This window comes from Ambystoma mexicanum, chromosome 4p (genome assembly GCF_040938575.1).
Source record: "Ambystoma mexicanum isolate Mex_15411 chromosome 4p, UKY_AmexF1_1, whole genome shotgun sequence".
In the NCBI taxonomy this organism is placed as follows: Eukaryota; Metazoa; Chordata; class Amphibia; order Caudata; family Ambystomatidae; genus Ambystoma; species Ambystoma mexicanum.
Window position 1 is genome coordinate 1,013,220,165 of NC_090927.1, and position 72,089 is coordinate 1,013,292,253.

Below are 72,089 nucleotides of genomic sequence, written 5' to 3' on the forward strand. Positions count from 1 at the left end.
TTAGTACAGTCGCCATTACCCTTCAGGTAGTTATTGTACCTTAGATCTATATATACTACTTGGTGTATACTGGTGCTAACTCCTTGTATTTCCCTTTCAGGTTGGTGTGGCAGTGTGGGTTTCCTCGCTTTTTTGGGTAATCTACCGCCCTGTCTGTCTTGTATACACATCAGGATGGTCTATTGGCAAAAAGAGTTACCTCAATTAGAGGGAGTCCGGTCTGAGACGCCCTCCTCCAAACCGGGTGGTGTCAGCAGTGACAGAAGATCTTCAGTCCTGAGCAGCTTCTTCTGAACAATGCCCCGGCCCGCCTGCACGGTGGTGAGTAACACTTGCGTCACATTTAGATAGAATTGTTAAGATTAGCCTTGCATCACATTTCGGTAGAATTGTGAAGATTAGCCTTAGATCACATTTAGATAGCATTGTGAAGATTAGCCTTGCGTCACATTTAGATAGATTTGTGAAGATTAGCCTTGTGTCACATTTAGGTAGACTTGTGAAGATTAGTCTTGCATCACTTTTTAGATAGAATTGTGAAGATTACACCCCTAGAAGAACCTTGAGTACCCAATGTCTAAACCACCCCACTCCGGCTCTCCCGCAACACACCTCCCAAGCACTATACATGCCCACTGGGCCAGCCAACTACACAAACACATTCTAAACACAAGTAACAGCAAACAACCCTGGGCACTGGACCCTGCCCATATGGATAGAAGAAGCCAGTGCCCACAACCTTAAATACCAGCCTATATACACATAAAACACACCAACACACAGCCAATATAACAAACATTCACCATGCAACAAATACCCCAGGCACTGGGCCTCACCCTTGCAGATACAACAAGCCAGTGCATGCATTCAACCCATCTGCAGGCCAACACACACAGATGCCAGATGCCACAAAGATGCCAGTTTCTCCTGGTTCTGGACATATCCTATCCCTCTACCCTCACTCACCAACCCTGTCCTCTTTCTTGCAGAGCCACGTGAGCGCCTGGAGACTGCCTCTGCGGCGTTAGTGGTGCGCGGTATAAATCAACATCACATAACATAACTGTGCGCCTACAGGTGAAATGGTGGGAGCTTGGGAAAATTCTCATAGATTACATCTGACCTGTCATTCCTGCATGGCACCAACATTAGAGAGCAGAAAACATCTGATGCTTCAGTGTAATGCCATTGACATCTCACGCAGCAGATGCATAAGAGCAAATGGCAGAAATGAATGCAAGAACACGGGAGGGAGCGAACTATGGGAGGTATACATGCACGGTAATGATTGCAATTTAAGACATCATTTGACGCGACTCTGGAATGAGACGGAGGATGAATTACATGCGCAATGATCATCATATATTGACACATATGTCCCCTTAATATTTCCTTTATTTTGCATAGTTGATTATATTACTACTTAATGGAATGTAGTTTATTTACCTTTATTTTATTATTTTTAATTATATAAAGCTATTTATGGCTGCTATATACATAAAAAACAATCCATCTCTCATACAATATTAAATGCAAGGAAGGGAAACCATTGTGTATGTGTTAAAATCATCAAATGCCACTGATTTACTAAGAGCAACTATTTGAGAAGATGACAAGTGGACTCAGGGGTTCACAACATATTCAAAGAGAACTCTAAGCCAAAGTTTCCACATTCTTTTGAAAGGTAAGACTATTCAATCTAATCCAATAGCATCACTAGACATCAAGAATCAGCACCTTATAAGAGCACTGCTAGCTCCAGAGGTCTGTGCCCCTCTTCTGAGAGGGATCAGAAGCATAAGCAGCAGTCCTGACTAGGGAGGGGACAAGTTGTGGGAGCAAGCCTTCTATACTATGCTGCAGTTTGGCCCACATTTGTGTCAGGCAAGTGTACTACGGACATTGTTCAGAGGAATTATTGTTTGGAATTCAATACCAAGCTCTCAAGGCAATTCGCTTAGACTCTACTGCCAAGACACAAATCAAGAAAAGAAGCACTGCGGGCACAGGGCCATTCTCTGCTGTACCAGAAGGTCAACGCCAGAGTCCCGTCAGAGGCTCCGAAAAAGGGAGTTTACTTAAGGGTGTTCCTTGTTCAGAGATCACTGAGGGGGCTTCAGGCTGGTATTAGTGCTGAACCTCAAATCTTTAAATGTGCATATGACGTTAGCACACTGCTAGATGGAAATGTTGCAGAGGATAATTTGGCTCATTACCACGGCAGACTCATTAGCATCATTAGATCTAGCAGAGACACACCTCCATGTGCGAATGCACCCTGCAGACAAAAATAACCAAGGTTTGTAGTTGGGGAAGAGCACTTCCAGTACACAGCTCTCCCTTTTGGGGTAAACTTATCTCCTCAGGTTTTCACCAAGGTACTGGCCCTGGTCTTTTTGCAAAGTGGAGTTTGATATTTTACCCATAACCAGATGATTGCTTAGTATTGGCACCTTCTCACTGATCCCATAGAATAGATTTGATATAGGTGCTACAGTCACAGCAAAGGTTTGTGTTCAAGGTCAATCAGGAATACATCTCATCTCTCCTCATCGCACGACCTGCTCCTCATCAAGTCAAGGTGTTAGAAGAATCTTGGAAGTCTCACTCCTGAGGAACATGCTCTGAGACTTCTGTGTTCACTGACAGATCCCATGAAGCCTCCTGCTTCTAGTGTTAGGACATTGCTGCAAATCCAGGGATTCATGGCAGCAGTAGTTTACCAAGTCTCGTTGGCCAGGTCTCATCTTCATCCAATGTGGTCACATGTACAAGGAATTCCTCTCAACGTGAATCTCCAGGTATGGGGGCCAGTAAACAGAGCTACAAGGAACAAGCTTCCGTGGTTGAGGTCTCAGAATAATCTTCAGAAGGGGCAATCTTTCTCAGCCAAACAACAAAAGACAGTTACAATGTATGTAAACCCATGGAGTGGTGGCCTCTGTGCAATTCACAGGATCCAGAGTCTATGGATGCAGCCAGAGAGGGGACATTCCTCCAACTAGAAATAACCAAGAGCTGTAGTCTTGATAAGAAGTGACAACATGGTGGAAATATTGAATGTCTACAGGTGGGGCAGCAATGAATTCAGGCTCTCTCTTCCCTTTATCTATTGGCATTCAAACTGGTGCTTTGGGCAGAACAACCTTTATCGTTCATCAAGGTCTCTGGCAAACAAAGAGGCCAATAAGCTGAGCAGGTTTCTTCTCAACACTTCAACCATTATCTCTATCCAAGTTCACATTCCACAAGAAATGAATGAGGTTTGGTTCCCCTCAGATAGACCTCTTTGCCTGAAGGAACAATGCTAAACTACTGAAATAATGTTCCCTAGCGAAGGATTCTCAGGAATGGAGGAGGGGCATGTTATCTATTCCTTGGCTGTGGGTTCTCCTTTACATAACGTTCTCCTTCTCTTCTTATTCCCAGAAGCAGAGAAAGGAATTGCAAGGACAACCATGCCATATTGCTGACAATTAAAAAGTGGCCCAGCAAGGGGTTTTTACCCCTGCTGATCCACATATCTGTTGACCCCCTTGCTTGCTCCTGTATCTCATTTGTCCATCAATATCACAGAGCCTTCCCAGGTCCTGGACTCCAATAGTGGTCTAGAGGTTCAAAGGGAGTGATTTCAGAGCAGGTGGCCTGGCCAATCCAAGGATCTCAAAAATCATTTACCCCAACACCTTAGGCAAAACATTGGTGCACATTTGAGAACTGTCACACCTAAAAAGAGGGGGTCCCACTCCAATGCTTAGTGGGCATTTCCTTGCACTTCCTGCAGTACAGTTTGCCCATTGGACTGACAGTATCTTTACTTCATGGGGTAGCTGATGAGAATCCTATGCCTTGGTGGCACAACTAGTTTAAGAGATTTTTACTTACTAGTTCACCTACCTAGTCATTTCCTCATTCACACATTGACGGGTCTTCATATAAGGTTGCGTTCTTCATGGTAATTATGGTGGCTGGATGTATTGGGGAATTGTTGGGTGCTCTTATGCAGTGAACCTTTCCTGAATGTAAAATCAAAGGCTATCATTCCAAGACCAAATCCCACCTTCCGACTCAATGTGTTTTCTTCTTTTCACAGATTTGAGGAACTGATCCATTCACCTCTCAGACTATTGACATCCTCTGCTGAGGAAGTAGCTCTGCACTGTCTAGATATAAATAGGGTGGTCCCGATTCCCCCCAAACTGAACCTCTCCCTTTTGGAAATCTCCCAGTCTTTTTGTTACTTTTGGTGTGTCTGGGGAAAAGCCTCCAATGTTGCTCTTAGTAGACGGTTGAGCATGACGATTTTTCTTCCATATTCCTTGAATCATCACACCCGTCCTATTGGGATCCAAGTTAGATCCAGGCAAGGCATGGCTGTCTCATAGGTTGGGGTTCAGGGGGTTTGCATCATCCACATTTGTAGAGCTGCAACCTGACCTCTCTCCATACACTCATTTCACACTACGTACTACAGGCTCCACTCCCTGAGCATCTTCTTTGGAGTGGGAGGTCTTAATTACAGGAAGAAGTGAAATCACACATCTCTATGTGTTTGCCTTTTCATGGTAATTGTGTATGGTAAACCCACAGAGTGTTGCAGTACCATGCTCCGTGTTGGCATTGGTTAGAGTCTAGTTATTGAGTCCTTCATCTGCTATGGTATGCGTCATACATTTGGGTATATATTATAGATGATTTACCAGTAGACATCATTGATCCTAGTCTTACTTCCGCTTGTCACAGTCCTAATGTCTTTCTTTCTGACGATGAGGGCATGGGCTGATGGGCAGCTTTTGCCAGGCTTGGAAATTACAGGATGGATTGTAAGGAGTGGAACTCCTTTATTGGAAGGTCAGAAGGTGGAGGAGCCTCAAAAAGACATGTTAGGACCGTGACTGAAAGGGTGCAGCCAAAAAAATCCTTACCTCGGTCCAAGGGTGAGCATTTCTTCCCGAGATGTGGTAGGAGAGCTTCTGCAAAAAGTGGGTATTAGTGGATAGAGAAAAAACCTAACCACTGTTTAAGCTAACATGAGTCCATTGAATAGTGGGTGAGGTCAATAAAGCAGACAGCATCCATCTAATTTAAATACATTGATTTCTGACACCAAGAATAGGTTTTCAGATGTTGCCCTAGCCCGCCCTATGGTGAAGCAAAATTGACTGTGTGGTGGCTAAGCATATTATCACGCATAGTGTTATTGTACTTTATTCTACTATATTCTCAATTGGAGTGCCCAGGGTACATAAGCCTACCTACATAAGCCTACCGGCCCGAACATATGTTGTAAGGGAGACAACAGGGGCAGAGGCACAACAATGATGCGAACTAGGTGCAGCCAGCTCCTTTGTACATAGCTCTAATACACAGAATAAACTCACCTAAACAGTGCCCTATACTGGTCTTGCTTTCCGGAAACCCATGTCACCTACCCCTCAGGGAGGGTAGAATAGGTTCACTCACTCCTAATAGGTAAGGTGCCATTTATTACCTGATCATATGCGAAGACCACCAGAGTCATTTTAAATTAAATGTTAATCACATGTGCAGTTGGGTTCCTGGCATTCAATTTTAAACAATTGCAATGCCGAGGGGAGAAGGAAAGAGTAAAAGTGAGGCAAGCTCGCTTTTACACTTTCATATCCCCCTGCCTTGCAAAAAAGTAAACAAGATGGCAGAGGATTGGAGGGTGGAGAACTTATCTCTGCTCCATACCCCTCAGTTTATTATTATTATAATTAATATCAGGGCATTTACTGAGCCCGAACCTAGCTTCAGTCGGCAAGAGTGCACTTCACAACTTGTAGGGAGAAGGAAACAGTGAGGGAAGCAGAGATACAAGGGAGCAGAGAAGTAACAATGGTGGAGATGGAGGGCGGGAAGTTTGGCAGTAAGGGCTCTATAAGCAACAAGTGGAGAAAACGGGGGAGGAGATAACCTAGTCTTAAGTTAGCTGGGCAGGGGAGGTTGTATGGACTGAGGTGTTGGAGAGGAGGCTTTCCTTGAACAGGAGTGTCTTGGGCTCTTCATGAGTTGTAGAAGCAAAGGGTGAGTCTGCTGTTGATGGGAAGGAGGGTAAAGAGAATGGGGGCGTAGAGAATGAAGGCCTGGCTTCTGGTTATTTATTTCCACCACCAGCGTAGTTCAAGTCTACACATGTCCTTACTTAATGTGGATCCTAAGCCTCCAGTGATGCTGAGTTTCTCAGTGAGGTAGCTAGGAGACTTCAGGGTGACAGCCTTGTAGATGATGCAGCAGGATTTGAAGATGATACATGCTTGCAGCAGGAACCAGTGCAGTTTGGTTATGTTTTGTGTGATGTGGTCGAATTTGCAAATTATTTGCATGATGAGTCATGCTACACTGTGTAAACACACATCTCAGAGGTGTCAAGTTAGTCCTTCCAAAAAGATATTGCCACCATCCAGGTGGGAAAGGACCACGGCCTAGACAGGAGAATCTGAAGTTCCTTTCTGGGATGTAGGGCTTGATTTTCCACAGAAGATAAAGTTGGAAGCAAGCTGTTTGTGCTTTCCTTGATATGTGCTGTTCGAAGGAGAGGTGTCTCTCGATACCGAACCCAAGAGATGTGGTGCAGGTGGCCAGCAGGGGTGTTAATCCCTCACGGTTCATATCAGAATGCCAGGTCTGGATGTCACGGTGTTCGGCGTTCTTGGTAAGCAGTAGGATTTTAGTCTTGGATGGTTTGAGCTTCAGGTAAACACTGGACATCCAGGACTTGATCAATGTGAGGCAGGCTTTGAGCAAGTTGATGTCTTCAAAAAAGGATATCTTGTGGTAGAGCTGTTTCATCTGTGTATTGGTGGATGTGGATGTTTGGGGGGGCAGCAGGGTTCTGAGCATTTCCATGTAAAAGATTGATGATCACGGGGAGTGGATGAATCCTTGCAGGACTTCACAGGTGATGGGTAGAGTGGGTCATCTGGAGCAATCCATTTGGATGAACTGGTTGTGGTTTGCAAGGTAGGATTTGACAATCTTGCTGATCCCCATGCGGCAATGTAGAGTGTCAGTGAGTGTCTGGTGGTCTACTGTGTCAAAAGCTGCTGAGAAGTCAAGGGGAACCAGTAAGCAAGAATTGCTATCATAGAGGATTTTAAGAGCACCATCAATCACCTTGATGGTAGCCATGTCTGTGCTGCATCTGGGTCTGAAGTCAGATTGGTAGTACAGAAGGAGGTTTTGGTTGAAATGTTTTGGAGGAGTTGCACAACTACTGCTTTCTCAAGGATCTTACCTAATATTGTAAGATGGGTGATGGATCGTTAGTTGCTGAGGTTGCCAGGGTCCAGTGTTGGTTCCTTCAGAAGTGGGATCCCTTGTCCGGGTTTGAGGGTCGAGGGGAAGGGGCCTTGACATAGGGAGGTGTAGATGATTGTCAGGTAAGGGAGGAGTGCTTCAGTCAGAAGGGTCTTAAGTATGGAAGCCGGGTTGATGTTGTCTGTGTACAAAGTGGCTTCCAGAGTTTCTAGGGTGGCAGTGAGGTCTTCCATACTGAGTTTGTTGAACCTTCGCAATGTTTTTGTGATTTTGTGAGATGGGATGTGTAGTGGGTTGTCATTTGTGGAATTGGTATCTATATGTTGGTGGAACATGCTGATCTTGTTTATCAAGAAAGAGTTGATGATGGTGGATTATTCGATGGAGTGCTGTACGTGTGGGTCAGGCAGAGGTTTGATGCAATGCTGAATGGTTTTGAAGAGGGCTCTACCTTAATTTTTGGCCTTGGCTATGGTGTTCTGCTAGTGGCAGTGTTGATCACTTCTCCGCCAAAATGGGGTGGGGTGAAGATGTAAATCAAGGCATACAAGCATTATACCTTGCTTTTATGCTCTAATTTCACACTCTGTCCCATTTGAAACGAGTATGCATGAAAGCTGCTTTGAGACTTTGACACTTTAGCAAGGAGGTTGGGAAAAGTGGCACTACACAAAATATCCACTCATATTCTGCGAATTGATTGATTTATATGAATGCACCAAATGCAAAGGTTTCTCATAACACTTGGGGGGTCATTTTACAAAGGGTGGAGTGCAAAAGTAAGACGTAAAAGCAAGGAGTAAACAGTTTACACCATACTTTTACACTCCATGGAGCTCATTTTCAATCGAGCAGTAACGGCAATGTAAGACATAAAAGCCTTGCGTAAGGCTTGTACCCCTTCCATTGGGCTCATGGCTCATTTTCATTCATTTGTATGGTGGAAAGGAGGAACGCAACAGCATTTCCAGTGGCCTGGATTTAAATGCTGGCGCAAATGCTGGAGCTCTCTATCAGGTCTGCCAGCTTTATGCACAAGCATAAAGCAGGTGGACCCCATAGGTATTAATTGTGAACGCTGCCTGCCATGCTTGCATGGCAGGCAGCATTTAAAATGACAAACGCTATCCGACATTCAAGCATGTCGGACAGCATTCATTTTTCACAGTGAACACTGTTTACCATGCATGCATGGTATGCAGTGTTAACAAATGAAAATGAAACATGCTACAACAAGCTACTATGTCAGAGAACAGTTCATTGTAATTGTGACTGCCGCATGCTATGCAAGCATGACAAGCAGTGCTCACAATCAAAAGTAAACGGCTGCCTGACCTGCCTGCATCATTTACTCATATTGCACTGCAGAGTGCAAATGTGACGGGCAAAAGACAGTTTACACGCTTGTATGCCACCCTTTTATCCTTACATTTGTCCCTCCACAGTGCAAATGGGCAAAATGTGGCTGGCGGCAGGGACCCTCTTACGTTAAAGTGTAAGCGTAATGGTTCACTGCTGTCAAATTACAGGGAAGTCGAAAATGAGCATTTGAGGGGTATGGGCATGAAATGGACTGAGCATTTCTACCGTGCATCCTCTTGACCTCCTTCAAATGCCTCTTGGTTTTATTCCTGCATGATATTTTCCTGCTGGTGTAAAACAAATGTACTCCTGGTTTTCCGCCTGTATTTATCTTCTGCAGGCAAATTTTATAGGAATCAATTGTAAATGCTGCTTGCAAAGGGTAAAGGAAGCAGTTACATTTTTTTTACACAGAGAGTAACATGAAAGAGTAAATGTGATTTCACCTGTTTTCATTCTTTCTTTTTCCATTCTGCTTTGTAAAAGTGGAACATTGCATGGAGGGTACCCAAATCCTGCACGTTCTAACTTTGGTGGTGCCCTGCATGCAATGACTACTTTTAAGAAAATGATCCCCTTAATGTTTAATTGTAAAATGGTGTGATGCTCCCAACAAAAAGCCATAATTTGCTGTCCACCCCTCTAATCCTATTGGGACTGATTTTCTAGTTCTCGGAGCATGGAAAAACTGTAAAAACAAAGCGTAAAACGGTTACTGAAGCAGTTACACTTTTTTTTACGGTACTGGTCGTTTTATATTTCCTTTTCATGCAGAGTCGGAGATGGAAGGAGGTCATTTTGTTTTACGCCAGCATGACATTTTCAAGCTCGCATAAATTGTATGTATTCCTTAGCAAATTCTGTATGCCATCAAAACATTTAGCGAAACAGAGTATCAATACAAGGAGTAAAGGCGATTTCACTTTTGTTTACGCTTTGGTTTTGCACTCCGTTTTTTGCAAAGGATGACAATTGCATGTTGGGGACACAACAAGATATTCAACATCTACAGAAATATGCAGACGCGCGCACAAATGAATAATTACATAGAAAGCCATCATCAACAGATTCGGCGCAAATTTGACAGAATATCTAAAATTCATGTTGACCAGTATGTGGAGGTATAGCATTAGACATGTGTGGGACCCTAGCTGAACTAATTGTTCTTTTTCCTGAATACACTGTAAACGACACTTCTTGTAATTCCCCTTCCTTATATACTGCTGTTATGTTATGTTACTGGGATTTATATTGTGCCCTGCTGCCATTTGCATGGCTAAAGGTGCTAATGTGGATATTGCTTAATTGAACCGAAGGGATATATATGACAGTAAGTATAATGTCTGTTACCATTACTCTGTGTATACATATTGGATCCAAAGAGTCAAGTTGTATATTCATGATTTGAGAATTGCCTATATTCAAGTGTCACTTCACTTCCCTACTGATCACTTGTACCTCACAGTGATGGACCTTTAAAAGGCTTGTCAATTTGACATTTTACTAAACTAAAAGGTGTCTTGTTTGTGGGATAGAAATGTACAGCGTTCCTACAGCTGAGGTCTCGCTTAGATTGATACAGTCAGAAATCCCTTGTGTCTATTCTAAACAGGTGCAGGGGAATGCTTCAGTTTCTGCATATTTAATTGCCTGTCGAAACAGTTTCTGTATCTCGATAATGACTCCGAGTGAGTTATGGATGATTTCAGTGGGGGCAGCACACACTACTCAACAGCAGGCCTCACTGAGCAGAGGCTTGGCCTTGTCAATGTGACACAAACAGATCTCTGGCTCTTGTCACTGTGACAGACCTGCGTGTCTCTTTATCAGGAAGCAATGCTGTCCCCCTCGGAGGGGAGAAAAGAGAAGGAACCAGGTGGCGGTAGGGGAAGACTTCAAGAGACCCAGAATTATTTGGTGGAAAAAGTTACATCCCCCACAAACGAAGTGAAGGTGGGTGTCAGGACAAGAAATATTTCCTGTTGTTGTAGTAGATGCGCCCCCCCATTCCTTCTCTCTCCACCCACTACACTTCGAGTCCTTGGGCACAGCTGGAGGGGTCAGAAAGGGATGCAATGGACAATGTGCATCTTCAAAGTGGATCTGTGTGATTTATTTGCGGCAAACTTTCCCGCGACGGAAATGTCCGCATTTAAAGGTTCTGTTTTTTTTCTTCGGGTCAGCTGCGGGGCTGTCCCCCGCAACCCCCACTCACTATACTGTAAAATATGGTGAGTAGGATATTGCGGGGGACACACTCGCAGCCCTTGCAGCCTTTTTTTCTTTTCTTTTACCAACCCCACCAAAACATACATACCACCAAAGGTTTGAACTTCTGGTAGTTGGAACTTTTGGTGGTATGCTTTTTAGGTCTTTTGGTGGGGTCGGTAATTTTAACTCTGTAATTTCGTCCTATACCTTCAAAGTATATACGTTTTCCTACCAGCAAAGGACTGCATTCAACTCTATGGTCCTGAGTAACGTGATCGACAGCTCCTCCTTATCTCTTTGTCAAGCACTCATTGGAACATATCACTGTTTTGCTTGCAGTAGCTATCCATTTAAAATTCTATAAATCTGGTGGGATAGCACCAGACAGAATTACCGTTACCGGCTCTTGGTCCCCGGAATTACCGGCAGATTCCAAGTGCCACTAAGGGCTGTTACTCCCCATTCCATGGAATCCCATAAGACTCTATGGGGGGAGTTGCCGGTATTACTGGCACCTGTAATACCGGCAGTTTTTTGCCAGTGGGGTGCCTGACTTACCTCTAGCTCTTGGCTGGAGGTAAATCAGAATCCCAACCGGCAAACATGTACTTTGCCATTCTTGAAATGTGTCAGTAAACGCTATGACTGGTACGTTACTTCCAGACCGGCAAACCTGATGAGCCCCCGATTGTCCTAAAAAACAACTGTTCTAAAGCCACCAGACGAAAAAAAGTTTGTCTGGTGGCTTTCTAACGGAAAGAAGACAATGTGACACCGACAGTGGAATAGATATTATTCAGCGGGTTATAAAAAAATAATAGCGACATCCCAAATTGTGCTATTACATTCCATGTTTTTCTTTCTTACTCCTGTTGTCCTTTCAAGGGCTGTCTGGATCTTGTGGTTCTGATCCAACTCTGCAAACTGAGACTCACGGCCTAACTATTCAACTTCCCCGTCTTCGATTAGCACTTTGCTTCTTTTACAAACTAATTTGCTACAGGAACAAATGCATTCCTAAGAGAAATCCTTGGTGAAGCAGGTGTGAAAGTGGTATGCAGGATTTTGAGCGCTGAAAACAAACATCGTTGGGTAAATTATATTTTTTTGCAGCCACTATCCATCACTTTCCCCATGTGTTCTAGGACTAGAGTCTGTTTATATAATTGCTCCAGATGGAAAGTATGTTGGGAAGGATGTTTAGTGGGTAAAAACAACTATCGTTTATCAACGATGTGCGTTTTCATTGTTCTAAATATATAGATCCGGGAAGATTTGTGGGTGTTTTGGGAAAAGCTGAATTAACTCCAAATTCCCCAATATTACTTTCCCTCTAAAAAAAGTGTCTCACCCATAGTTCTTTCTTTGCATTTTCTCTCATGCAGATGTTTGCTACTAAATCTGAACATGACACCCACATATATATATATATATATATATATATATATATTCAGTGAAAAAACTTTGTTAAAGGGACGTTATGGTTAAGTTGCGCTACTAAAAACCTATGAAATTCAGTGAAAAAACTTTGTTAAAGGGACGTTATGGTTAAGTTGCACTACGAAAAACCTATGAAATTCAGTAAAAAAATGTTGTCAAAGGGACGTTATGGTTCAAAATAAAACCGAAAAACCCCTGAAATTCAGCAGTTATAGTAAGATAAGCAACCATAACTCGCGCCACCGTGCACTGCTAACACTAACACCCAGGACATCAAAGATGACATCACAAATGTCATTGATGACATCACTAATGACATCACATGTCTGGCTCTCCCCTTTTTCCCTTTACTGACATATCTAGGCCACATAGTTTTCTTACGTTTTTGCTACACTTCTTCAAAAGAAGTCTTTCAGCACAATCTCTGTCTGTCAAGGTAAAAAAAAAATAGAACCTTATACTGGGAGTCGTGAGCCTCTTCGGGCCACGAGAAAAAAATGGAAGCAGCTGACCTTCACTGTGAACGAGCATAAATGCTTACTTTGCAACATTCTGTGTAAAGCCATCTGTGAGAACTTGCTGTTTACACTACATCTTTGTATATTGTTTGCGTGCTAATAAAATAATTTGTTTAAGGGACATTATGGTTCCAAGTAAAGCCGAAAAACCCCTGAAATTCGCCAGTTATGGTAAGCTAAGCAACCATAACTCGTGCCACCACTGTGCACTGCTAAGACTAACACCCAGGACATCAAAGATGACATCACAAATGCAATTGATGACATCACTGATGACATCACATGTCTGGCTCACTCTTTTTTCTTTTGCTGACATATCTAGGCCACATGGTTTTCTTCAGTAACAGTCAGAAACTAAAAATGTTACTTTATTTGTAGATGTATCCTTCAAGTAGGTTCTTACAGTAATTCCCTTAGAGTCCAGTCACATCATATGAAACATATACATAGGGGAAGACACAAGCTTGAAAGACAGCAATCCTTTTTGTGCATAAAGATAATCAATAGACTTATGAGCACTTTCTGATAGTTCTGTTGTTTTTTTTTGTATGGCTTTACTTTCCCTGTATATGGTCATATTTGTATACATTGTACTCACACTACTTTCCTTAGGGTCCAATCACATCAAGTGATACATATACCTAGGGTAAATAGCCGCTTTGAAACAGAGCAATCATTTATTTGCATGAAAATAATCAGTTAAGTTATGAATTGTTTCTGCTACTACTTGTGCCTTTTTGCTAACTTCACTTTCCCTGTATATACCCATATTGGTATGTGTTCTTGTGTCTTTGTGTTTTGTCTATAGTAATGCAATTATGTAATACATGTGTTTTATTAGCTATTTATTACATATTTCACAGTACACAAAAATCTATTAAGAAAACAATTATCATTTCATTATTCAACATATTAGCATTACGAATATTATACCTTCATCTTGTACGCTGCACACAATGCTATGTTTCTGCATGAGTAGCTTAGTATACTAGATAGAACCCCATAATAGAATGCTATTTATATCAATGCATCGTTCAATGCACTAATTAGGGTATGATATTTATTGCAATGATCCTTGACACTTGTTTCGCAACATTATAATAAGAATCCCTTGTACACATATTTCATGAAAAGTACATACACATGTGATGTCATCAGTGATGTCATCAATGACATTTGTGATGTCATCAGTGATGTCCTGGGTGTTAGTCTTAGCAGTGTACGGTGGTAGCGCGAGTTATGGTTGCTTATCTTACCATAACTTGCGAATTTCAAGGGTTTTTCAGTTTTACTTGGAACCATAACGTCCCTTTGACAAAGTTTTTTCACTGAATTTCATAGGTTTTTAGTAGCGCAACTTAACCATAACTAACCTTTAACAAAGTTTTTTCACTGAATATATATATATTTATATATATATATATATATATATATATATATATATATATATATATATATTTTCTCCAATCTGCTTTCATCCAAAGTGCTTTACACGTGAAGAAACGAAATTGCACAAAACATGAATTAAATATTTTAACATGAGCAAAAAATAGCTATATGGATTATCCACAACTGAAAATGATATGGTATTACCAGTAAGTTTCCATAAAAGCAATGTTCAGCAAACACTTTTTGAAACATGTTTTAATCAATGTTACTATAGTGCGCATGCGAATATCAAGGAGTAGAGCATTCGATGAATAGGGGCCAACTGATGAAAAGGACAGAAAAGGAAGCGATATTAGGGCGCTGGTGAAACAGCAAGACCGGAATAGATGAAGATAACTGCATAGACTGCTGGTCCAACTAAATGAGATCAGAATGGCATGAGCGAGTAAAACAATGAACACATTTCAAAATAATACACAACATTCTTGTCGGTGGCTTGTTTTATCTTATTTTTCTTAACTACTTATTTATTGTTAAATGTACTAGGCTTTTTTTATGTATTGTCAATTTTATTTGCATGTTTCTGCTGCATACAAAGTCTTTTTTGACTTATGCACACCTAATAAATAAAATGCAAATAAATAAATATAGTGCACAACTATCATTTAAATGAGAAAGGAACCAACTTTGTCTTAATTTAATAGAAGAAAATGTGAGTGAATGCCACATTTTCCTAATATTATACAACTGGAAATGATCATTTTGCTTTGTGTAAAATTCGATCTTGCAAGAAAAAGCGGGATTAAACACAAATCATAAATTCTGAGCGGATGAGGTAGTCAATACCCGTAAAGGAGGAAAAGAATGATAAAAAGGAATAACTATTGAAGATGTAGCAGGACAAAAAAGAGACATTGGGCCTCATTATGACTCCAGCAGTAAAACCGGCACGGCTGCCGCCGGAGTCATTTTCTTTCCGTCGCCCGGGAATGGGCAATTACCAGGGCATTACAGCCCCGGCGGACCCGGTGATTGCACATTCCTGGGCGCCGGAAAAAAATGCTCCTCGTTCCCATTCAATCCCCATAGGGCTCAATGGGAATGGGAAGGTCAGATGCGCCGGCACAGTTCGTGAATGGTGCCGGTGCATCAGGCATGGTCTGCCCGAGGGTGCCGGTCCACCCGCCAGGTCAGACCTGGTGGGCGAAAAGGCACCCGCCAGCAGAACTCTTAGTTTGCCGGTTTGGTAACAACGGCACCAGCAAGCTTACTGGTACCATTGTTACCGGACCGGCAACCTTATAATGAGGCCCATTCTGTTTTCATGGATTTAAGCGCAAATGGTGGGAAGCCACCCAAGATACAATGGATGACAGGCAAGTAATTAAACAGTGATGAATAGATCCAGTAAAAGTGGGAAAGGAAACGAAAATCTGCGTGTCCTCAGCGTGAAAATGTGTGTGAAAACCAAACAACATATTAAGTGAATCTACAATACAAAGGGAAAGGAAAGGGACAGAGTACTGAGGCTTGTGGAACATCAGAAGATAAAGAACAAGATGGATAAGTAGAGCCTTTCCAAGAAACAGGAAAGGAGTGATTTTTTAGAGAAAAGGGGAACTGAGCCAAAAATAGTGTCAGAAATACCTAATGAAGACAGAGAGCGCAAACCTGTTGGGTGATCAACAGTATCGAAAGCAGCGGGAACATCAACAATGACCAATATACAGGAAAGCTTGTGATGATGTGCATGGAGAACAGAATCAGAGACTGCAAGAGGATCCATCAAGAGTTCAGTTACAGGCACCTCTCCTCCCTGGCGCAACCCTGCATTTATCCATTTGATTGCTTCCCTAGATCATTTATTAATTATGTATGCTGTTTTGTAAAATGCAAACTGGACTGGAGTATACATTTTGAATATAAATACTCATACATGCAGGTTTAAAGAAAGAATAGAATATATTTATTTATTGTTCGCTCGTTAGGCGCTTATACAGGAAGTAAATACTGTTTTAAAGCACCCACGGGGCAACCGGGAGTGGACAAGGGATGAGAAACAATTAAATTACATAAATAAATAAAAAAATCAGTGGGGGAGGTGGGAGATGGGAGGACAAACCTATTATGCCTTGTGAGTGTTCAGAATGTGCAAGTGCAGAAGGGAGAGGGAATGGTATAGGTGCTGGGTTGTGCATGGGTGAGCAATAGTTGAAGTGCAATGTAAGGTAAGTGCAAGCCTCCAAGGCTGGAGGATGAGCCGAGGCAAGTGCTGAGGATAGACAGACGCTGGGGCAATTCGGTGAGGAAGGTCAGGGCCCTGAGGATGCATAAGGGCCCTGAACACCAAACAAGCTACTGTGAGATTACCAGAGGAGAGAGGGAGGAAGAAGGAGGTTGTGAAGAAGGAGGTTGTGATGCTGGAAATGCATTGGAGGGACAGGGCCTCCATGTCCTTGTCCTGTACTCCTGTTATCATGTGTGTTCTGTGTTATTTTCCGCACAGGAGTCCATGTGGGACTCCTGGCAGTGCAGCTCTTCCTCTATTTGGTTTGGTGAACAGACCATTGGGAAACCCCTATGGCACCCATGGGTGGGGATACAACCCTGTACCCCTAGTGTATGGGCCTCATGACGAACATGGCGGTAGCCGTGCCTGTATGGCAGGCATGGCTACCGCCATGCTCGCTACCGGCTCCCCCTCCCGTGATTGGACAATAACCGGCCCATTATGAGATGAATGGGCCGGTAATTGCCCATTTGCGGGTGGCGCTATTTCCAGGCTCCCAATCCCCATTCTGCCCCATAGGGAAGAATGGGGGTGGGGAGCATGGCTGCACCGGCACCGGTGATAAGGTACCCGCGAGCAGAACTCGTAATGCAGTGGGACGGTATGAACGGTGCCAGTGCCTTACCGGCACCATTCATACCGTCACTGCCACCCTTATAATGAGGCCCAATGTCTTTGGGCACCTGTGTGTGACCCACAGTGCAGGGTATGGGCTGGTGGCAGCTCCATGCTGAATTTGACAGGTGCTCTGAGTATCCTCCATTTTGGGATACCCAGGCCATGCCATTGGAATTAGTTGATTCCTAATATGAGACAAGATGGCCCCTGAGGCCTCTTGCTTTCTATTGCCTGTTACCTTCTTTTCCCAAAGTCCTAGGAAGCCCTGACTCTGTCCCTTCCCCTGACTGGCTATTGGGTGGAAGAAGTTCCATATATGGTATTGTGGGGAAGTCCAGGCCAGACTGGCTGGAGCCTTCCCAATGACTGTATGTTGTGGGTACACCCTTGGGGTGGGACCTGGGTGAATGGAGTGTGTGACCAATATACATTTCATGTTATGGGGGTCTGGTTTCTGGTGTGTCAACAATGAATGAGACAGCTGTGCCCGAAACTGGTATGAATGCATTGTGGAGTGCTGAATGGCTGGGTGCTTGTCCCAATGCACATTCCTTGTTGTGAGTGTCTGGATGAAGAAGAATGGCCTGAATGCACTGTGAGCCTGATTGGCTGTCTGCCTGCTGAATGGGCCTGATTGGCTGCCTGAGCTTGGCTCAGCATTTTGAATGAGAGACAGAACAGTATATCTGGGGACCTCTCACTGACTAGAATTGTTCAGAAGCTGAAGTCAAAACTTGATGCTTACTCTCGAAGCTGAGCCGGAAGAAGAAGAATTGCTGCTGCTTTCCTTCAACGCAATCTGAAAGCTGTCGTGCTTTCGAGGACTGATCCAAGAGAGGACCTGGCTAGGAGACCTCTTCCCGAGCTACGAGGGAGCATCGTGCACCAGCTAACCTTCACCAAGGCTCCCTGGAAGTCAATCCTCAGAAGGCTGCCGACCGGAGACGGGGATCGCCAAGGAATCTGAAGTGAAGAGCTAGGACGTCAAGGCCATCGACGTCCATCACCGTCGACCTAGGTTCGGAGGACCGCTGTAACCTCGTTGACCGGGGCCGCAATGCTCCATTGCCTAAGACACTTTAAAATCAAGGACTCCCTTGCTCATCACCATCAATCGCTTTGTCCCACCGGAGAAATTTGAGGTTGCTGATGAACCGAGGAGAATCCACTGGTGGGTTTCCCACCACTTGAAACCCACAAAGACACTGACGAAGATCCTAAAGCCAGCCGTGGTCGAGTCACGATCGCTGATGCCAAACGCTGACGACACGATGACCTTGCTGGGCCTACGTTCTTCATCGATCTGCTTTGTGGCAATTAACTCTCATCTTCGAGGTGCACTGCATGCCTCATCTTCGCAGGACGTCCACGACTGATCGTCGACGAGCACTGCAAGGCTGAAGCTGCTGCCTCAACCACATTGTTCACCCCTTCCTTGAGGAATCTTGACGATCCGTGTCTCCTGCCTTAAAGGGAGTTCACCCAAGAAGGCTCCATCAACGACTCAACGTCGAACTCTGCTAAACCTGGTACATTGCGGTAGTAGAACCTTTTTAGAAGGAACCAAGACTATATTAAACAATATATGGACTGGGCTTGTTGATACACTTTATCTACTGGTTGGCCAGGTGGGGAGATCCTCAAACGAACTGTGTCTAGTGGTAAGGACCCAGTATTCTGCCATTTGTTTTACCCAACATGTCTTCCTTCCTATATCTATTGTTGATTCACTTTCCTATTTGATTTGTATGCCATTGAGACTGTCAGCAGTTGGTGCATTTTAATGGAATCAAGAGTTAACTGTGGTACCACATAGACATTGAAATATATGAAAAAGGGCGCCTGGCTGTGTCCTGATATGCCCAGGAGGGTAAATAATAATAATATGAAAAAATCAGGATGTGAGATCGAAAGAACAGTGATGTTTTGGATTATTTTATTGGATCTCAATTTTTTTTTTTAGCATACTGCTAGATATTTGCATTTTTGACAAACAAGACAGTAGAACAGACAGGTATTGTATTTTAGCAATGGGGGATACTCATGGGTACCAACCTCTTGATTATTGAGGTAGTGTTCCTATAATGGTTCCAGACAGAAGCAGAATTAAAGATTCTTCAGGATCCTCAGACTAAAATACTTCCACAGTCAAACTTTATGCCACCACCGCATACCATTCCCGTGGAATTTGACACTTTTGAAAAGATAGTAATGAAAACCGTCACAGATGGATTATCCCACAAGAACTTCTACCAAGATAACCTGAGCAAAGAAGAGAGAAAAGCCATAAGCGCACTTAATGCTGATAGATCAATCACCATCAAACCAGCCGACAAAGGTGGCGGGATAGTGGTAATGGACACCACTGACTACAACAATGAATGCCTACATCTTCTAGCAGGCACCACATCCTACAAAATATTAAACAGAGATCCCACCCAAGGGCTACACGAAGAAATCACTAGCCTTAATAGACATACAGAAGAAGAGGGATGGATATGTGAAGATGAACGCAGATTCCTCAACAAGACTCACCCTAGAACACCCGCATTTTACATTCTATCCAAGATACACAAACATGCCACCAAACCTCAACGTAGACCCATCGTCTCAGCGTGTGATTCATTACTAGAACCCCTTTCACTCTACACAGATTTCTTCATGAAACCTTTCATCGTAAAAATTAAGTCTTACATCAAAGACAGCACCGCCACCATCAAGATATTGCAAACTTTGGACTTGAGCCCAGACTTCATTCTGGTGACTATGTACGTAGCGTCCTTATATACCTCCATCCCACAACAAGAAGGACTAGAAGCACTAACCATCTGTCTGAGCAAAAGACCTGACCTAACCACCACACCGACCAACTTCATTCTCAAGTGCATTCGTTTAGCGATGTCCAAAAATATTTTCTTGTTTCAAAACCAAATTTACCAACAGGTTAAGGGAGTAAGCATGGGCGCTACCTGTGCTCCAGATGTAGCAAACTTGTACATGGCCCAATACGAGGACGACCACGTATTTCAGGACAGTAACCCCTACAAAGACCAGATCAGGTTGTGGCGTCGCTACATAGACGATGTTCTCCTCATCTGGCAAGACAGCAATGAACAACTGCTAGCCTTCCATCAGTGGCTTAATCTACGGAACCAACACATAAAATTTACCATCAAATGGGACTTTCAAACAATCCATTTTCTTGACCTACAAATATATTGCTCCGGAAACCATCTAAAAACAGAACTCTTCAAAAAACCAACAGACAGGAGCAGTCTACTCCACTTTACAAGTTACCATCCGGAAGGACTCAAATATAACCTGCCGTACGGCCAATTTCTCTGTGTACGTAGAAATTGTACTGAAAAAGAGAGATTCGAACACCATGCAAAACAGCTACAAACACGTCTTACTGAAAGAGGATACCCAAAAAAATCGATCAAAATGGCTAAAAAAAGAGCAGCAAACACAATCTGTCTGACTCCAAAGGAGAAGAATCCCATCAACAGGACAATATGTGTCACGTCACCACTTTTATTCCCATCAGCAATCTTACCAAAGCTTCTATCAACAAACATTGGTATCTCATCAAAAATGAGGGGACTTTGTGAAAAAAAAACCTTTTTACCTTAAAAAAAAACAAAAACCTACAAGACACACTGGTACACACCTTCCTTGAACCTGAAAAGGAAAGACCAACATTGTGGAATTTGCCTCCAGTGGTTGGACACTTCAACTGTGGAAGCTGTGTGGCCTGTAGATATACCAAGAAGAGCAAAACATTCACCTATAAGGATTTTAACTGGACGTTGAAAAATCACACCAACTGCGAAAGCAAGTTCGTTATCTACGCCATCAGATGTCCGTGCGACCTCATATACATCGGTAAAACAATCAGGCCCATCAAACAACGGATCAATGAACACAGATCATGCATAAAAAATGCGATGCCAGACAAACCACTTGTGGAACACTTCACTAAGAAAGGACACACCAACGAGCTATTCACTTGGACGATTTTACAGCAACTGCCCCCACAGAAACGAGGGGGAGATATCAATCTATCTCTAACAAGACTTGAACAAAAATGGGTCTACAGATTAGATACAGTGAAAAACGGACTGAATATCACAGTCGAGTGGAAGCATTTTTGGAACTAACAGACCACACCTGTGACACCCACGAGTCTGAATAGGGTTCAGTCCCACCCAAGCCTGCCCCAGACACTTGATGGCATTGCCAGGGCCCCCCAAAACCCTTTTTCTGGGTAGTCTACAACTAGCCGGCTAGGCACCGAAACCAGTGCAACATGAAAACCTAGATATAGGCCACATCACACACTTGATGTCACATATATCCTCTATTGAAACAGCAATTTATCTGGGGGCTATTACTTGGGTGTACTACATATCGTAACATGTAACAAGAGACCTGTTCTTTCACACAATGTCTCAGGCACCTTTAGATCTGTAATGCAGACTTATTCAATATGTGTTAAGAAATCAATATGAAGTCACATTGTCAGAGCATTGCAATTGTATGGAAATATGGACACCATATATGTTTTGTCACCATGATGTTATGTGGACAGAGTATCGAATGCTTGTGCAAAATCATTGTTTTTTTGTATTTATTGTACCTTGTGCAAGGGTTCCTCAGCTGAAAACATCTCACATGGGCCCTTCCACATGCTCGTGCCACTGTAGGCTTCTCTACACTCACAATGCTTTAGCCATTGCCAATGCATACATACACCGACAATGTATGCCTTAACTTTTGGACTCTCTTTCAGTATTGAATCTGCACCCCTTTTCCGATTAACCAAGAGTTAACCCCTGTTGCATACACTTGACACTAAGCACACACTTCATATGAGATCGTGTGTCCATCTGCAGGCGTCCGCTTCCTTGGCATGAGTAAAATTCCATTGCATACACTGGACATCACGTAAATGTATGTATCTCTGTCCTACCATGTAGCGGAATACGGGACCTGCCCCCGCACACGTCCCACAAGATACTGTGGGCCTCATTACGACCTTGGCAGTACGGGGTAAACGGAGCCGTAAAAGGTGTCGGCGGCGTTTAACCCGTACCGCTTTATCACGAGGTCCCCTCGCGGGACGCGGTAAGCACACCTGGTTTGACCAGGCGTTGCTTCCTGGGTCCCGCGAAGAGGGAGCAAACAACGGGCCAACTCGTAATGGCCCGTTGTTTGCTCCCTCTCCCTCTCCCATTCCCATTCAGCCCTATGGGGGCTGAAATGGGAATGGGGAAGGACCGGGTCCGGGTCCTTGGAGGGAGGAATTACTGGGCCTTCCGAACTCGGAATAGTCCGGTTATTCCTCATTCTGAGGACCCGGACGCGATTTCGGCGGCAGCCATGCCGCCAATAGCGGCATGGCTACTGCCGAACTCGTAATGAGGGCCTGTGTGTCCAATTGCAGGCGTCCGCCACTCGGGCCTGTTTGTGCATTCCCACACAGTGCCCCCCTGTCAGCTTTTAGTATAATTCGCCACTGCTGATTTTTTTTTACATGCAGCACCTTTTAGCTGATTATCCCGCAGGCATTTGTAGTTCTGGCTACTGCACAAATACACATCACACTACGATCCCCATGATGCATAGGGCGCACACAAAAAGGGCTTCTTATGTTTTGTTTAATGATTGGCCGAGACACTAGCCTATCGCGCGTTGTTTCACTTTCATTTTAGAAGCGCATCATACTAAGCACACACCCCAGTTCTGATTGGCCCATGAGGCACGAGACCATTGGTGGCCTCATTTTGGGGGTGGAGTCTACTGCAGTAGCTATACTCCCCACAGACAGCGCTACCGTTGCAGAGAGTTTGTTTTGCTCCAAGTAAGTCACAGCACTGTGTGCTCCCAGAGCTTCACTTTTGGGTTTTCGGCTCGTCCATTTCAGGTGCCATGCTCTCCCACGGTGATAGACAACTCGTGGGATTCTCGTGTCACCAGCCCAGTCACCAGCCTACTCCATTTGGACACCTGACAGGAGTGTCTGCCGAGATTATACCCCGGTATTAGGCACCTCCTTGCCCCGACCACAACACTGGCTTCCACAACGACAGGAGTGTCTGCACAGGTCACACCATGATAATAGGCACCTCCTTGCCCCGAATACAACACAGGCTCCCACAATGCTCAGGTCTATGCCACGCCTGCATCCTTAACTATTTTACAAAACGTCACTGCACGTTCCACACACACAACAGTGTGCATTTTACTCTGACTCTCGTCATCACAGGCTTTTATTAAACAGAGAGGCACTCCCCTCGTACGGCACGCTCTCTACCCTATCACCTACCACCTAGTGGTGGCACAGAGTCTGATGTGCTTCCCACACGTTTACCCGACATCGTGTACCTTGCTTAGAGACCACTGGCCTTTGCCACACGCATTCTTAGCCTCACCATCAGCGTGACCACATACTTTGACTCCACACAGAATAGAGACTAGCTATCCTTTCATCTCTCTTCTCCACAGACCTGCTACTTTGGCTTGCCACTAACAGGCATTGCCACATCCTGATGAACAGATTGGACCCAGAAACTCCAGGCTGATCCTCAGCAATGTATTGAATACACTACAGTCTCCACCATGATCTTTTGAGGGACTTGCGAGTACAGCTATACCGCCACACTCACATTTGATGGTAAGCCTTACTCCAATGCACACATTTGTGTATTTCTCGGCACCAGTTAGCCACTAATAAGTAACAAAAAGTAAAAATAACATACCACTGAGATCGTAACAGCTATCCATTATACTCCCATAGATAAAATGCACGGACAGAATAACTGTTCACCCCTATCCTGAAGAAGGCCACCACAATAGCGTGCTCCAAACAACTCCCACCGCTGGCCGAAACACTACAGTGTCGGTGATCTGTGACACAACATTTTGACCCACTCTTTATGTTTAGGTATATTGTTGTGTGTACTGTTTTATTCTACACCCATGGACCACTAGTAGCCCTGGGTACCACTTATTCTTCTTTAGATTTATTTATTTAGTTGTTGTATCAGAGAATGTGCACCAATATAGGAACACTACCTAGGGGTCCCAATCGGAAGGATCTCTGCATTGAGGCAGAGATCATTGGATTTGCACCAGGCCTGGATGGCAGAAAGGCAGTCAGGGATAATGGAAGGTGCAAGAGGGTCAGCTGGAAGTTTGAAGAAGAGTTGTGTGTAGTCAGCATAACACTGGAAGTTGGGGGAGAAGGAGGAGATGAGGAGTGCCAGCTAAGTAAGGTAGATGTTAAAGAGTCAAGGCGAGAGAATCGAGCCCTAGGGGACACCACAGGTGGAGAAGGAAGTAGGAGACAAGATGTGCCCAGGCTGACTTGGGAGGAGCGATCAGTTAGGAAGGAGGACAGCCAGTCCAGTGCCCGTTCCGAGATATCAAGTGTGTCATGGAGCCTTTGTATGAGGGTGGAGTGGTTAAATGTGTCAAATGCAGAGGAGAGATCAAGAAGGAGGAGGACTGCAGGTGAGTTGGAATCCAGGGATGCAAGCAGGGATGTAAGCAGTTCTTCACAGGTGTTCAGAACAGCAGTTTCCATGCCTATAGATGCTCTATGGGTGCTCGGAATTCAGATTGATGGTTGTGGAGTGTGAGAGTTGAGTTGGGGCAGGTCCAACTTCTCCAGCAGCTTCCCCAGGAAGGGCGTGATGGAGATGGGGTGGTAGTTGGCTGGACAGGAAGAGTCTGCTGATGTTTTTGTAAGGAGGGGACGCACAAGCAAGTGCTTGAGGGAGGAGGGGAAAGAACCCATAGCAAAGGAGTGATTACAGACGGTATCCGGTCAATCCATTGACAACTAAAGCATCGACAGCCATACCATTGAATTACATGCAATGAAATTCCATTAAATCGAATAGCCATTTTGTTGTATATAATTCAATGGATCCATCGAAATTAGTGGGGTTAGGGTTGGGGCTAGGCTTAGATTAGGGATTAGATTATGGTTTGATTAGGGTTAGGGGTTAGGGTTGGGGCATAGGGTTGGGGCTAGGGTTAGATTAAGGGTTACATTAGGGTTAGGGTTGGGGATTGGGTTAGTTTAAGGGTTACATTAGGGTTACGGTTGGGGCTAGGGTTAGGGTTGGGGCTAGGGTTAGATTTAGGGTTAGGGTTAGAGTTAGGGCTAGGGTTAGATTAAGGGTTACATTAGGGTTAGGGTTGGGACTAGGGATAGGGTTAGGGTTGGGGCTAGGGTTAGATTAAGGGTTACGTTAGGGTTAGGGTTGTGGTTGGGGGGTGGGTATAGGGGTTGGGGGGTTTGGAGGGGCTGGGGGAATACCCCATTATACAAAAAAAACCATTACAAGGAGCTGGACAGTGCCGAAATTTCAGCACTGGACAGCTCCATGTAACGTTTTAAAGCTACAAGAAAAGGATTGAAATGCTATCTTTTACATGTAAAAGTGCATTTCTATTGAAACCTGTCCATTTATATTTTCGATGGACTGGTTTAGATGGAAAGGCACTTTTACATGTAAAAGATAGCCTGTCAATGCTTTGGCATTCAATGCTTTTTATTAGATGCTTTGGTTTGTTGTTGTTTTTTTCCGATGTAATCACTATAAACCATTACAGAGATCAGGGAGTGCATGGGCGAAAGAGCAAATGTTGTCCTTGATGCTTCTGGATGAGCAAGTGGAAACCTGTTTGGAAGAGACTTTCATGGAGCGTACAACTCTGGTGAATTCTTCCGGTGAGACAAGGGTGAAGGAGGAGAAGGAGAACGGAGGAGGGTGAGTGGCCAAGGGAGGCAAGTGGGTGAGGGATGGGTTGGGAGAGTGAGTGACAAGGCTGTTCAGGAAGTCCTGAGTTTTGGTGGTGAAGTGAGTGGCAAGTGCATTGCAGAGGGCCTGAGAAAGAATAGGGGAGGATGATACTGCGGAAGGGTTGGCAAGTTCCCTGAAGATTTTGAAAAGTTATGCCATGTTGTTGGCTGCACAAGATACCCGTGGGACCTTTTCTTGGCACAGATAGAGAGACTGTATTGCCTTTGGAGCAGGCGGCAGTCCAGTTTGTCAGAGGATGAACCTGAGGTTTGCCACTTCTGTTCTGCAGCTCTGCACTTTCATTTCAGGTCTGCAAGTTCGGAGTCGTACCAAGTGTTGTGCTTAGCGGCGGGTTTCAAGCGGATCCTCATGACTGAGGCAAGAATGTCAAGGGTGTTGGTGATAGACAGGTGGAAGTTGCTGAGAGCAGTGTCAGATGTAGAGTCTGACTTGGGATTCCAAGGGGGGATAAAGGTGGATGTGAAGGCAGCAGCTGACACTCATTGTTGAGGAGTGGTCACAAGGCCATAGGGACCCAGTTGGGAGGAGAGAAGAGAGTGGTCACACCAAGAGAGATGGGTGACCAGGGGAGATGAGCGAGGGAGGTCTGAGTGGATGAGGGTGTCCAGAGTGTGTCCAGCAGAGTGGGTTGAACCAGAAGGGAGAATGGAGAGGGATAGAGAGGCGCAGACATCATTGAAAAGAGTAGATGCTGTGCCAGGGGAGTCCAATTGGATGTTAAAGTCACCCAGGCACAGCAGGTTGGAGGAGGGTGAGAGTAAGGAGGAACTGAAATCATCCCATTCATAGAGGAACAGGGAGGTAGCGCCTGGAGGCTGGTAAAAGGTAGCAATGGTCAGGGAGGAGGAGGGAGAGATAGCCAATTTGCATACCAGGCCCTCAAAGGAAGAGCAGAGCTGAGTGGGTAAGATGGAAGAAGGAACCCACTCAGGGAAGATTAAAGCAACCCCACCGCCAGCACGTTGAAAGCGATCTTAAAGCAGTCAAAAGCAGTGACTGAGCTGGCAATGAACCATGTCTCAGTAGGAGCGAGAATGTCAGTGTCTTCAAGAAGGAGGCATATGTCAGCAGAGTGTTTGTTGGCTGAGCGGGCTTTGAGAGTCACCAGGTGGAGACAATCTATGCCTTTGAAGGATTTCTGAGCTGGGGTACAGGGGCGTGATATTACAGTCAGAGGTGGGGGGACTGAGGAAGAAGTAGGGGGAGAGGCAGGAGAAGAAACAAAGTTAATGAGGGATGGCAGGATCTGGTCAAAGAGAAGGAGGTTGGTCTGAGGTCCCTGAACCAGGATAGTGCCAGCGTGGTAGACATTAATGATGCAGCGTGATGAGAAGAAGCCTGCCAAGAGGACTTCCCACTTGGTGTCACCATTACTGGGAGAGGATGTGAAAGGGGAGAGAGTAGAGATGAGATGAGAAGTCCATAGGTCTGGAGAGGGGACATAGAAGAAGATGTCAGTGGCTATTTCTCTGGAGGATGCAATGACATAGGTTTCTGCGATGGGAAGGCCAGGATTTGCACCCAGGTTGTCTTTTCTGTGCTTTCCACTTCCAGAGTTTGTGAGAGAGGAAGGATAGGTGATAGTGTAGCAGTTAGAGAAGATTGGAGAGATGGAGAGTGCCATCTCAGTGGCAGAGGGTAGATCCGAGAAAGGAGGAGAAAGAAAGGGGGGCTGCCATGCATAGTCCTGGCCCTAACTCACAGGCGGCCTAGTAGTTAAGGAGGGCACAATACAAATGCAGAGCAATAGGTGGCCTGCAGGAATCAATTTTTAAAAAGGAATACAATGCGGCGTACACAGCGATGCAAGATGTGAAAACACACCCAGTAAGATTCGGTTTTTCAAAACAGGAATACAATGCAGTGCAGCACAAAAAGGATGCAAGATATGAAAGCACACCCACCTAGATTCAATTTTTAGAAACAGGAATACAATGCAGTGCAGCACAAAATGGATGCAAGATGTGAAAGCACACCCACCTAGATTCAATTTTTAGAAACAGGAATACAATGCAGTGCAGCACAAAATGGATGCAAGATGTGAAAACACACCCACATATATTCGATTTTTAAAAACAGGAATACAAGCAGTGCACACAGGGATGTGAGAGGTAAGGAGAAAAACACAACGTGAGAAGTATTTACCAAATTTAGAACATAGGGTGCAGTGTCATAAACAGAATGTGCAAGTAGAGGCAGTCGGGTATGGCTCAGTAACAGTTCAGGAGATAGCTGGAGGAGGCAATCGGACAGTTCAGCCATCAGTCACGTTTTTGCAGAGAAACGGATGCCATGGTTCAAGTCCATGCGCAAGACATGCCCATATAAGCCCATTCATGCCCAGACAGGTTCAGACAGGGCCTTACTATGGGCCTTTGCTGGAGGGGCCGGCTTGTTATTAAGAAACAATGACAAACTGATGACAGTTTTACAAGGCTCAAAGAGGGAAAAGTGGCCCAATAAACCAGGAAATTAGAATGTGTTTAGGATTTTTCCAGGAACCAAAGTTAAGTGTCACATTTCCGGTGTTCATTAATTCAAAACCAGTGGCGGATCCCTTAGAGAAGTACAAATGCATTGATTTAAGTAGCTGGTGGAAAAATACTCTGCTATCCGTAGCTTTATTTGCCTCTCGAACCTGTACAAGAATAATGGCCAAATCTGCTGCCACCTTTACCGCTTCAGTTCCTAATAGGCATTCCCACAAGATCCAGTAAATGCTTCCAGTTTAGGTTTTTCTCTCCCCCAGCCACCCCAACACATCCTTCACACGTTGGCTCCTTTCTCACATCTTTTCCCGATGTTCAGTACTTGTCATTGACATTTGTAATACCGATCGACATCCAATGTTCTTTTTGCCACAATATGATACCCTGCTTCTGGTTGAGCTGCCTCCTGGTATTTTTTCCTCCTTTATATTTTTATATCTAATTACAAAATAACTTTATACCTATACTCTCTCAATGGTGTGGTACTCAATACAAATCACACTTCCTATGCATAAGGTTCTAGCAATGTGCAACCTGTTCAATTATCTCCTGTCCTCCAGAGCAGGCACTCAACAAAATACACCATGAACATATAAAATTAAGCTGTGCAAAATATAATTTTACATCCAAGGAATTAAGACACGACTTTTAAAGACAAAGGGTGCAGGCATTGATGCTGGGTTTTAATCTCCAACTTGAATCGAAAAAAAATAACAAAAGCTCTCTGGAGTAAAATAAAGTAGAGGGGAGGTCAAGATGATGACCAGCAACATTTACTAAGGTTGCCATTGAGCTACGATTAGGCAAGATACCCAATAACTGACATCATGAAAGGGAGGGGTGGGGGTTCACCTAGATTAACAGGGCAGCCATTCCTGTCTATTTGGGATGCAATGCATGCACAAAGTACCCTTAATGACTAATTATTATTGGAGAACAGACGGTGGGGATAAAGACAGACTGAGGGCCTCATCAGGAGTTGGGCAGTAGCCCTTAAGTGTGGTGGTAACGGGGTTACTGCCACATTTAAGGGTCCACCCAATCATGAGTATGGCGTGTTTACTCCCAGCTGATTCCTGATAGCTGTGGGTAAACATGCTGATTTCCGGCGCAATTACCATGCTGTAATATTGCTGGCAGTAATTGCACTAAAGATGCCCCATTGGGTCCAATGGACCCAATGGGGAATAACGTTTACCACCCAACCCGTGATCCGGCAGTAATACCACTGTACAGGTGGGCCGTAATGTAAATAAAGTTGGGCAGTATCTCAGTCAGGATACCGCCCAACCAGTCAAGAGGCCGAGAAAATCCAAAGATTGACCACATTACTGTTCTGTAGCCAGTAGAAACAACATGCCCCATACGCAAAGAATTATAATGGGTAGAAGGGCCGAGTGCCACAATAGCAAAGGAAAAACAGCATTTGTTGTTTATAAAAATGGAACTGTGAAAGACTGCATTTTAATAGTGCAGTGACTTCCAGGAGCATTGGTCACATAGAAGGGATCAAACTTGGTTCTGAGTAAATGAGCAAGTTAGGTCTTACCAAAGCTCAGTCTGACTCAACATTGGTCGGTTTTAAGTACCTTCTGTATACATAGCATTTCCACCTGGAAAAAACAGTATTCACTGTAATGAAGCCCTTATTGTATGTCTCATTTAAAGCCTGCCCCCCGCACGTGAAATCTAAAGAGACCTTCAGGGTTAGCGGGTGGTCATTTTTACAGCGTTCACTGAGGACACAGAGTCTCCTGATTAACACTTCCCTCACTTGGAGTACACATGCAGGTGGCACAGAGTGGAGGAAGGGGCAGTTAAGCAGTAACTAGCCGCAGGTTTGGGGTGAATGTTTATACTCAAGCTAATCAAAGGAGTTGTGTGAACCATAATATAAGGTCACCCAATGCTGGATACGTCTGTGAAATAATATTAGATAAGCTTAGGTCAGTTTATACATGCTTCATAATAGCAGCATTTTTGGGATTGATAATGGAACACTCAAAAGAGCAGTCATTAGGGCTCATTACAATACCGGAGGTAGCCGTGCCGTTATTACAGGCACGGCTGCCGCTGGTGTCATTTTTTTCCGGAGCTCGCAAATGTGCAATTACCGGGTCATTACGGCCCTGCCGGACCCGGTAATTGCCCATTCGCGGGCACCAGAAAAAAATGCTCCCCATTCCCATTGAGCTCCATAGGGCTCGATGGGAATGGGGAGATCGGATGCCCCGGCACCATTCGGAATGGTACCGGTGCATCCGACGTGCTCGGCTCACGGGTGCCGGTACGCCCACCAGGTCAGACCTGGCGGGCGGGAAAGCACCCGCGAGCAGAACTCATAGTTTGCCGGTCCAGTAACAATGGTACCGGCAAGCTTACCGGTACCATTGTTACCGGACCGGCAAACTTATAATGAGGCGCATTGTTCTTTTTTAAAATGCTAAATGTTATGGCCTACAAATGACCTAAATTGAAAACAAAATAATAATATGAACAGTTGTACAACATATAATTTTCATCTTAACCAAAGGTTAAGGCTTAGGTCTGCTGGTTTCCCAGATGAGGAACCTTACCTATAGCCCACCGGTCTTCTGGCTATGTCACTCAGGTTGCTCTTTTCCCTAATTTAAATGAAAATGAGAATGAAGTAGGGACCGTGCTTCAGGGCGCAGACGAGCAGAGGCCAACCATATACTTAGGTGGAGTTTTTATACCGTTCTTAGGAACGCTGTAGGAGTTGCATCGACCATTAAATAAGTAACCATCTGCTGGGATCGCTGCAAATAAAAGGCCCAAGGAGAGCATTGTGTAGAGTATTATCTTAAACTATATGGACCACTCAATTTGTAACGCATCTGAAGTCAGTAAAAGAGACATGTCTTTCGCAATTTCAATGCATTTCTTTTTTGGGGTAACAGTATGTCATGGGTGTTTTTGTTTTTTCTTTGCCAATCATCTCCTGAAAATATTTTATAATACCAAGGAGGGGAGGACAAGTAATAATGTGACATAGATAGGTTGGAGGATTTGAACCACTGCTTCTGCCCAGTCCTGAATGCCAATTTGCACATCTCTTCTTCCCAAATGCCAGCATGAAATGGATTTTGAACACGCTGATTTTCTCTTCATCTGAAATTCTGGAGTGCAACCTGGGTCCCATGTGGTATTGTCCAAGTGTCCTCTCTGATAATATTTTTCATTGTTCCCGCTTGCCTTACAGTACCGCAAGATTTGTATCCATGGAAATCAGCCTTTTTATTATTAGTATTTGGGATTCACCTGCTTCTTCTCATGCCTCTGTATGGTTCTATGTTTTGCTTATCAACGTGCTCATTGATCTCCCCAAGTGTTTTTTATTGGAAGCATTGTCATGGGTGCCCTGATATTTACATCCGTCCACTGATGTGCCCAGTTATGTATGCAGAACTTCATATATCTAATTAGGGTGCTTCTAAGCCCTCTTGTCCCTCTAGACCTTTAGACAACAATACAATATCTCCTCCTGTGGCTGATGTTGCCTGGATGGGCCATTTCCATGGGCCATTTGTACCCAGCCTGCAATCTACTGTAACTTGTTTTCTTATTTTCATAATCTACATTCCTTCTGAAGAAACTGCCATTATTGTGATTTCCTGTTGTTACCTGTTATCCCACAGGACATGTCAAACCAACAAGTGAACCACTGTTACACTTGGGAGTAGCATCTAGAGGGAAACCTGAGGGGTGCTTCGACAGCGACTATAGGAATGAGAAGTCTAGATTACATTTTAAATCTGAAGGAAAACGCAATGATTCAAGATTGATTCAACAGAAAAGAGTAAACTGCGGAGATGGGAACAGTTCCATGAAGGGATTATCTAAAAGGACAGTAAGGCGTTTAGTTAGCTTTTAAGGGGACTCTTCCTATAGTAATTATGTATGATGTCACATGGCATGCATGTTTACTTGATCCCATTGAGGTCCCTTTTAAGGTTCTTTGTTAAGGTTTCCCAGAGCCTGGAACTGCCAGCAGAGAAGAGAAGCTTTTGCATTCCTATTGCTTCATGGCGGACAGTGCTTTATTGTGGTATTTGTATGCAAATTGGACAATCTTGAAAAACCTTATACATGTCATAAAGCATCATACATTTGCATTACGGTTTTGATCAGCATCTTTAATGTGAAGGCCAATACAGGCTTGGCACCAGAATATTGGTGGGAGGTTAACATTGGGCCTCATTATGAGTCACCCGGTCTGGAAATAAGGGTGGCGGTAAACCAGCCGCCACCGTTGTTTCTGGACCGGGTGATCTTGAGTTCTGCAGGCGGGAGCTGTCTGACCTGGCAGGTTTAACAGCACCCGCCTGCAGGCGGACGTAGAAACACCGGCACCATCACGAGATGGTGTCAGTGTTTCCACTTCCCCATTCCCATTGAGTCCTATCGGACTCAATGGGAATGGGGATTTACCGAATTCCGCCTCCGGAATTCCTGGGTCACCGGGGTCATAATGCCCCGGTAATTCCGGGAATCACGGAGCCGGAATTTCAGGCCCGGTTACTGCCGGACTCGTAATGAGGCCCATTGTCCTCCTATTCAAGTATGTGGCTGTTGTAAAACAGCTTGGTCTATGGATATCCCTAATCGACAGAGAATTCACACTAATTGTACAGAAAATGAATTCTGATGAGCTTATAATTATAGGCAGCAGTTGGGAGGGCCTCCGGATGTTGAGCGCCTCTTAGGCTAGTTTATGTCCCCGTCAATCCCTACGCCCAATACACAGAAGGCTTCTTGCCCCTCCCCGCAGGGTCCTAAGAATCCCCAGGTCTGCAGATTCATCACACTGGACTGGAAATCATGGTCCTTTGATTAGTGGAACCTCTCTGATGCAATGCAGAACTTGATTGCCATTTTTGAGAAATGGAAGAGTAGCTTTGATAGTCAAGCATGTTAACATCTCATTAAATAATTTTGTTTGTTACGTCAGTAGGGCAAACCACTTTTTAAAGTTCATTGGCCCTCATTACAACTCAGGCGTTAAGGGTTAACGCCACCGTTAACCCTTAACGCCTGATTCTGATTTTAACGCCTGCTTTTAGCAGGCGTTAAAATCCATGGCGTTAACCCGCCATGGTGCTAATTACGCCGCCGTAATTTACGGCGGCGTAATTAGCGCCTTCCCCACTCCCATTATGCCCTATGGGGCAAAAATGGGAATGGGGAAGGGAAAATGGGGATTTACCGCCCCACTCACCTTGGAATGGGGCGGTAAATCCGCCATCCACCATGGTGTAAACAGAGTTTACACCATGGTGGTAAAGTTGGTGCACTTGGCACCAAGGTTGTAATGACCTCCATTGTGTTCATTTAGTTTGAACAAATAAAATATGTATTTTACGTCGATGTTTTCAAGTTCTTTGGTTTAGTTTTTGTTTTGGTGGGTAATGGTGTTAAGTCTTTGCTCCTGTGATGCTTATTTATAACTGGGAAATACCCACCTTTTCTGTGTTACGCACATCCTCTGCTTCCCCCATTCTTTTTTTCCTTTAGTTTTGGCTCATAGATGTTGCTACAGTGACACCATCACGAGTCAGAAGGAGTAATGTATAATACTGTATCATAGGGTAGCACTCCCTTAAGGCATTTGAGGATGGATACAGTGCTTTGCATATTTAAGTAGTCTCTGCTATATCATTGACTTGTCCCATTACATTAATGAATTATAATGAATGCTTCCGGTTTTATGGTATTTATTTTTCTGCCATTTCAGTCTGTATTTATCCTTATTTATTTTTGGGCCTTTTTTCTGTATTTATCCACATTTATTTTTTGTCACATGCAGCCATATAGGAAAGAAACACTAGCTCAATTTTTTCCATAACAACAAACGGCTGCTCCTTTGACTGCTGCTGCCTTAAGAATGCTGTCAGCAATTTGAATAACTTTAATGCTATTTTCATACAACTTTATACATTCTCCATGCTGCCAATCTGCAATGCGATTGGCCTGCGATGTATGCGTGACGTCATAGATAGACACCATAGAGAACCAGACAGAAAGACATGTTTTTTTTGTTTTTTCACATTTTTATGAATAAATACAGACAGAAAGCAGATTGATTTCCGTCTGTATTTATGTGTAAAAATCAGTCAAAACTGGAAACCTTCATTATAATTAGGCACTTCCAAGCAGCCTCTTATATCCATGCGCTCTTACGTTACATTGACGGGCCATGATGTCATTCTTTCTTGTAAAGGGGGCCGTCTATTTTTTTAAAAACATTTCTTCACTGGGGAAAACATTCTGTTGTGGGATTTAGTAATCGTTTGGTTTGCAATTATGGACCGAAGGAGTGGTTTTTACCAAAAATCCCATATGTTTGGGACATTTAACTAAATAGGCACATTTAATGACACATGGGGCAATCTGACTTTTTACTTTTTACTTGGGAAGACATTCAGTGGAGGCCATTTTGCCGTTCTGAGCTATTTGGCTGAGAACATACTGATCGACCTAGAAAAAAAATGCATCCTTTTCTTTAAAAGAATCCTAATGCTACCTGCTTTGGCACCAAATGTTGCACTGCAAAATGAAAGTAGTTAAGGCTATTAACTGGATGTGTTTATGGCAAGACGGGTCCAGATCGGGTGTCTGTATTGAGCAGTGCTTTTGGCACCTCCTTGCTGGAAATATTCAATTATATCTGCTTGAGTAGTTGGTGCTGGAAAGATACTGCAGATTAATGTATTAAAGATGCAATTTCCCTTTTTAACTGTCTTCAGTGGTTTATCTTACTTGATTCCGTCCAGGGAGAGCATATGTTGGCCACCTTGACAAACATGAGGACATCAGGGAAGCTGCTCAATAAGTAAATGCGGATATCAGGAATTCCTTGTCATAATAGCTCTTGGCAACATTGAACACGATTTGACATGGATACCAGCACCGTCCCCAAGGAAATGGCTAACTCCAATTAGATTTCATTTACACTCCCCAAGGGAGCAGAACATATTAATGTATGCCCATCCTGCCCTCAATTTGAGAAACTCAATGCTCTTAAAGCTATTGTGCACTAAATATCAACTAATGTGTAATCTTACTATTTTACCATTTAAAAATCTAGAGGGTTTGTACAATGGCAACCTGATTTTTTGTATCTTCAACTCTTTACTAACCACACTGTGGAGTGGGCACTTCAGGCCTTCTTGATGTCCATTCTCAGAATTAGAGGAAAAGAGACATTTTATAACAACAAACTATTGCATTGAATAATTGATTTATTGCTTGCTGGCATTTGATATTTTTTTGTATGAAATTAAATGAAATGATATTTTATTTATATCGCGCTCGTACACAAGTGTTTCAGAGCACGACCAGGCAAAAAGGGAGGGGAACAAGGGAGAGAAAAAACAGAAAAAAATAGCGATCTTACTAGGCCCAGTGACATTTAAGAAAGTGCAAGTGCATGGGAAAGGAAAATGGGGGAAAAGTGCAAGGAAGGGGGGGAGTGGAAAGTGCAAAGCAGAGGAGAGAAAACATAAATAAATATTAAATAGAATAAATAATAAATAAGGGCTTTAAACCATGGTAGTGCAGCCAGCAAGTGGCACGTGAAAGTTAGTCAGAAAGGTATATCTGATAAGTGCAGAAGAAACGTGGGAGGAGGACTGTATGGGTACAGATACAGGACCCTAGTGCAGATGGTGGCCTGGAGGCAGTGCAGGAGGGTGGCAGGGTGAGCAGATACCTGGGCCCGAAAGAACAAGTTTCAAGGTGGCCAGGAGGCTGTTCCAAAGGGAGGCACCAGCCGAAGACAGTGATCTACCCCCAGCTCGTTTTTTTTGCAAAACGACTAACCCTGAGGGAGTCAGAAGTAGAGGAGCGAAGGGCTCGAGAGGGGTGGTATTTACGGAGGGATAGTTGAAGGTATTTTGGACCCACGCCCCAGAAAGCCTTGTGGGCAATGCAGAGGGTTTTAACTTTAAACCTTGCATCCACTGGGCGCCAATGAAGGGATTTGAAGGCTGCAGAGATACGATCCCAGGGCTTGAGGCCAAGGACAAGTCTTGCAGTCCTGTTCTGGATTAGTTGTAGAGGGCAGAGAGTGGAGGCAGGTAGATTTAGGAAGAGGCTGTTACAGTAATCCAGTCTGGAAAGAACCAGAGCTTGGGAGACAGTGAGCTTTTGAGGGAAGGAGAGGAAAGGTAGAGTACCTCTAAGGAGGTGAAGTAAAAAGTTAGATTTTTTTGGAGACATCAGAGATGTGTGCAGAGAAGGAAAGTGTAGAGTCAAAGATAACCCCAAGGTTCTTAGCCACGCAAGTGGGGGTGGGGGGAGGGCCAAGGGAGGCCGGCCAGAGAGTGAGAGGAAAGGATGGAGATGGTGTACCAATAAGGAGGATCTCAGTATTTTTGGCATTTAGACATAGATCATTGGCGGCACACCAATTTTGAATGGCGATTAGACAATCGGAGATGAGGGAAGGAGAGGAGGAGGCTGAAGGAAGCCTGAAAATGAGTTGAGTGTCGTCAGCATAGCACTGGAAAGTTGAGCAGAACATTGAGATGCAGTAAGCGAGAGTTGCCAGGTATGGGAGCTAAATATAGTTTTTTTTTAAATCAATCTGTTAATGGGCTAATTATGAACAAGGAAAATCTGTGACCCATGGGGATTTAAAAAAAATTGTTTATGTTATTTTAATGTTATGATTGCATATAAGAAATATACAGCCTGATTCATGGAATTATTTGCGTGAAAAATGCAGATTTGCGTGCCTTTCTGCCCAAAAATCCCATATTTCAAACAGGGATTTTCGGACAGAAAGGCGCGCAAATCTGCGTTTTTCACGCAAATAATTCCATGAATCAGGCTAATAGTATTTTTATGATGAAAAAATACACAATCAAGAAATCATTCAGTTTTGATTGGCACACCATAAAATTAGCAATATATACACAATTAACCATAAAATACAATTACAATGAACAACCATAGGCAAACATTCATTAAAAAAAAATGTAAAAGAGTAAACGTAATAAAAAAAACACAACCCTATATTGACTTCTAATATTCACTTACATTCACTTCTAATATTCAGCTAGTCACAAATGTGAGTACAATCTCAGGGATTGGGAGAGACAGAGTTCTCGGATTTCTTTCTCAAAAAAGTCAGGGCCCGTGCTTGAAAAGCCCTGTGCACCAAACATAACGATTTTAATGTTACCTGTCCTGCGTTGGTAGCCTGAGGAGCTGCTTTAAGCCTAGGGCTACAGAAGCGAACCAGTCTAAACAGGGTTGGACCTGCAGTGTTCTAAATTCATCGTAATTTCTTAAAGAGGTGGCCCAGGTATACACTATGGTGAGTTCAGAATTAAGCAGTAGTCCCAGATCCCTGTCTCGGGTAACTAGCGATGGAGTGTCCCCTAATTCCAGAGGTCAACAGTTATGAGACCAGGTATTAGCCCTGTGACGAACCACCACGATTTTCTTGCCTACATATATGAATAGCTAAAAGGAATTCAGATATTCATCCTGAATGATTTAAGGTATCAAAAACGCACAGGACATAAACAGATAGCACACCGACGAAACTTTAGTACGGTCGACAGTAGGTGGTAAGAGAATTAATATTCAAACAGATAGGTTTTCAGCTCTGTTCTGAATGAAAGTACGTTGCTTTCAAGGCGCAATTTGGGTGGGAAAGCATTCTAGACAGTGGATGCAGTGTATGGGAAAGATTTGCTGTTTGCTTTCAGCCGTTTTGGACGTGGCAGATTTAACAACATAGGGGGTCATTACGACCCTGGCGTTAAGGGTTTAAGTTAAACTAGGGTGCCGCAAAGGGACCTCGGTGCTAATTACGGTACCGCAATTTGCGGTACTGTACTTAGCGCCTTCCCCAGTCCCATTCAGCCCTATAGGGCGAAAATCGGAATGGGGAAGGGCCATGGTGAAATGGGGAAATACCGCCCCGCCAACCTTGGAATGGGGCGGTATTTCCCCATTCCACCATGGCGGACTCGTTACAACACTGGCACCAACCATGGTGCTAATAGCGCCATGGTTTAGTGCCGGGGTTGTAATGAGGGCCATAGTGTTACTAGAATGCAGCGTTATTATGGGTTCATAAGTAGATATTCTTCTCTTTAGGTATTCGGGGGCTGCTCCATAAACTGCCTTATGAACAATGACAGCCATTTTAAATTAAATTGTATCTCTTATAGGGAGCCAGTGGAGGGACTTTCGGTGTGTTGTAATATGCTAACATTGTGGCACTTGTTAAATGATGCGAACGGCATCGTTTTGAAGCAAGTTAAGGGCGTGTAAGTTATTTTTAGATGCTCCGCCCAACAGGGCATTACAATAGTCCATTCTAGATAGAACCATGGCCCTTGCCAATGTTTAACAGTTCTTCTCCAAGATCAACGGTCTCATTTGCCTCAGAAGTTTGAGGTGGTATTGTGTATTATGTATGATGCTGTTCACTTGTGCTTCAGGGCTAACATTACAATCCTGGAAAGTGCCTACGGTCTTAACCTTTGTCTCTGTTTTAATAACACAGCCATCCAGAACGATTTTTTTTAAATCTATGATCATCTAATTTAGATAATCTGCATAGTTATAGGCCGTGACCCCGAAGGTCTTGGAGAAGAAGGATGCTCCTATTTTGAAGGAGTGGTGAAGGAGATGACTCTTGAGGAATTCTGCAGCTAAGTTTATAGATTTGTGAGGAGACGGAGGGTGAGGGGCAGGGCTACAGTTTAGCATCTTTTCTCTAGAAAGGAGATCAACCACAAAAGTGCATTCCCTGAACAGCCAATCTCTTTGGGGCAATGCCCCAGTATCTAAAGTAGGCCCTGTTGAATCTATCCGACAAAGCAATAAGTACCAGAGTTTCGGAACTTCCCTAATTGAAATGACAGAAGATCGTCTACTACTTATACTATAACAGTCAGTGTTGAGCGCAGGTCGAACACCAGCTTGGGCATTATCTAATGTCTTCCTTGCTTCCATAGAAAGCCAAACTGTTGACATACCATCTTTTCAAACAGTTTTGTCATAGATGGTAAATTTGAGATTGGCCAAAAATGTGAGAGGTCTGAATGGTCAGCATTTGCTTTTTTAAACAGCGGGAATACTCTGTCTTGCTTTAATTGAGCGGAATCTGTTATGGTATCGATAGTAGATGATCTTCACTTACTTTGCAACGAGGTCTGATAATTCTCGATTTTCTAGCTGAGTCCGAAACAGGCTGCCATTAGATACTGATATATCACTTTAAACAGATTGGCTGTTCTCGTAATGCACTTTTGAGGTTCATCCCTTTTCTAGATATTAGACACAAACTGTAGATTTGTCCCCATTCCTCTAACAAACCTATGAACTTATCTGCAACATTCCTCAGATGTTGACTCTTTCGACAGTCCTTTTTTAAAAAACGTTATTTATATTTGCAACAAGGACACAGGTGAGCAATACGTCCCAAAACAGTTTCACAGCGGTACAATCATATATGTTCTGGTACTAGCACCTAGCATATAGCGCTCATATGAGCTGAAGGATATGTAGGGGCACGTGGCTGGCATGTTAGGAGGAGTCACGGGTCAAGGTACACAGGGGCCCTAGCATCCACAGTATTATCTACATTTAATGACTGCAGGTAGACACGGAAGGGGGGCCATATGTCCGTTGGTCTGTTGGCCACCGGTTGTGTACCGACCCAGCGTTCCTCAATGTTGAAGGCCCATGTGACAGTGTGAAGCCATTGGTCTACCCTGGGACATCGAGGACGTAGCCATAGCAACAGTATGCCACATAGCGCCACTAACATGCAGAGTGCAACCAGTTTGTTGAAACTGTGTTGAAGCGTTGAAAATTCAAGAAACAAGCAGGTCATAGAGCACGGTTCAATAGTACAGTCAAGCATCACCGATACCACCTCACACACCCCCTCCCAAAAGAAGGATGCACCCTGAAGATTACGGGGAGATCCTGCACTCAATGAAGGACCCCATTTCATAGATATCTCAGAGGAAGCCAAAACCAACCTCTGACCAGCTGTGTGCTGTCACTCTATCCACCTGGGAAGCCCCCGGCAAAAAAGTTCCAAAGGGGAAGATCACCATGAAACAGATCGGGACACCCACCCGTCTCCAGATGTTGCACCAAGCGATTATTGTAGTACCCACTGGGGGCCAAATCACCCAGAGTACGCACCAGGGGGGCACAACCTGGTATCATACATCTCGGGTTCCAGTAGCCAGTTGTTCTAGCTTGACGTGAGGAAGTGGGCTGTCCGGATCAAACCAATATGCTGCAAATTGTGCTCGAGCTCCCATCCAGTATCTTTTCAAAATTAGGGGCGGCAAACCCTCTGTGATTAGTCTAGTCTGCGTGTCCCACTTCAACCGGACAGCACCCGAATGCCGTAGGAAATCATTGATCGCAGATTTGTGTTTCTCGAACAGTTCAGCTTGCGGCCATAGAGGTACAGTGAGGATTCGATATAGTAGCTGCGGCAGCACCACCATTTTGAGGAGTGTGATACGTCCGGCCACTGCGATTTGCAGCTTTACCCAAACGCTTAGCTTCTGTGACAGCGCCAACAGATATATTTCATAGTTCCGTTCGTATAGAGTAGTCTGGTGACACATGATAATGCCCAGTTATTTGATCCTGATTGGGGACCAGATGAACCCCAGTAGGTCCTGCGGGGCCACTGTAGTGTCCATCAGCGGGAACAGTTCGGACTTGCAGTTGACCTTGAGACCCGATAGGGTGCCAAAGTGAAAGACATCGTGCATAATCGGAGCAAGGTTAGCATCAGGGTTGTGTACATACAACAAAGCATCATCAGCTTAGAGTGAGATAATCTCAGGATCTCTTATAAGTCTAACCCCTCTGTGGGCGTGCTTCTGCCTTGCCTAGTCACCCTGGCAATGTTGAACGGAGCTGAGAGTAGTCCATTGACGCAGACTCTGGCCACCAGCAGAGCATACAACAGTTTCACCCACAAAATGAAATGGGGACCAAAGTTGCATTTCTCCAATACGCCCCACAGAAACTACCAGGATACAGAATCGAAAGCTTTCTGCATGTCTAGTGCTGCCACAACCGCCTGCGCCTCTGGGTCTATCCTAGGCAAAATGTTAAAAAGTCTTCTAAGATTGAGAGATGTAGAGCACCCTGGAATGAATCTGGCCTGGTCGGAATGAACAATATAAGTCATATATGGAGCAAGTCGGAGGGCCAGCACTTTAGTAAAGACTTACACATCACTGTTTATCAATGAAAGGGGGCGGTAGGAGCCGCACTGTGCAGTGGGTTCATCAGGATTCAGTAAAACCGGGATAACTGCTTCTCGCAGAGTGGGTGGAACAAGACTCCTCCCACACAGCAGACAGTCGAGGAGCTAGGCGGGCCTTGTAACATTGGTAAAAATCAATGGTAAGACTGTCAGCTCCGGGGGTCCTACCCGGTGTAAGCGATTCGATGGCGCAGAGTATCTCCTTGCAGGACACTGGGTCATCCAGCGCCTCTCTAGCTTCTGCAGATGACACCAATAGTGGCAGGTCATCAAGGAATGCCTCAATAGCAGATGTAGATGATGTATTATTGTCTGCATACAAAGTCTCATAAAAGAAGCGGAACTCCTTGTTGACATCCAGAATGGTATGGACCAAAGCTCCGTCCGCCCTTTCATAAGGGGGATATGCTGAGGGACATTTTCTTGACGTATCAGCCTGGCCAAAAGTCTGCCAGGACACTCCCTCTCAACATACTTTTGCGCAGTCTGAGGGTCGTCAAGAAACCTGCGGTCCCGGTCTGCCACTTCTCTAAACGTATACAGGACAGCCCCAATCTCACTGAGTGTGACAGTCGAAGGAGACACAGCAGATTGTACCTTGAGTCTGGCAAGTAGGGTTTCACTGTCATGGATGTTCCAGCGGATCCAACTCTTTCTCCAGTGCCACACCACACATATAGACCTTAAAGGTCTCCCACAGTGTAGCTGGCGAGTCCACCGTCCCAGTGTTACTTTCGAAGAATTTGTCGACACTAGAGCCAAGCTCTGCCTTGAAGACAGGGTCACGCAAAGCGGCAGGCTTAAGTTTCCATAAACATCGTATCGCGAGTCTCTCATACCAAGAAAATGACACTGTTACCGGGGAGTGGTCAGAGAAGGTCCTGGGCAAGATTTCCATAGTGTCACTCCGCCCAATCAAGCAATCAGACAATAGCCATTCGCGAGTGTGTGGCGACACAATGTTGTGGGCAAAGCTCAGCGAGGAGCTCGGTGTCAGCCCTGCAATCGAAGAGCGGGCCACGCCGATGGCGTATGCGGGCAGTGGCTCCTGAGGTCTTATAACCGCCAAACTGGGTCGGCCGTAGCATGGTTCCCTGCTGCGGTCTGGGAGCAAGTGGAACGTAGAAACAGGGGCGAGGTGCGACTGAGTCCCAGGCAGCAATCCCCAGTGGGCCAGCAGTAATCAGAGGGGCACACAAATACACTGCTCGGCCAGTGCATTCCAGAGCTCGGTGTCGGCTCTGCACTCCTGGGGTGGGCCTCGCCGATGGCAGACATGGGCAGCGGCTCCCGGGGTCACATTACCACCAACCCGGGTCGGCAAACAGCCAAAGGTTTTAGCTGTCCACAACTCGATGTTCACTGATGTTTGAGGTCTGGAGGATCAAGTTCGTGCTGTGAGAATTTGCCAGGCTGCAGAGCTAGAAGCTTAATCAGCCATCTTGAATCTTGTGCAACAGGGTGCCCCCTCGCCACTCCTTTTTAATATGTATATTCTTCGTGTTCTTAGATTCTTTGGGGCCACTGTCTGTAAGTATGCAAATGATACACAGCATATTTTTATTTTGAATTGATCTGGAACCAGCCTGGAATGAAGACAATTATTTAGAATTTCACATGGGACCAGAATGATGTCTAGATCTAGAAGACATTTTGCTTTTATTTTTTTTAAGAACGGCAGGGATCATCAGACGATCCCCACATTTTTCTAATCTGATCTAGATAAGCAAAATATAAAGAGTTTTAGAGTACATTTTGTAAACAGGTTTGAAGCCACAATGCGATTATCAGTGGTGGGCTAAGTGCAATAAAAATCCCTACCCATATGAGAGAATGCAGAGTTCTCTGGCTTTTTGCAAATTGTTCTAATTTTTTCAATGAAATAAATTTGAATCAGAAGAAGGAATAGTATGATGGGATCTCTAAGTTGTTGGCAAATGAGAAAGAGAGCTTTGTTGGAACGACCAACCTGCATTAGACATTTGTGATAGCATAATTTACTTGTGTTCACTATTTGTCATTTTATAAGCTTTGGTGTATCATAGAAGTTACAATTTATCTTCTGAAGAGTAGCTTTCTCTCCAAGAACTTTACAATTTCTTTTTGAGTGTGTCATATGTAGCAGAACTTGGGAGAACCAGTTATTGCAATTATGTCTTTTAGAATTAGGTTTTGGTTTGGCAGGGATTAAATCATCCAAAGCATGAGTGATAATGCTGATGGAGGGAATCTCTTAAAAAGCCATAGGGCCTCATTTCGAGGATGTCGGTAAGCCGCCGGTGCTACCGGGTTGTTGCCGCCGTCCTCGTAACACTGAATCTGCCACCTGATATCCCGGTGCCACTGGGACATTATAAGTCAGATGTCAAACTTCCCTCTGAGATTGATGTTGGAGTCTGGGAAGAAATTACTAGTTTTGAGAGAGATCATAAATCCATATTTTTGCAAGGCCGTTGAATAGTAGAGAAGGGAGAGTTGCCGTAACGAATGGCTGGTGGCAGAGAACTGAACATAAATAGTACTTCCAAATGTTCTGACCATGATAGCTCTAGAGACTTACTGGCCGATTCATGGAATTAATGTGCACCGAAAATGGTAGCGCAAGCGTAAAATCGCAGCGCAAGCATGAAAATCGCAGCACAAGCGTGCCAAAGCCGCGCACATCGATTCATGGAAGTCAGTGCGCGTGTAAATCCCTGGATTTGCGCTAAAATCGTGGGTGGCGCACGCGGGCGCACACGCCATTAAACGGCGTGCGCTATGCACACAGCAAAAGCGCACATAGCGCAGCGCAGACAACAAAAGTGGGCGGAACACGGGGCGGAACACGCGGAATGCGGAACAACGCGTGAAAATGTGGGCGTTACGGGGGAAGTACAGGAGGTAAATGCTTGCAACGCCCACACACGCGTGCCAACAACACATATTCATGGAATCGAACAGGGGAAAGGCATGCGCTAAAAAAGACGCACTAATCTGGAAACACGGACTACAGCAGGAAGCAGGCATAAGCAGCCCTGCGCAGCATAAAAGTGCGCGCAAACAACAAACAAGCTCAGACGCTAAGATGAATATACCGTTCCTCGCAGCAGTGGTCGTGAGACACCGCAGGAAGAGGAGGATAGCCAGGCCCCGCTTTTTTTCACCCAGGACCAGCCTTTTTGGGATGCCTGTTGACCAGGTGTATGGGAGGTACAGGTTACCACCACACATAATACTCAACCTGGTGAGTGAGTGGGAGGATGACCTCACATTACCCACCCTGTGCTCCCAAGCACTGAGCCCCTTGGAAAAGGTGCTCAATGTACTGCACTTCTTGGCTACTGGTTCATTTCAGCGGACAAGTGCCATAGTGGGGGGGGGGTGTCACAGGCCACGCAGTCATGCTGTCAACACCAGGTGTTGGCCATCATGACTGCACGCCCCTCAGTCCGCAGGCACATATACATGCCCAGAACACTTGCAGAAAGGCAGGCTGCTGTCCAGGACTTTTACGGGGTGGCACACTAGGTGCCATTGATTGCACCCATGTTGCTCTACATCCTCCCAGGGCAACTGAGCACATCTATAGAAACCGCAAGCACTGGCATTCCATCAACGTGCAGGTAGTATGTAATGCCAAGGGAATCATCACCTCAGTATATGCCAACTATCCAGGTTCCACCCATGATAGTTTCATTTTCAGAATGTCACCCCTAAACCGGGACCTAGAAGCTGGGCAGCATGGAGACACATGGCTGATTGGTGAGTATAAATGCCACTGCACATGCATGCATGTCAGATACTGGGTAATGTGACAACCCCACTAATGATACCCATCATCACCTTCCCAGGGGACTGTGCCTACATGTCATGACGCGCGCTCCATGGAAGCTATGGAGCCGATGGAAGGGCTGATTCCGTTCCTCCACCAGCGGTCTAGTTTCCCACGTACTGCACGTTACCGTCATGACGCATTAACGTCATGACGCATATATATAGGCGTCACTCGCGGTAATCGTTGCGTTGCAACCTTGCTTTCCTCGCCAGGTTTTGTACGCTAGTGCTCCTCCCTGACTCCCCTTGTTTTTTCCCGCTTGAGCCTTTGTTCTCTCTTGGAGATTCCTCTACACCTCAGTTCCTCCCACTTTGTCATCCTTGATCCGTCTACCACTTTAATGCTCTTTACTAACTTGTTGTACATACATCTACGGTTGTATGCTCCTTCCCATCGCAGCCTTCTGCAGACTTCTTCCTCGTTCCTCGGCTACGGTCTCCATCCAAACAGAACTACGTACGCTAGCTCGACTCCAGCAGTGTTTTCTGGGAATTGAAGTCCTCTCATCTATTTCAACGGAAAGCCTTCGGCCTCCATATTCGTAGTGCTACTTCATCCAAGCACACCAGGGTTTTTCAGCCACGCTTTTCCCTGGTATTGGGGGCGGACTCCCTGAGGGTCCCTTCTGCCTTGCTGTTTGACAGCGGGCAGGGTGGCTTCCAGTGGAGCTCGTCCCAAACTCAACAGGAAAGGACTGGACCCCTGGAGAGAAAGGAGAGCCATAGACACAGACAGTTACTCAGAAGAACCGAGTACAGGTGAGGAGAAGGAGGAGGGAACCAAAGAGGGTATTTGTCAAGCTACTACTACTTCATCGCATGACACTACACTCTGAGCACCTATATGATGACGCCAATTCGGAACCCCACCACACCACCTGAGGTAAGATACAACACAGCCCATATTGCAACCCAGGGCTTAGGAGCGCACATTCGGAGTGCTCAAGTCACGCTTTCGCTCCCTTGACCGCTCTGGTGGGCAGCTGCTATATGCGCCCCTAGTAGTGTGCAGGATCATAGTGGCAGCATGTGTCCTGCACAACGTTGCAACCTGCCGGGGCCTGCCGATGGACATGGTGGTGCCCCCAAATCCCCAACCACATGCACGCCTGCTGCGCATGGGAGGTGAAAGGGCACGTGGTGAGGCAGCCCGTACCCAGCTGGTGGCTAATTACTTCACCTAAAATCCTACCCCTGTGGAGTGCACACAGCCCTGGCACATACCAGCTGACAATCAATGATGATGACATAAGGGACAGTCAACTGTCACAACCAAACCAGCCTGAGATTGGTCACCTGGAAGTGTTACATTGTGTGCATCCCTACCTACTTAAAGACAACCAATGCTGTGTGACAAAAAGACACACATTCATGCAGCATGAATGACTACCACCTTGCAAAATACCACATGAAAATAGTGCCATGTCACCCAACCCCTCCCCCATCTCAGCTACCCAACACACCATGGCATGGCATGCAATGTGAAAGCAACCAAATGAATGCACAACACATGACACAAGTGTCACAGAGTGCACTGTCCCTAATGGAAACAGGCCACAGACAATATGCTCCCAGTAATCAATAAGAAACAGCACACATGAACAAATACTTACCAGCAACACAAAACAGCAACACAGGATGAAACAGTGGCAATATATGACAGCCCAAAATTAAAGTAGTGCAAGTCTCACAACCTGACTAAGCCAGCACATCGACCACTTCCAACTGCAGAGTGTTGCTGTCAGGCAAATGTGTCAGTGTACTGCATACAACATGAACTGCATCTGCAAAGGAGACGGCCTTGTGAAGACATGAAGAAGGTACATGTGAATAAGTCGAAAGACATGGTTGCACAAGCACATATCAATACACCATGCAGTGTTGAATCCAACAACAATCTCTACTAGGGATGTACACACAGTTTTGACTACAGACTGCCCACACAGCTCATGGGAGCCCAATGTCACTGTGTAAGTTACTGTCACTTGGTCACACCCTTTGCAAGCCCACGGAAAGGGGAAGCAGGAGGGGTGTGTGTGTCAGGAACCCACACATCTAACCCAAAGACAGGACAAGCCTGCAAGCCTGCATGTGCCAAGCTGGAATACACAGTGGATGCCCATGGGAGCCACACAAAGCAGCACACTGTAAAAAATAATCATTAAAAGAAAATGGCCATGTGTAGACCGGGGGGGAGGCCACCCAGGAGGTTCGAGGACAGGGTGCACCCCAAAACCCACATGCGTGGATGTTGAGAAAAAAAAATACCTCCATGGGAGGTGTCCGTGATATGGGAGACAGCCCACACAAAGCCCTGGTATGGTCCTCCATGGCAGCAAGCATGCGGGTGTGGAAGGTTTCATTCTAGAGGATGATGGTACGGAGATCCCCATGCAGAACCCCACGGGTAGCCTGCATTTCTACCTGCATGGCCTCGCGTGATGCCCGGATCTCCACACGGGTTGTCTGGAGCTCTGCTGAGAGTGAACATGTGAGCTGCCCCAGCTGCTGTTCTAACCTAAAATTTCAGGAAGCCTCAAGTTCAACATGTCCTCCCTGTGCGAGTGGCAAATGAAGTCTGTTGCCTGCTGCTGGAGCTCCATCTGCCTTTCAGGGGGGAGAATGGAAGTGGCCACCCTATCCATTGCCTGAGCTATCATTTCACATGATGCTCCCTGTTGTGCTGCTATACTGTACATGGAGTTCTCCCATACAGTATTGCCTGGTGGCATCGGCGGGCACCACACCTGTTTGGGGCAAGGTGATCTGCACCTTGCTGTGCTGGCACTTCCTGAGGGTGCAGGACTGCATTCCCCCTTTGATCTGCTGGCCCAGGAACAGGAGCAAATGTTTTGTAGTGTGACCCTGCATCCGTAACCGCCAAAGGCGGAGTTACCAACACTGACATCCCAATAGAGGGGTCTACCCCGGTGTAGGTGGGTTAGACAGAACAGCATCCCAGCCAGAAACACTCACCTACGACGGCACATATGTCTCACTGTCCGATTCAGCACCTGAATCATAGAGGTCTGCAGAGGTGTACCCAGAGACACCAGTGGACAGTATGGTCTTCAGGAGGATTGGGCTTTCACCCACCACCACCCCACGTCCTCCACTGGTGCCCGGTTGTGGCTGAGATCCCTCCTGGGTCTGCACCATCTCCTCCACCTCAACAGCATCAAGTGCCTCATCACCTGCAAAAACATGAAAGATAACAAATGGAAACAGGCATGAGCATCATAGCACACACATAGGCCTGACAAGCCAGAGATCCAGTACATGAATTACACATGTCCCACATGACTATAACCCTGGCATGCATGCACTGTTAATGAGTTGGAAGGGGATGCAAAAAGCAGACACTGAGGACTCCGAGATGGAAAAGCAACACATTTGCTGCATGCTGGATAGCACTGGCACCACACATTAGCCTGTGAGTGGCATGTCCAATACACATACATGACACATGCCAGCACACAGATGGCACGTAGCATAGCCATGGTACTTTTCAGAAGTACAGCCATATGGTAGGAAATAAGTACTGTCACCCATCTATGTGAGATGGACATCATGAGATATAACATGCAAAATAGTGTTACAAAACACGCATGTGCTACACGCTGCAACAGATCCAGTGTTCAATTATACAGTGATGGCAGGCAGATGGATACATCAATGGTTGGTCACTTCAACATGACAGAAGACAACAGTCATGTTCAACATTCAAACAGGGCCCATATATTTTTGTGTGCAGGCCATTATTCAATCAGCCTGAATGGTTAAATCATTCCCATAACAAGGTAATACATGTGGGCCTTTGTGGGGTGTAATCTATGACAGAAGTATGTCACATTTGTGGCAGTTGGGCAGAAAAAAGTGTTGCAAAAATGGCAAGGATTGAAACAATCAGGCTGAATGAACAGGAAAACATTGCGAACAATGTTGTTGCAAGATGACGGTTGGAGGGCAACTGCAGTAGTCTGGTGCAAATTGGCTACTGTGGTCAGAAGGGATACTGTCATACCCAAACCCAAGGCCGGGGAATGGTTTGGAGGAACCACATGGGTGACCATACCAGTCATGACTACACAGCCTCACCTGGCACTCAATCAGAACACATCACCCAAGCAACATACACATGGATTGCACACACATGCATGGGCACTCACCGGACAATGCTTCAAGATCTGGTAGGTCTCCCACTCCTCAGATCATTTCATCTGTGACAAAGGTACCAGCGACAGACTCATGTTCAGTGAGTTGGTCGTCCTCTGGTGGAGATCCACCGCCAGTCACCAGAGTAGAGGCATGATTGGAAGCCAGCTTGTTCTTTGCTCTGCGTTTCAGGTCATTCCACCGCTTGTAGCAATCATCAGCTGTGCGCCTCACAAATCCAAGGGCACTAATGTGGTCCGCGATGGTCTGCCAGTGGGCCCTACGTTGAGCAGGCGTATTCTTGCACCCTGCAGTCACCACCATTTCGCGGCTATGGGCCGAGACATAGCCCACAAGTGCATCTAGTTCTGCGTCATTGAAGCTAGGCTTCCTTGACGTGCCGGACTGTGTAGCCGTGTCTGGGGTCCCAGCCTGTAGTGCAAGAGCACCCTTCTTCTTCTTGGAAGGTGGTGCGGATCCTGAGTGGCTTACGCCACTCTGGTTGGTAGGAGCAGAAGCGCAGGTGGACTGGGTAATCGAAGTATGCAAAGGCACAATGACCATAGGTCTCAGTGCAGGCATTGGCTGCAGGGTGATGTTGGCCTGACCAACGTCGGTGTGATGGACTTGGACCGACACTGTCCGGCTGGGAGACTCGGAGCTGGGGTGGATTGAGCTGCAGCTGCCCCTGCAGCCTCCTCACCCAGGCTACTTGGGGCGGCAGATGACATTGCTGCCCCAGATCCACGTGGCCTGGTGACAGCAACTTTCACTGCCACACGTGGCTTAGACTTGGTGACCTGGAAGTCAGCCTGGGAGTCATTCTGTGCCGGTTCAGTTGACAAAATGGGCCGGTTTAACAAGGGCTGAGCTGGGAGGTTGTCAGCTAAATTTCCCACAACCATTGGGGGGGCATAGGTGGCCCCGATTGGTCCTCCACACACTGGGCTCTAGGGGCACCCTGCAAATCCTGGCCACCTTTGCCTCCCTTAATGCTTGGTCGCCTCCCAACCATGGCACTGATGTTGTTGTGCGTATGGGAGTTGCAGTAAACAATTTTCTTGGGCAATTGGGGTGAAAGGGGTAGGGTACTAGATGGAATTCATACTCTAGTGCTCTAGCAAGGCTGTCTGTGACCCCTGGGGGAAGATGACGGGTCACGCAATGCACAGGCACCCCAAAAACAAAAATAAACGTGCACGCAACCCCTGGTAGACCACGTGCGTGGAAAAATGAACCCGCACTACGCTGTGGCACCCAGAAACACAAAAATAAGCGTACACGTGATACACGCAGCCTACAATGACCTCTGAAGGGGTACGCGACACACGGGGGCAACCACAGTTGGAAAATACGTGCGCGACTCACCGTCTGCCTTGAAAAGGAATGTGAAAAAGATGCGCATGTGCGCGTTGGCAACACCCCCGCCAAAAGAAAAATTGAATGCTGTCTGAGGAAACAGGGAGTACGAACTGGAACCGTTGTGAAGTAATCACGTGTGAACCGACAAGTACAAGAATCACCCGCTCACTCTCCACAAAAAGCACGTACAAGAAAATGGCATCCTACGCGTACCTTTTAAACCAGCCCACATGTGTGACGTCACTTAGGCGCCTACGCACTACAGGGCTTTCCTCCGATCACACACAGTGACAACCGGATGTGCAGTTTTTTCACGTGTACATAAACATGCACCGTGTTGTGGGAAACGCCCGTGCACGTAATGTCACAGATGCGCTTACGCGCTAAGGGCCTTTCCTAAAATTTCAGGCTGATGTGCAATTTTTTCATGTGCCAAATCACTCAGTATCAAGCTGGCCACGCAACAACAGACGGAAGACCACGCTGCTGTTCAGAAGGCCATTTTCCTGCCCCCCAGAGCCCTGAGCACGCTCCCACCTGCCTTCTGCTGCTGCCTGCCTGCCTGCTGCCCACGTGCCCTGCTATTTGCTGCCTGCACGTCAGCCATCTGCAGGGGTGCAGTTGCTGTGACCACCCCTGCTGGAACTGAAGACTACCGACTGGGATACTATCGCTCCACAGCCCAGCCCCAGGACCCAGTTGCCCACCACACCTGCCTCTGGGGTTGCCATGCCGGACACAACACCATCTGGCACCACTGGCAACCCCCAGCCAGGGAGGCAGAGGGCCACCAACTTCAGTGCCAGTGAAGTTGGTGTCCTGGTAGAGCAAGTCCTGGGGCAGTATGATGCCTTCTTTGGAAGTTTGTGCGCCGACAATGAAGGACGGAAGAGGATCTGGATGGACATCATGACTGCCATCAACGAGGAGGGGGTGGCCGTCCGCGAGATCAAACATATCCGGAAGCGCTGGGAGGACTTCAGGTCCAGGACCCTCACCAAGGCCCGGCGCCTCTTGAAGGCAGCGGATGCCAAGGGATGCCGGGTCCACCTGACCAACAACCAAATGAGGGTCCTGAAACACATACGCCCAGTGCTCCACATCCAGGTTCTTGAGAGGCAGACCCGTATGGAGTCGAGCAGCGGTAAGTGTACATGCGTACTGATTGGACGCTGTGCGTGTTGTGGTGTGCCAGGAGTGTGCAGGTTGCACATATGTCTTTGTAGGGACATGTATGGATGCGTATGTACAGGGACGTGAACCTGCCACATGTAATTCCTCTCAAGTGTGAGACACATCGATGGTGTATGTGTTGGTATGCATGCTGTGCAAATGTATGTGTGGGTGCACACATGGATGCTGGTTCCTGCTGCATGTATCTGCGCTATGCACATGTGCATGTGTGTGTATTTGACAAGTGTGCAACTGTGATGCAACATGGATGCATCTGACACTGACATGTAGAAGGCTGAATGCCAGATGTGACTTGGATGGCGATCTCATCACTGCGACAGTTGGTGGAGATGTAAACATGCATGTAAATCTGGTGGCGTGTGTGCATGTGTTGTGTGCTCCCCGTGTTGCATGTGACGTCAGGCTCACCTTCGGCTGCTCGTGCTGTTGTTTGTGTATGGATGGCGTTGCCTGGTGTGATATTCCTGTTGATTTGCTCATGTGTGTGAGTTGAAATGACATGTGTGTTGGGGAGTGTGATGCCATGTCTGAAGTTTTACACTGCCACTCATGTAGAACTGTCATGTGTGTATCAGTCCATTGTACAGTGCCCTGATGCCTGTATTCTATCTCTCCCTGTCTGCAGCATCAACTGATGAAGAGGGCGGAGAGGGTGCTGTGGAGCAAAGCGGCAGGGATCCCACCACCAGCCGGAGACGCAAGGCACGGCTCCCCTCCCAGGTTGTCATCTCGTCAGGGAGTGTGGAGTCTGGTGCCGCGTCCCAGGCCACAGCTGCCGAGGGTAGGTCCAAGAGGCGGAGGTCGGAGCAGAAGGGGCAGCTGAGACCCCACAGGGTCCGACGGAGGAAGATGGCACAGAGTCATCCAGGTTGGTGGGGGGTTTGGTGGAGGAGGAGGCCGTGGAAGGGACACACATGGGGTCTGGAGGTGGGGATTCCACTGGTGCTAGCGGTGCAGTGCAGGGGTAGGGACAGGAGGCAGCAGAGGCCGCCGCGCAGGTGCCTGTGTGTAATCCTGTCCCCAATTCTGTGACTGCATCATCCTGCACCAGCAGGGACGCCTATGCCCCGACCCGTTTTCAGGGAGGGGATGAGCGCACAACAACTGGCCTTCCTCTCCCTGTGGACGTGGCAATCTGGGACCGGTTTCAGCCTGTCCTGGCTGGGATGGTGTTGCATCAACGGGGCATGCGAGGTGACCTGCAGTGTTTTCGTGAAAACACTGCAGGTCATCTCGGATGCCTCGTTGACCGCGTTGAACTACTGAGACGGGTCACCAGGGCTGGATTCCTCCGTATGCTGGACCTTCTTCTGACCCCCTCCTCACCTGACCCCCCATTGCGCCAGTAATCCTTCATGCCATTTTCCCACCCATGTATCACCTGGGTAACCTGTGGAGCTGCCTCTGACCCAGCGGCCAGGCTGGTGGAGGACACATCCCTGCCACCGTCGGGAGTCGGACGTCCAGCAGGGGTGGCCACCACAACAACTGCACCCCAGCCAGAGGAGGACGTGCAGGCAGCAAGAGCCAGGACACAGGCACAGCAGCAACAAGGTGGGAGCGATGATGGCTCGGGGCCATCAACATCCGAGGGGCAGGCATCCGCCACAGGGCAGGAGGACCCAGGATTGGGAGGGTCTTCTGTGTGGCAGCGGTTGGGCCAGGCTATAGGTGCGGAGCGGCGTCGGGCGGAAGAGGCACGGCTCACAATGGTCAGGGCGGAGAACTCCATGCGGAGGATGCTGAGGCGGGCCGAGTGCCTCGAGACAATTCGCAGGGAGTTGGAGTTGAACATGACATTGTCCCTGCGAACCCTCGGGCCATGGAAGAGGACCGCCTCCAGGACATAGAGCAGGAGTTCGATGATGCCCTGGCCCGGGAAATCGGAAAGTGAGCCATCAGACTAGCCCGCCGCCATTGTATATAGTTTTTAGTGTTAGGTTTCATTTTCGTTTTGCTTTATTTTGGGTTGATTGGACTATGCCCCACACTTCTGTATATAGTTATTTCTTAGGTAGTTTGTTTGATGGGTTTCATTTCTTTCGCTGGGCTCATGGACCCTTTGAACATTCGTTGTACATAGTTGAACATTGGATTTGTGAGATCTTATTTTTTTTTTATTCACCATGGATGAATGGATTTTACATTTTACGTTTCCTTTGGATTTGCTTTGGTGGACGGAGAGTTTGTACGAATTTTCTTTTGGATTTCTTTGGATTGGTTCTACATTTCATTTTAGTATGTTTTGGACATGCGTTTAATTTCATGTTTGACATTTTTTTATGCTTTCATTTTATTAGATTAGTTTTGTTCATAATACATTTTCATATTTTACTTCCATGTGTGGTATTCCCTCATTGGGTTCATGCATGTCAATAGGTGGGTTTACACAATCAATGGCACCGAGTGTGTGTGTGTGACGGACATGTGTTGATGTAAATAGTTGACTTTTGGTTTGTGTCATGAGATAGGCATGTCAGTGTGGGGTGGATTGGGTAATTCATTGCATCTCAAGACTGGGGTGGCATGTTGTGGGATTTTGGTGGACAAGAGGGCCATGATTGTGCATCTTTGTGACGTTTTGGGGGGGGGACATGAGTCGGGGCCTGCTGGCAGGTGCCCGTCACTGCTGGGGGGGTGCAGGGGGACATGAGTCGGGGCCTGCTGGCAGGTGCCCGTCACTGCTGAGGGGGTGCAGGGGGACATGAGTCGGGCCTGCTGGCAGGTGCCCGTCACTGCTGGCTGGGGTGCAGGGGGACATGAGTTGGGGCCTGCTGGCAGGTGCCCGTCACTGCTGGGGGGGTTGCAGGGGGACATGAGTCGGGGCCTGCTGGCAGGTGCCCGTCACTGCTGGGGGGGCGCAGGGGGACATGAGTCGGGGCCTGCTGGCAGGTGCACGTCACTGCTCGGGGGGTGGTGCAGGGGGACATGAATCGGGGCCTGCTGGCAAGTGCCCGTCACTGCTGGTTGGGTCCAGGGGGACATGAGTCGGGGCCTGCTGGCAGGTGCCTGTCACTGCTGGGTGGGGAGGTGCAGGGGGACATGAGTCGGTGCTTACTTGTGCATGGTGACATGTGGGCTGGCTGGGGGGCATGGCCAGGGTGGATGGGCTGCCTGCGGGGCATGGCCAGGAGTGCAGGTTAGTCCCCTGTGGTGTGGACTGCCTGCAGGCTCTGGGGAGGGTAGTGAGGGCTCACCTGGGAGGACACACACTGCCAATTCCCGTTGGGGCACCCCAGTCATACACGTACCCCGCTCGCCCAAGGCCTATCGCGTGTGAAACTCCAGCGAACCCCAGTAATACACGTACCCTGCTCGCACAGGGCCTATCGCGTGTGAAACTCCCTGCGAACCCCAGTCATACATGTACCCCGCTCGCCCAAGGCCTATCACGTGTGTAACTCCCCGCGAACCCCAGTCATACACGTACCCCACTCGCACAGGGCCTATCGCTTGTGAAACTCCCCGCGAACCCCAGTCATACACGTACTCCGCTCGCCCAAGGCCTATCGCGTGTGTAACTCCCCGTGAACCCCAGTCATACACGTACACCGCTCGTCAAAGCCCTATCGCGTGTGATAACTCCAGCGCACCCCAGGGATACATGTTCCCCGCTCGGCGATTGCAGTGTAGCGGCCCTGTAAGCTGGTCCAGGGTTGGCGTGACCCTTTGCGCTGCATTGGGGATTTCAATGGCTTTTCCTTGTGCAAGGGGCGTTCTTGGGGGCGTAACTGGCGCTGTGGGATGTTCACTGCGCAAGCGCTCATTATGGCTTGAAAATTCCATGAATACGCGGTGCGCCTGAATCCTGTTTAGCGCACACGGCTGGCGCACGCTCCCTCTCTGTGCTGCTCACGTGCGCTGCCTCTGCACTGAAATCTATGAATTACCCCCTTAATTATGTCGGACCCAGCTGCACTTTAGTAATTTGGTCATCGAGTGCAAAGCATAGAGTAATTTCAGATCGCCACCACACCCTCATGGTCTGGTCACCATTATGATTTTGTATCCAGGAGGAACAAGATCAATCAAAATAGGATGTGTGCCATCTTGTAACCATGACTCACTAATAAACCTTCAAATGCATCAGTGAAAATATGATCCTAAATTTCAACACAGTTCTACCCACTTTGTGCTTAGAGATGCTCCGGTGAAGTGTGGTGAATGGTGGCTTGAGATGGGTGGTGCGATGTCTGTGTGAAGTACGCTCGAGCTCCAGATAGAGATGATTGACTGATGGAAGGAACACCTGACTGAGAGTGGATGTGCTGGTGATATGCTGCAATACCTATGCATGCCACACGGGGAAGAAAAGTGAAAAGAACCCACCTTTCATCAAGATGTCTTTTGGACATTTTGCAGAGGGCCCTCCCCTCACAACACAGGCATAGTTTTAAATGCAAAATGTGCAAAGGATGAACTGAACTGCTGTTCATTTTGTCACCATGGGAGAGACACAAGATGAACTGTCTGCTACCCAGCTGCTACCCAGCTTGCATGTCCTTCCCTCAAGCAGTATTTTATCCCCCACACTTAAGTGCTAAGGTTGAGCATGTCTGCCCTATTTTCATAGGAATGCGTAATAGCCCAGTAGTTAAGCAGTTGTACCTTTTGCACTTTTTGGATTTCCACATGAGTCAATTACTATCGCCGCTTGAAGTCTCCTGTGGGAGCCACACCTGTTAAAACACGCCTTACAGGTCATATTTCAGAATTACTACGTGCATTACTACCTTCAGTTTTCCTGGAATACCCCATGCCTGGATATTGGAAAGCTTAACCCCTTAACTGCCTCTATTTTGCACTTAAGGGGATGATGCCTTTGGAGTGGAGGCAATATATTTAGCTTGGTGCACTGTGCTGGATTTGCTACTCAAACCATCACTAACCTATTCTGCCGCTCACTTACGAACTCATTCGTCCACCTCTCTCCCTCACTCCGTCCCTTCCTCCCTCAATCCCTCCCTCTCTCAGCTATTCACTCACTCACCTATCAACAAATTCGCTCCCTGCTCTACCAACTCACTCCCTGCCGTTATGTTCCTCTAATACCAGGATGGCACACATAAATAGTAAAAGGTGTGGTGTTTTTTTTTTTTAACCACACTCCATAATATATAAAAATGTGTCCATTTTTTAGAAGAGATACATACATGCCAACATTCTGTGACCAAAAATCTGTAGGAATCTTAAAGTTTCAAAAATAGTCAGTCGAGGAGGTAATGATAGGAATAGGGCGCGTCAGCAGCCCATTGTCATTGAATGAGCCCGCCGCCGCGGGTGCATTCAATGACAATGAGGCGCCTGCCACGCCTTCTGCCATCACGCCAGCTCGGGGGAGCCCTTGAAAGACTCACCAGAGTTGACGTGGTGGGGGGGCTAATGGCGCCTTTTGTGAAAGGCACTCGCGGCGGAGGGGCGCCTTTAGCCCACCGCCGTGGACGCCTTTTACATCAAAGGCCTGCATGCTGCGCCTTCTCCCGCTACGCCAGCTCGGGGAAGTCCTTGAAAGACTCCCCCGAGCTGGCGTGGTGGGGGGCTAATGGCGCCTTTGACCAAAAGGCACCCGCGGTGGAGGGGCGCTTTTAGCCCACCGCCGTGGGTGCCTTTGACATTAAAAGCCTGCATGCTGCGCCTTCTCCCGCTACGCCAGCTCGGGGAAGTCCTTGAAAAACTCCCCGAGTTGGCGTGGTGGGGGGCTAATGGCGCCTTTTGCCAAAGGCACCCGCGGCGGAAGGGTGCTTTTAGCCCACCGCCGTGGGTGCCTTTGACATTAAAAGCCTGCATGCTGCGCCTTCTCCCGCTACGCCAGCTCGGGGAAGTCCTTGAAAGACTCCCCGAGTTGGCGTGGTGGGGGGCTAATGGCGCCTTTTGTCAAAGGCACCCGCGGCGGAAGGGCGCTTTTAGCCCACCGCCGTGGGTGCCTTTGACATTAAAAGCCTGCATGCCGGGCATTCTCCCGGTGCGCCAGCTCGGGGGAGCCCTTGAAAGACTCCCCGAGCTGGCGTGGTCAAAAAAAAAAAAATGTAAAAAAAAATTTTTTTTTTTTTTTTTTACAAAAAAAAATCGGTATTTCATGTCAAAAAATCGGTAGGCGGTAGGACTGCTTAAAAAGCGGTATCCTACCGCCTAAATCGGTAGGGTTGGCAAGTATGGAGATATTTTGAATGCATGACTAGGGAAGCAGCCATTTTGTTTTTTTCCCACCGCTGGCCACCTCATGATGTCGCGCTTCGCCGTGTTGGAGCTTCATGTCCGCACTCTTATTTACAGGAGGGTCCAAGCTTTCCATGAAGTTAAAATACTGGCGGGTATCAAGAGTTCTTCGATAACTCGTGGAGACAGGAGGGCCTTTAATTGGAAAAGCAATGAGCGCGGCATGACTTCAAAGGGCTTCTCAAGGTGATTTTTAAATGGCAATAATGAACGTGGCCTTTGATTTGAAGTTGCTCTGAGCAATGAAGGACGGAGGTCAATTTCAGTTCAGCGCAGCTGGTAAAGAATAGCTGCTACTTGAAAATGCAGAAGGAGCTAGTTATCGGAGAAAATGTAGTGATTATTAATTAATTCGCATATCTTTGTAATGGTTTTCTATGGGGACATTACTTTAAAGGAACGGTGTAACAAACATAATGTTGAAACTTTCTTTAACTATTGAGGCACTGTGAAGCGGCTCTGCCCACAGTTGGCGGGATCCAAAACACCAAGGAATAAATACCGCCCACCACGAAAGATAAAAGTAGGTAGGAATACATGGTCTAATTTTGGTCTATTGAGTGGGGGTGCAGGGGAATCAAAGAGTGCGAGGGCATGGGAGTGCGAGGGAGCAGGTGGATATTGAAAAAGTTGGAGGAGATCAGTTTATGATCTTGTAAATGTGTTACTTAAATGTTCAGACCACAAAAGTGATGGGTGGAAGGTTTCGAATGAACCTAAACCACTGGCAATTGCTCTGGGCAACCTTCCACACCACTGTTTTTTAGCCCGTCTGCGCCATTGAAAAAGTGGACCAGCCATGTGCAAATCAGTCAGCAGCTGCCGCCAACGAAGGTAGCAGCCCAGCCCGAAATGCTAGGCCAGGTCCCCTCTGCACAGAAAACCAAGCAACCCCAGACATGTTTCGGCCTTGTTGGACCTCCTCAGTGAGGTGCAGCCTGGTTCCCTATGGCGCAGCGAGCAAGGGACCCACGTCTGGGCATACCCTCTCTCACAAGGAGAAACAAACTGACCACAAAAGTGATGGTTGGAAGGTTTCGAATTAATCTAAACCACTAGCAATTGCTCTGGGCAACCTTCCACACCACTGTTTTTTAGCCCGTCTGCGCCATTGCAAAAGTGGACCAGCCATGTGCAAATCAGTCAGCAGCTGCCGCCACCGAAGGTAGCAGCCCAGCACGAACTGCTAGGCCAGGTCCCCTCAGCAGAGAAAACCAAGCAACCCCAGACATGTTTCGGCCTTGTTGGACCTCCTCCTTTATGTTTTCGTAAAGTCACCCGAGTGGGACGGGTATGTCCAGACGTGGGTCCCGAGTCTGCCGGGCCTAGAGACCTAAGCTACTCCTCACTGGTGATGCCCAACAAGGCTGAAACATATCTGGGGATGCTTGTGGTCTCGTGCAGAAGGGATGTGACCTAGCAGTTCGGGCTGGACTTCCCCTTTTGGGGTGGGGCCAAGCCTGATTTGCATATGGTCTTTCCCCTTCTGTAATGGCTTGGCAGGCGAAGAACGATGGTCTGGAGGGTTGCCCTGAGCAATGCCAGTGGCTAAGATTCAGTCTAAACCTTCCAGCCATCACCTCTTTGTTTTTGCTTTGTCACCCCGAGTGGGACGGGTATGCCCAGACGTGGGTCCCGTGCCTGCTGGGCCTAGAGACCCAAGCTACTCCTCACTGATGAGCCCCAACAAGGGTGAAACATGTTTGGGGATGCTTGTGGTCTCGTGCAGAAGGGATGTGACCTAGCAGTTCGGGCTGGACTTCCCCTTTTGGGGTGGGGCCAAGCCTGATTTGCATATGGTGTTTCCCCTTCTGTAATGGCTTGGCAGGCGAAGAATGATGGTCTGGAGGGTTGCCCCGAGCAATGCCAGTGGTTAAGATTCAGTCTAAACCTTCCAGCCATCACCTCTTTGTTTTTGCTTTGTCACCCCGAGTGGGACGGGTATGCCCAGACGTGGGTCCCGTGCCTGCTGGGCCTAGAGACCCAAGCTACTCCTCACTGATGAGCCCCAACAAGGGTGAAACATGTTTGGGGATGCTTGTGGTCTCGTGCAGAAGGGATGTGACCTAGCAGTTCGGGCTGGACTTCCCCTTTTGGGGTGGGGCCAACCCTGATTTGCATATGGTCTTTCCCCTTCTGTAATGGCTTGGCAGGCGAAGAACGATGGTTTGGAGGGTTGCCCCGAGCAATGCCAGTGGCTAAGATTCAGTCTAAACCTTCCAGCCATCACCTCTTTGTTTTTACTTAAATGTTCACCCATAAAGAGCATTGAAAAATAATAGTTTAATTGGAAAAAAATGTACTGATTAAAAGCACATGTGCTTTTACCTTTCCTTCACCCGTATTTTTATCCAGCAACTCCTTAGTTTCAGACGTTTGCAGTGGTGAAACACGCACACACACCACACACACCCAAACCCTCTGGTGTTCATTGATACCCCCTCTCTTCTTCATGTTATACCGGCATTCGTCCTTCACAGGCCCAGGTCATCCTTGTGAGCACTCCTGGTTATATGTGAGCTGTCAATAACTGGATTCTGAGTTTCCCCTCAGAGCCAACTTTCCATGATTGGTGCTGTGCCAGGACTTCAGTGGCCAGCTGTAGTGGCGTGCGCTCCATCATCTTCGTCGAGCGGGGCAAATCCTGCTGTGTGACCATCAAGTATTCAGACTCTTCCTCAGGAGTCTTTTTCTTGGCCAAATGGTGAGTGGGCAGTTGGTGTTCTGCTCCGGTTCCTTGGTGTGTAGTGTGTTCAGCCTTCCCTCACAAGCTTTGGAAATCTTGCTTCCTCTACACTGAGTGAGGAGCAAACCATTGGAGTCAAGATTCGGTAGGAGGTGGGAATTACAACAGCAGTGCTGTGATGACACCCCCTCCCACCACATACAAGGTTCTATTTCAACATTTGTGTGTGTCCCACCTGGGGTCCCCGACCAGTGCATGAAGAACTTGCATGGCCTCTGAGCACTGCACAGATGTGGGTCCCGGCCTGTTGTGCATAAAGACCCAAGCTACTCCTCACTGATGAAGTCCAATGAGGCCGGAACATGTCTGGGGATGCATGTGGTCTTGTGCCGGACGATGTGTCCTAACAGTTCAGGCTGGACTGCCCCTTTGGGGGGTGGGACCAAGTCTGATTTTCATATGGCTTTCCCCTTCATGGAATGGCCTGGCAGGTGAAGAACGATGGTCTGGAGGGTTGCCCAAAGCAATTGCCAGAGTTGTAAGATTGATTCTAAACCTTCCAGCCATAACCTCTTTGTTACTGGCTACATTGGACAGGATCACTAGGTATCCTTAGAGCAGGGTCCTCAATCTCGGTCCTACGATTTACAAAATGAGTTGCTTAGCCTTGATGGCAGGCATCTTGTGTGGGACAATATGATACAGAGACGTAGGTTTGCAATATCCTGGTTATTGGCCTGAACTCTGACTCTTAGACATAAAAGCAAGTCCCTCTATGTGGGAGACTTTCATCATACCTATTTCCCTAAACTACATGCATTGAAATAATCTATGCCAGATAATAGCAGTCGGGGAAGCAGACAACTGCAATTTAAATTTTCACATACTCCACACAACTGCTTTCTTTCTGCCTCAACGGCAAGCTTACTCAAGGTCATATGCAGATCAGGGACATGTGCCATCAAGGAAATAGCCTGCAAGAAGCAGGCCCACATTCAATCCTGCATCTCTGGAGCCACTAACAACAGGGCTGAACCTTTAAAAATCTGCAAGGAACTGACCAATCCACTTGCAGTTTCCAACTCTCTCCTTCCTTGCAAAGCTCTCTGCACTGCCTTGACCTCCAATTTCACATCCAAAATGCCGGACATCCTGTCCTCGCTCTCCTCCACCCCATCTCCTCTACCACACCTGCTGCCGGGCCTTCCTTGGCCCCCCTCCTCTAGCCTCCCTCACTCTCCTCCCTCCTGCCCATTGCACTGGATTAGGTCTCTAAGATGCTCCGCTCGATGAAGGCCTCCACAAAACAGGTGACCCCCTGCTCCTCCAGAACCACTAAGGACAACATCTCTTCTCTTGCCCTGGCTCTTGCTGACTTCTGTAACTACTCCTTCACCACTGACTCTTTCCCTCTATCCCTCAAGCACTCCCTTGTGCACCCTCTCTTAAAAAGTAATATGCTGATCCCTCCTGCCCAGCTAACTATCGTCCTATCTCTACTACCCCCTTCCTGGGTAAACTCTTGGAGAAGATGGTCCTCCTCCAACTGATCCTCCACAATGATGTTGTTTGTGCCTTCATAACCATCAATCTGGATTCTGGGCTTCCCAAGGCATGAAAACTGCTCTCCTGAACACCCATGAAATCATGCTTGCAAATCTTGACTCAAACTCTCCTGCTGTTCTCATTCTCCTCGATCTCTCCTTTACCTTTGAGACCGTCAAGCAATCTATCCTCATAAAACTACTCCATGACACCCTCAGCATCACTGACCGGGCACTGGATTGACTGACCTCTTTCCTCACTAACTGCCCTTCTCAGTTGCAACTGGGCCCTTTCTCCTCCACCGCCACCCTCTCTAACTGTAGCAATCCTCAGGGCTCTATCCTATCTGCATGGCTCTTCAATATCTATCTCACCCCTCTCGCTCACCTGATCTTCTCCTTCTGTCCTAATTTCCAGTGTTATACCGGTGACACACAGCTGTCCTTCAAATGTCCCTCTGCTTCCCTCTCTCCCTCCTCTCTTATTCCTGATTGTCTGTCTGCCACCAGTGTCTTCTTTTCCTCCTACCCTCTGGCCACCCTCTTTGGGCCCTCTACCCCCACCATCTTGTGAGGCCAAAAACCTCAGACTCATCTTCGACTCTATCTCCTTCACCCCTCATATCATGGACCTTACGAAGAAGTCTCACTTCCAGCTCCACTTCCTCAGAGGCATTCTTCCTTTTCTCACCTTCCCCCAGAAGCACAATGTCTCCAGAGCTCTGGTCCTCTCCAGGCTGCACTACTGCAACAGCCTCTTCCTCAATCTCCCCCTTTCCTCCCTTTGCCCCCTCCATCTAATCCAGAATAGGGCTGCAAGAATTATCCTTGGCCTCAAGCCCAGGGACCATGTCTCTCTAGCCCTAAAATCTCTCCACTGGCTCCCGGTGGCTGCAAGGATCAAATTCAAGACTCTCTGCATCATCCAAAAGTCCTTCTGGGGCCTGGGACCACACTATCTCCAACGTTCCCTCCCTAAATACTCCCCTGTTATAGCCCTAGGGCCCTCTAACTCCAACTCTCTGACTGTCAAACGCTTCTCCAAGCAGAGAGTGGGGGCAGGCCTCTCTTCTTGACTGGTGCCTCCCTCTGGAACAGCCTCCCTGACTCTCTCAGACTTAAGCGGGACCTCCTTAAATTCAAAACTCTGCTCTTCTCTACCTCTTTCCCTTCCCTGCTAATCCCCCACTGCCACTGTGACCGGTGACATGAACCTCATGAATCTCACAGGATCCCAGGCCCTTCTTATCAGTCAATACCAGCACCCCTCCCCCCCCACTGCACTGCCCTGCTGGCCCCTGCTTGGTGGCTCCACTTCCCATCCTTGAGAGTGGCCTGTACTAGCACTTAGCCTGAGGTTCTCCTCCTTGGCTCCCCTAAGCACTTCCCACCTGGCCCTCCTACAGCACTTGTCCACTCTTCTGCTCCTCCTTCCATCCCCATCCCCAGCACTTCTCCTCAATGCACTTGCACGTCCGAATGCCACAAGGCCTAGTAGGACGACAACTGTGTATTTACTGTTTTGCCATTTTTATTATTTTCCCTTCTTCCCTTATCATTTAGCCTTGTGGTGCTTTGAAACACAATTCTGTTGTATAAAGTGCCTTACAAATGCTCAATAAAATAAAAACATTTAAAAAAAGTCTTTCTTCCAACTAGTCCTGCAACTAATGTCACCTCCAACTCCAGATTTCCACTTTCTTTCAAATACATACGCAGTCCTGTTTTTTCCTGATACTGGAGTAGTTGGCCTACCATCACTTTAACAATCCAGGCATACTAATGTGCACCTCCATTTTTTTCTCCTCCAACTCCAGACAACGGATTTCTCTGACACCACCTCTAAAATCTATCACCTCTAACTCCAGACAACGTCTTCAATGACAGTTTGCACGCTTCAGTCATGCTACCACTCATTCACTACTCCAGTGATTCTCTCGTGAATCTGTCAAAAGACATTCATCTTCTGAAAGAATCCAACAGCAATGTTTTACGCAAACCCTACATCAACACCCCCAGTTGCACTTTAAAATGTCCAATTTCATTCAGCTACAAGAGGCTCTTTATCTGGGGGTGTTTTCCACTGAAAGTTCAGTAATTTCTTTGACTGTGATTTCTAATGCCTGGAAAGTACGGAGGCAGTGAAAACATCTCCTGTCAGACATCGGCTTGATTAGCAGTAATGTGAGAAATGTAAGTTAGAGGGCACGGTATACATTGTGGAAAACATTATATTAATAGTGTGCCTTAGTTTCGGTGTGAATGGAAAGGGCATGTGGCTCACAAAACCTCTACAATTGCAATTACTTAGACCACATATCATTTAGATGTCGATCCTCACTCTCATTCGTTCTCGGAAGCAACCTTCCATAATTAATACAATCAACATTTTAAATGTGTTTAAGATTTAAGATATCATTTTCCTAGTATTTTAAATTCACAAAACATAAATAGATATCTCATAATAGTTCTTCAATCAAACGTCCACACAATTAACATGTATAATATAAGTAATTTCTAACAAAAAAAAGAAAGGAATAGTTAATTTCATACATAAGTGTCAAAGAATTAAAAACGAATGTGTAGTTCTTTTTAACTAGACAGATATACAAACACTAGCTAACAAATCTTCTTACAGTATGTTAGTTGCTGTCAATGGTTTCAGACTTAGGGGTAATTCATAGAATTTAGCGCACAAGTGGCGCACGCGGCTGGCGCACAGTGTGCGCGTGCGAATCTCTGCGCCAGCCACGTGCGCTAAAATCCATTTCTGCGCACAGCGTATTCATGGATTTTAGCTACCAAAACGAGCCGTGGCGCACAGTGGCGCAGCGACCCTGCAGCAGCACCAGTTATGCCCCCAAGAACGCACCTTGCGCAGGGCAAAGCCATCAAAATCCCCAATCCAGCGCAAAGGCCTGCGCTAATCCTGTACCAGCACGGCAAGTGGGGTACGTGTATTACTGGGGTTCGCAGGAAGTTTCACACGCGATTGGCCCTGTGCGAGCGGGGTATGCGTATTACTGGGGTTCGTGTGAAGTTTCACAACGCGATTCCAGCAGGGTTCGCGTATTTCAGGGGTGCGCGGGAAGTTTCACACACGATTTCAGCAGGGTATGTGTATTTCAGGGGTGCGCGGGAAGTTTTACACGCGATTGGCCTGGGTACGTGCATTTCAGGGGTGCGCGGGAGGTTTTACACACGATTGGCCTGGGTATGTGTATTTCAGGGGTGCGCGGGAAGTTTTACACGCGATTGGCCTGGGTATGTGTATTTCAGGGGTGTGCAGGAAGTTTTACACGCGATTGGCCTGGGTATGTGTATTTCAGGGGGGCGTGGGAAGTTTTATACGCGATTGGCCTGGGTACGTGTATTTCAGGGGTGCGCGGGAAGTTTCACACGCGATTTCAGCAGGGTACGTGTATTTCAGGGGTGCGCAGGAAGTTTTACACGCGATTGGCCTGGGTACGTGTATTTCAGGGGTGCGCAGGAAGTTTTACACGCGATTTCAGCAGGGTACGTGTATTTCAGGGGTGCGCGGGAAGTTTCACACGTGATTTCAGCAGGGTATGTGTATTTCAGGGGTGCGCGGGAAGTTTTACACGTGATTGGCCTGGGTACGTGTATTTCAGGGGTGCGCGGGAAGTTTTACACGCGATTTTGCTGTCAGAGCGGGGAACACATATTTCGGGGGCGCGCGGGGAGTCCTACACGTGAATTGGCAGTGTGGGTCCTCCCAAGTGTCCCCTCTACCACCTCCACGGCCCCTGCAGGCAGCCCACACCACAGGGGACTACCCTGCACCCCTGGTCATGTCCCCCAGCACCCCCACCCCCACAGCAGTGAGGGGCACCTGCAAGCAGGCCCCGACACATGTCCCCCTGCACCCCCACCCCCCGAGCATTGACAGGCACCTGCCAGCAGGCCCCAACACATGTCCCCCAGCACCCCCACCCCCCAGCAGTGAGGGGCACCTGCCAGCAGGCCCTGACACTTGTCCCCCTGCACCCCCATCCCCCCAGCATTGACAGGCACCTGCCAGCAGGCCCTGAAACATGTCCCCCAGCCCCCGCACTCCCCCAGCAGTGAGGGGCACCTGCCAGCAGGCCCGACACATGTCCCCCTGCACCCCCACCCCCCAGCATTGACAGGCACCTGCCAGCAGGCCCCGACACATGTCCGCCTACATGCCCACCCCTCCAGCATTGACAGACACCTGCAAGCAGGCCCCAACACATGTCCCCCAGCCCCCCACGCCCCTAGCATTGACAGGCACCTGCCTACAGGCCCCGACACATGTCCCCCAGCCCCCTCATCCCCCCAGCAGTGAGGGGCACCTGCCAGGATGCCCCGATACATGTCCCCCTGCACCCCCACCCCCCCAGCATTGACAGGCACCTGCCAGCAGGCCCCGACACATGTCCGCCTGCTCCCCCACCCCCCCCAGCATTGACAGGCACCTGCAAGCAGGCCCCGACACATGTCCCCCAGCCCCCCACACCCCTAGCATTGACAGGCACCTGCCTACAGGCCCCGACACATGTCCCCCAGCCCCCTCATCCCCCAAGCAGTGAGGGGCACCTGCCAGGATGCCCCGATACATGTCCCCCTGCACCCCCACCCCCCCAGCATTGACAGGCACCTACCAGCAGGCCCCGACACATGTCCGCCTGCTCCCCCACCCCCCCCCCCAGCATTGACAGGCACCTGCAAGCAGGCCCCGACACATGTCCCCCAGCACCCCCATCCCCCAGCAGTGAGGGGCACCTGCCAGCAGGCCCCGACACATGTCCCCCTGCACCCCCACCCCCCAGCATTGACAGGCACCTGCCAGCAGGTCCTGACACATGTCCGCCTGCACCCCCACCCCCCCAGCATTGACAGACACCTGCAAGCAGGCCCCGACACATGTCCCCCAGCACCCCCACCCCCCAGCATTGACAGACACCTGCAAGCAGGCCCCGACACATGTCCCCCAGCACCCCCACCCCCCAGCAGTGAGGGGCACCTGCCAGCAGGCCCCGACACATGTCCCCTAGCCAACATGTCATCACAATCTAGATCCCGGGCTCTTATGGCCACCCAAATCCCACCCCACGCCATCCCAGTCCAAACACCCAACCAAGCTTTACATCCACTCCAAATTGAAATCCCCATTACATGATAGATCACAAATAAGCAGTATGCGCATGAGTACAAGTCTGTCAGACCCACACAATGGCAAAACATGACTGAGAAAACCCACATTGTGACATGCATGAAACCAATGAGAGAAGACCACACATTGAAGTAAGAAACAAAAATGTATTCAAGTCAAAATGAAGGGAATGAAATCAAAACTCACAATAATGCCAATAATAATTAAAATGCAGCATGTCCCAAAAAATGATAAATAAATAAAATGCGAATCCAAATTAATCCAAATGAAAATGTGTCCAAAGTCACCGTCCAACAAAGCAAAGCCAAAGGGAAAGAAAAGCGTAATATCCATTGCTCCATGGTGAAGAAAAAAAAAGATGAAGGAGAAAAATCCACTGTAAAACTATGTACAAATAGCAAATCCAGGGTCCATGAGCCCAACGACATAAATGAAACCTACAATGAAACCTACCTAATTACTAACTATATACAAACATGTTGGGCATAGTCCATGCGCCCCAAATGAAAGAAAAAAGAAATGAAACTTAACACTAATGAACTATATACAATGGCGGCGGGCAAGTCCAACGGCTCACTTGTTGATGTCATGGGCCAGGGCATCATCGAACTCCTGTTCAATGTCTTGGAGGCGGGCCTGTTCTCTGGCCCCGAGGTCTTGCAGGGATAACCCCATGTCCACCTCCAACTTCCTGCGAATTCCCTCAAAGCACTCAGCCCGCCTCAGCGCCCTGCGCATGGAGTTCTCTGCCCTGACCATTGTGAGCCGTGCCTCCTCCACCCTCCGCCGCTCCGCACCTATCTGCTGGCCCAACCGCTGCCACACGGAAGACACTCCCATTCCAGGGTCCTCCTGCCCTCCGGCCGATGCCTGCCCCTCTGATGTAGATGGCCCCGAGCCATGATGCCACCCATGTTGACCCTGCCGCTGCCTCAGACGCAACTGCCTCTGCCAGCACGACGGCATCCAGGCTGATGGAATCCACCGATGCCGTCGTGCACGTGCCCTGCCTGATGATGCCGGCACATCCTCCATCTGCTGGGGTCCAGTTGCTGTGGTGTCCACCCCTGCTGGACCTCCGACTCCCGGCTGTGGCAGGGATGGGAACCCCACCGAGCTGGCTGCGTTGGTCAGGGCAGGTCCACAGGGGGCCCTGGTGGCATCTGGGCCGGAAGACGGCATGGAGAATGACTGGCGCATACTTCGCTTGAACACGGGACGCGGCAATGATATTTGCAGTTGGGATTGATCCCCGTTATTACACTTCCAGTAATGATCAAGAGACATAAAGTTGGCCCTGATTTGAGAAAGGCACCTTGCTGAAACACGGGTAATCCATAGGGCAGATCAATTAAACTTCCTTATCACACAACAGCAATTGGACTCAGTCTCCAGCTTTTTTTTTTTTTCTGGCGCAGTAACAAGGAGTGACCACAGCAGCCTGGTTTCCTAATTAAACGACTGGCGCATAGTCTCCACAGAGGAGGAGAGGGCCGCCAGAGTGGCCGACACATGTATAAAACCCCCGACCATGGACACTCCCAACTGGGCCACGTTGGCACGCTGCTCTTCGTGATGACGTGCGTGCTCCCCCCGGGAAGCACGCACGTCATCACGAATGTCACACGTGCGCAACGCAACACCAATCAGGACCTTCTCCATACGGCCAGGGGTCCCCTCATCCGCAGGTAGAGGAGTGTCAGATGACATGGACATCCACCCTACCTGTGGACGGGCCTGGGATGGGGCAACCCTGCTGGTGCCTGGTGGTGCAGTCACAGTGTCAGGGACAGTGACATGCACAGGCCCCTCCACGGCGACCTGTGCTGCCTCCTGCCCCTGCCCCTGCCCCTGGACTGCACCACTTGCACCAGTGGTACCACCCCCACCAGGCCCCATGTGCGGCTCAGTAGCAGCCTCCTCCTCCTCTGTGGAAACCACCAACCTGGATGGCTCCACACCGTCTTCCGCCGTTGCAAGCCCCTGTGGGGGCTCACCCACCCCTTCCGCTGCAGCCATAGTGGCAGACGCAGCACCAGTCCCCTCACTCCCGGACGATGATAAATTCTGGGAGGGTGACTGGGCCTTGCGTCGCCGGCCGGTGGGGCATTCCCTGCCGCTTTGCTCCACAGCGCCGTCTCCGCCCTCTTGATCACTTGCCGCTGTGTAGAGGGATACATAGAACACAAGCATCAGGGTAATGTACAATGGTCCCCTAGACAGGAAGCAATAGCAGATGAGTGGCACTGTCAAACATCACTTCCATCATGTCCCTCCACAACACATGGTTCAGTGCAGGCAAAACACATGCAGTAACAGGCATGGCACATGCAATGAACATTAGCATACATGTCCAAGGGACTCTTGAAACATACAATGCTGGTTTGAAACTCACATGCATCATGGGTCATGCCTATCACATGCACACACTGCACCGTAGTTTCATCCATCTGGCCTCGTACACCCCAGACACAGTTGATACAAGAATGAGTAGGCTGCATCAGTGAATCTGAACATTGTCACAGACATGTGTCATGCATCCATGGCATTTACAAGTCACAGACACGCAAGTCAGACACACAGACATGGACACCATACATGTCCATGACCGCATCACCCATCTCTCACACCCCATCCATGTCCAATAACAGAGACAGGCATGCATTAATGTGTGCATTCTGCATGCTGCTCCGCATGTTGCATTGTAACACATGCACCTACCATGTGGTTCACACATTACTGGTCTCACATGCATGACCATGATGTCCCTGCACACACACATACGTACATGGCCTATGTCAGACATACAGGCAAGTATCAGACAACCAGCACCCTGCAACATGCCCTGTCTCACACAGCAATGCTTGGCCACTTACCGCTCAACTCCAGACGGATCTGCCTCTGAAGAATCTGGGCGTGGAGCGCTGGGGCTATGCGTTCCAGGACCCTCATCTGGATGGTACTCATGCTGCCCCGGCCCCCCTCCATGAGGTGCCGGGCCTTCATGAGGGTCCTGGACCTCAAGTCCTCCCAGTGCTTCTTGACTTGCTTGATGTTGCGGGTTGCCACCCCCTCCGCGTTGATGGCAACCACAAAGTCGTCCCAGATCCTATCCTGTCCTTCCTTGTTGGTGCGTGATGTTCCGAAGAGGGCATCATAATGCCCCAGGACATGCTCCACCAGGACACCAACTACCTTCTGACTGAAGCTGGTGGCCCTCTGCCCCTCTGGCTGGGGGTCGCCAGTGGTCTCAGATGGTGTTTGCCCCGACATGGCGATCCCCGAGGCAGGCGTGGGTGGGCAACTGGGTCCTGGGGCTGGGCTGTGGAGCGATGGTATCCCAGTCGGGAGTCTTCTGTTCCAGCAGGGGTGGACACAGCAACTGGACCCCTGCAGATGGCTGATGTGCAGGCACCAAATAGCAGGGCACGTGGGCAGCAGGCAGTCAGGCAGCAGCAGATGGCAGGTGGGAGCGTGCTCAGGGTTCTGGGGGGCAGGAAAATGGCCTTCAAGGCAGGAGCGTGGTCTCCCATGTGTTTTCGCGTGGACAGCTTGATACGGAGTGATTTGGCATGTGAAAAAATTGCACGTCAGTGTGTAATTCGAGGAAAGGCCCTTAGCGCGTAAGCGCGTCAGCGATTTCATTGGACCAAAGGGCCTTCACGCGTAAGCGCTTCTGTGACGTGACGCGCGCGGGTGTTTCCCTCAGCATGGGTTAATGGTGAGCAGGGCCAGCAGTTCGCTGTACGTGCCTTTCGTGGAGACCGACGTGTGTTGCTGCTTCGTGTTGTTTCGCACACCATCACAACTTCACAGCTATCAAGGACGTATCTCTTCTTTTGGCGGGGGTATTGGCTACGCGTGTTTTTCTGCATCGCGCTAGTCAGACGGTGAGTCGCGCACGCTATTTTTCCCACTGCGGGTGCCCCTGTGTATCGCACCGTTTTTGATGTCATAGTAGCCTGTGTGTCCCACGCGTACGCGGTTTTCGTGTTACTGGGTGCCACTGCGTACTGCGGGAGGTTGATTCCATGCACGTAGGCTGCAGGGTTGCGTGCATGGTTTTCCAGCAGTTTTGGGGTGCCTCAGCGTTGCGTGACCCATCACGACATCACCGGGGTCACATACAGCCTTGCAGGTGCATGGGGGCTGTTAACATCTTGCTTCCCACCCCCTTCACCCAATTGCCCAGGTCAATTGTGGTGTACACCTCCCATTGGCACTACTCCATC